The following is a 72,089-nucleotide window of genomic DNA, read 5'->3' on the forward strand; positions in this document are numbered from 1 at the left end:
ACCCCAGCAGCACATCCCATGTGGTGGTGTTTACTTCTGTCTAGTCTGGAACCTCCTTGATTGCTGATAACCTGAAGGTACCATGGAACATCTATGACCACAAGTGCTCCTCATACTTCCTCTGAACCACCAGATGACCATGCAGATACTGACTAGAACATAACACCAAAGAAGAGTTGGGAGGGCGAATGGTAACATGAGGCGCTTAGTTTAAGCTTTGACTCAGGGCCCAAGAGCTTGCAAACCAGCATAAATATGCAATTATTACCATGCACATATTATCTCCATAGTTCTAGCAGAAAATGTTTAATCATCTACATAACTCCCTGCTACCACTCCATTTCTCTACAACACGCCCACAGCATTCACATCCCAGGGCCAATTTACTCAGAAGCCAATTGATCTACCATACCAGTATGGTTTTGGTCCATATTAAGAAACTGGAGCACTGTGTTAGGAATTAAACAAGACAAGTAAATCAAATAACCGCTAAATGGATATTGTATGTAAAATTTGTAATTACTAACCTTTCGCTCTATAGAGTTCTCCCATGCTGAATATTTCCCGTATCTTGAAAAATTTGTAATCTGATAATGATATGCAGGGAAAGGTGGATGTCCGAGGAAGAAAAATCCTACAGAATTCCTACATGAGAGAACTCTAAGTAGGGTTAGTCATATAGGGGTGCTACAGCCCCAAAACGTTTTTGCCTGTATATATCAGGCAATGTAGGCACTTAATATTATAATTTATATATATGGTGCCACAAAATTCAGATGCACAATAAAGTATGTAAATAGAGCATAGTACAAAGACATATAGAAACCAACTGGAAAAAAAAAAAAGAAAACAAGCAAACTATAGGATATGCAAGAATAGCAAAAATAGCAAAAATATAACCACAATGTAAAAAAAGGTGCAATAATTAAGGTGTATAATAAAATAAAGTTGTCATAAAAAATATGCAAGAGGCAAAATACAAGAACTGTAACTACCATTAGACAAACTCAGGTGGTTGCCTGGAATGCCAGCATTTCAGGATCGACTAAAGGACCGAGGGGCTGATTTCCATAGAAATAAACATGGATCATAGCTGTCGAAGATTAATTTACCTAATTCCATATTTACATATGCTTTATGCTGTATAATGAAGCAGTACATGAGATGTAATAGGGCATTGGTACTTCCATTTTGTTTCTCTGTCCAAACTCAGATTTAAATGGAAGTACCAATGCCCTATTACGCAGTATCTACATAATGTTTTAATAAAGCAAAAGGATATATTCTGGAAAAGTTTACAAACAGTTTACAATATTTTCAAAATAATCTGCAATTTTTTATGTTCTTACAGTTGACGCAGTCCTTATCTAACAGTGATCTGTGATTATATTCAAAGTTATTTTAAACTTCAATAAGAGATACTAACAAACAATTGTGTTTCTTTTGCAGAAGCAAGTTAAAAGTTTAATGGGACAAAATCAAACTATATACTGATAATTTTAAATATACAGGACATTGTTTTCCACCATCTCGAAGACATTTATATCCTTAAAGGGTGGTATTAATTGTTAAGTTGAATTGCATCTATTGGTTTTACATACTGTTGTTCATATATTTAATAATGCTCAACTTAAACATGTTCCTACAGTCAGATTTTTTTCGATGGGGGATAATATGTTAGACTCATATCATCTTACATATGTCATATTTTCAATTGTGCTACATTGATCTTCTTTATCCTCAACAGGGGGGAATATGGTTGATAATAGTTAATGGTGAGGAAAAAGGAAGACAATGAACATGTTTGCAATAATGAAATATAAAAATATTTTTCAGTAATGGAAAGTGTCATTAGATAATCCTGACTTAGTTCTCTTTACTGATGATAACTGTTACAGACAGATACATAATGTTTTTTTTGGTTACAGGGTATGCATTACAGTGACTACCACATTCAACGTAGTTAGCTGGATGTAATGTACAGCATTGATTATAGCAATTGGAACCATAGGGGTTACCGCATAGCTTCTGGGAACTACAATTTTATATGTACAAACAGTTAAAGAACTGAAAGAAGCAATATGTTTACTAAAAATAAGTTGTAGTAATTAAGTGTTGGGTACAAACTAAAGAGATTGATATTATTCTCATGGGTAACATATTAGCTTACAAGGTAGTAAGGCAGTATGAAAGGTAATTTTAAGTACATATGATGAATCAGTTATAGAAACTCAGTTGATGTTGTTTAAGGATATCACATTTGACCAATTAAGACAATATCAGGAAAATACTTCTCACAATGAGGTCAATGTCTGGAAATTAAAGCATTGTTACAAGAAAGGATGATAATGGGTATTTGAGTAGAATTGAAATTATTACAAGCCATATAGAGGTTGTTCATGGGTTAGTACATTTAAGAGCAGATAATATGAATCACATTGTACAATCTTACTGGTGTGCTCGAGCCAGAGATAAAGTGAAAATGTGAATGTTTATGTCATTCAGATGATAAGTAATGAAGAGAAAATGGTACCTACTAGAACATTTTCAAAGTACTATTGATAATTGATGTTATTCAGTTACCAATGAAAAAAAAAAAGAAGGATTTGAAGTATGTCGATGAGAAGGATTTGGAGTATGTCGATGAGAAGGATTTGAAGTATGTCAATGAGAAGGATTTGGAGTATGTCGATGAGAAGGATTTGGAGTATGTCGATGAGAAGGATTTGAAGTATGTCGATGAGAAGGATTTGGAGTATGTTGATTAGAAAGGAGAGGAGCATGTCGAAAAAGAGGATTCAAATATAGTGTTAGCATGTTCTTGGAGTTTACCGAATTTATAGCTTCATAATGCTAAGAGAAGAGATTTTGGAGGAATTTGTATGTAAGGTGTAGTTTGCTTACTGTAAGTGTTATTGAAAGACACAGGGGAAGTTTTTAAAATAAGTGAAATGATGGGAATAAAATGAAAGTTACACACAATGGTGTTATAAAAAATAAATGAGTTTAAACTTACAAAAGAGACAGGAATTGTTTGAAGGCCTACATTTGGTGCTTCATAGTAATAGAATCACCCCTGAGCCTTATCTCAATCTCTCCTTATTATTAATTGTTTTTTTGAACTACAATCAAGATGTATTGCTAAACCAAAGACTGATTTACGATTACAACATGATTTGACTGTTCAATATTTTATACAATTGTCTAAGCAGCTACAACAAGTAGACTTTTGGGGAAGCTCAACAGGATATTCAACCAACATCAGCATTTGATGAAGAAGATGAAATACAGTCTAGAGACTATGATGGTATGATGAGAAGTTTGTTACATTCTGGTTCCCTTACAGATCAATGGGATGGTCCTTGGCATGGCAAAGTGATGCTGACAACAGATACAGCTATAAAGGTTGCTGAGAAGGACACCTGGATCCATGGCTCACATTGAAAAAGGTCAGAGAGAGATCCGAGCTTTATAGGGGACTTATTCTCAGACTCAAGTGCTGATATAGAGACTGAGCTATAAATACTGTGATATAAGACTATGAGAACTCTTCAATCAAGATGGAGATTATTGCTCACAATAGACTATGATATAGACTGATGACAACGGAAGCATAATTTTTCTTAGCTGCGTGATGGAAACAATCGTGTTTATTGCAACATTGAGACTTATTTTTATTTTGGAGAGAGGGCGAGCAAGGGTTCATGGTCTGGTATGACTACACATCCAGTATTGTGGATGATGGGGTTATTCTAATAAGTCCTTTCCTTCCTCTTTTCTAAGCAGGGAAAATGATCGGTATCAGAAATCTGATTTATCATCTATTGAAAAGTGCATTTGCATTTACTGTACTAAACCAGAAGAAATGTGTATACTATGGTGTATGGATATTATACAAAAGAGAATCCAATTCTACAAAAATATTCATTGATGGGTAAAGTATTAAATAGAACCATTCTTGAGTTGAAATATACTGAAAATACTAAGATAACTAACATAAAACATGTGAGAATTGTGTAATTAAAAGTTGTAAACAGGAAAAGGGGTTACTGATAACTATAACTTGGCAAAACCACTAATAATTATGTTATTTTCATATGTAAGTGAACGCATTCCATTTTGTTTTAATAAGGAAGTATATGAAATGAAGCAGACTACACCTCAGATCTGAATAACTACAGGAATGTTTACTAGTCCAATACAAGTAGAAAATGTTGAGTCATAATATTGTAATAAAATCTTTACTGTGTACAAACCTTAAATTCCTTGCTTTTATGAACAATGTAAGGAAGATTTTAAAAGGACTAAATGCTTATTATGTACAATGTATTTTTACAATGAGGCATTTGATTATACACTGCTAGGGATTAGTTCCAATATTGAGTGTTCCAAATAGTGATACAGGTCATATAGTTCAGACATATTAGGAATGCTAATTACTAACATATTTGGGTTTGATGTTATTTTCTTGTTACCAGATGATCTATATTACCTATGAGGAAAGTATGCTTACAAATTATTGCCAATTAATTCAGAAGATATTTCCTTTTTAGGCAAAATGATACTACAATTTTATGTTATAACTCATAATAATTTGTGATAAGTTCTTTTGCAGGATGCCAGACGTTTTACAAGAGATATTGATCCAGTGAATAAAAATATATTTCTCAGATTGATACTTCAGTGAGACATCATGTTGGAAACAACTTTGCTAACATCCTTACGTATGATAATTGGGGATATTTGTATAATCAACATGAAATTATTGAACTGGACAAATTTATTGACAATGATACTGGACTTTATATGATAAGACATTCATATATGTTGGACATTTATTAAAATATTCTGGAATGAACTACTACTACAACACCGGACACAATTGACTGCTTAATTGTACAGACTGGAGGATATTATTGAACTTTTTATACAAATCTTGAAAATTCACTGTTGAAGTTATCTGACCAATAATACTACAGATGAAGAAACCATTATTATCAGTTGCATAAATGAGGCTTATACTATAAAAGAAGAATTTCTATGCATACATTGTGATAGAGACTCTAAAGTGATTTATGATGATCATGATTAGTTACTAATTTTTGATTTTCAGGTTTAGAAATGTTTTTTTAACATATTTTATGTACAGACAAAGTTTATTCTTGAAATCTTAATCCTGATTTTTTTTGTAGGTGGCCTATGCTGTATTCAGATGGCTACTTAAAAAAAAATAAAAAATGAAAACATATAAGAAATGGAGATGAGATATAGCACATGTAATTAATGTGCTTATCTAAGGGTGGAGCTGTCGAAGACTAATTTACATAATTCCATATTTACATATGCTTTATGCTGTGTAATGAAGCAGTACATGAGATGTAATAGGGCATTGGTACTTCCATTTTGTTTCTCTGTCCAAACTCAGATTTAAATGGAAATCAGTGTATGTCTTTAAGGCCGCTCCCAAAGGAAACTGTTTATCTAACAAAGTGAACGAGATCATGCCCATATATGTGTCCTTGTGCTGAGGAAACTATTCAGACTAAATATGGGATGCAGCACGCCATGAGTATCACTCAAAAGGAATTCAGATTCGAGTCTAAATATTGTGAGACAATGTCTATCGTGGTTGACTGCTGCATTAACCCTGGGAGAATATGTCCCAGTTAAGGGCTTGATCTAATTATTTAATTAATTAATAAAATTACAAATTCTTAAGTATACTGGTTTGGAGAATATTACTTATTATGGTACAACACCTGGTTAAAGGTAACATAGACATCACACAGAGCTCATTTGCACTAGCCCTGTAGCTGGTGCCAGAGATCCATCTGAAATCACACCCGCAGTTAAGCCTATACGCCCATGACACCCTCAGAACATTTAACCTAAATGCAAATTCCCTGCTTCCACCTGGGTAAGCTTATTCAGCTGCAAGAGAATGAGAGAGAAGGTGGTAATTGGGGTGAAAGAGAGTGAGAGGGGGAAGGTCTTAAAAGAAAGTGACACAGGGGGTGGTCTCGCTAACGTTCGACTCTGCAAATGATGGTTCAACAATACTAGTATACCATAAATATATTATTATTACTAACACTGATACACTGTATGAGCTTTGTGGACAGTATTAATACAATGGATTAGCACCAATGTATGTACCACGGTATGCAGTCGGGAAGCCGGTGGACCTAATCACGACAGCCGGCTTCCCGACTGTTAATCCCGGTGAGGGTTAAATGACAGGTGTCTAAATCTAGATGCCTGTCATTTTACCAATGCCAGGAGACCGGCGCCCGGCATCACGATCGAAGGGATGCCGGCGCCGAGTGCGGACAGCCGCGCGGGGGGAAGGGTTAGGTTTAGGGCTCACGGGGGGGATTTAGGGTTAGGCACCCCCTGGGAGGTTAGAGTTAGGCTAGGGGGAGGGAGGGTTAGGGTTAGGCACCCCCTGGGGGACTTAGGTTTAGGCGGTGGGGAAGGAGGGCTTAGGTTTAGGCACTTAGAGGGGGGATTAGTGTTAGGCACTGGGGGGAAGGTTGGGGTTAGGCATCACTATGGGAGGATTAGGGGGTGGAATAGGTTAGTGAATACTTACATCGGGATTTTCATCCTTGTCGAGATGCCACTGTCGGGATTTGAACCGCCGGCCAGGGGTCCGGCGGTAAATCATACCGATTCCTGTACCACAGGGATGGGGTATTTGGAAGCTGAAAGTGCCTGTGAGCCAATTTCCTAATGAGGAGAAGTTATCCCAAAGTGAATCTTTTTAAATAGAATAATGTAATACAATACATGCTCCCAACTTTTTATTAGGGATGTGCAGGCTCGGATAGGTTCGAGTTTGCACGTTGAGTTCGGATTTTTCCCTCCAAAAAAACGGAACTCAGAAAGAGGCAAAACGTCATCTTGCATGGACGAACATCATCATTCCTGGACAAAAGTTCAGGAATGATGATGTTCGTCCATGCAAGATGACGTTTTTCTTCTTTCTGAGTTCCGTTTTTTTGGAGGGAAAAATCCGAACTCAACGTGCAAACTCGAACCTATCCAAGCCTGCACATCCCTACTTTTTATAAACCAAAATCACCACACTGGAGTATCAGGCACATATGCAGGTAGATGGATTCAATTGACAATAATGTGGTATACTCAAATAAGTAAGGCAGGTTATCCAGGTAAAGCACATACATTATTTGTGTTTCTCAGCTGAGACAGAATAATAATTTTTATAATAATAATTTTTTGTTTGCATAGCACATTTCTCCCAGTAGGACTGGAATCACTTTACATTATTGCAGAGGGTAAGGCAGCCATCTTGGGTGCACTCAGTTGTTATTCTTAGTAATCATCATTCACATCAATATGAAACTTAACTGAGTATATGAATAATCCAGGTGTATAATTATATTTGTACTTTTTAACATGTTGCAAAAATTTCTGTTTTATGCAGTATTATTCATTACAGATTTATAGACTTGACTGAAGTATTTCTGGGGGCAATGATCCATTTCTACCACACTTTACATTGTAATGAGGCTGTTATTACCAATGAAAGCTAAACACAGACAGTGTTCTTATTAGGAATGGGAACAAGCAATTCAAAGAAAGATTTAAGTCAAAGCTCATATTTATTCTAACTATTTAATTCCTTAATTTCAACTGACTGGAATTGTGTCTAATAAGATTGTGACACTATAAGAATAATCCAGCATTAATCATAAAATCATTTATTAGGAAGAGAGCTAGAATCTAATGGGGTCATTTATGATCTAGAGACATGGCACAAAATTCTGACAGTGGCCTTGTGACATTATGAATCTTTACAATACAATAGAGAGCATCAGCGACCACCATACAATACCGAGAATAGTTGGTCCATTTCAAAGTAACTAATGTTGCATATCTACAGTCCATTACATGAACAATACTGCATAACTTCCAAATAGATAGAAGATGTATAAAATATAGTTTTACAAGATAAGTGGAATTTAATGTGTTTTAATAAGTGTTATTTACTTTCTTTATTCATTTTAATTCAAAATTCTGATCAAGCTTGCTGTAACTAACGTTACTTGTAATGAGTGATTAAAAGTAATAACCTTTGTTACAATTTAAATTTTTGCTTCTATATAGTTGATGTAAATGGCTTTTTGTTTAACTTTAGTGCAGCACTAAATATGATCATGTTGGTATATTTATTTAAATGAAATATCATTAGTTTCAATGGTGTTTAATATTTATAAAATTGATGTTCTTTTAACTAACATTACACACATATAACTAACGTTACACAGAGAGAATATAATACAGGAAAATTAGTTATCTGTATAGTATAATAAGAATAAACTCAATCTACTCAATAATGTTTCTCACATATGTTTTAAAAGTTAGGATTACATGCCATGAATGATTAAAAAACCTCAGTATTAAAATTTGTTGTTTTGATAAATTTGTTGTCTGAGATACAGTAAATGGCCTTTACAACAGCAGTAGTCCTACTTAAGATTATGTTTGTATAATTAGTTAAATGAAATGTCATAAATTTCCAATTACAGATGTATCCACATAGATACTACCTCCGTACGCTACAAGTCACGTTAAATATGACGCGTGCCTATGCGTATTATTCACAAAGCAATGCGAATAGCTTCTGCTGATTAAAATTATATGTGGCATGCCTATATTCTGTATGCAATTGCGGGTGCATCTGCATGCGAAATACTACGTTACAGTGTCAGTGACTGAAACGTAGCATTTCGCACGCAGATACAGCCACAGTCGCACACAGAATTTAGACATGCTACATATCATTTTAATCAGCAGAAGCTGCGTGCGCATTCTATTCACATCAATTTGTGTATAATGTGCATTTGAAAGTAAAAAATTGCACAAAAAGATGCTTGGCACTACTGAGTGGCGGGACTAGGAAGGCTATTTTACGCGCAAAGAAGTAAGATGTATGTTTATGCCTAATATTTATCAAAATAGGCATATGTTTTTATATCTAAGATCACATAATATAACTACGTAACACAAAGAATATACATTATACTTTGTGCAGTATAACAATAAACATTTAACAAAACACAATATTACATGGCAAATCAGATTCAACTTCTTGGGTATTAGCAGTTATAATAGAAGATTGATCAATATTTGCATGTTCTTTAGAGGTTGTATTTTGAACTTTTTTCAACATCAGAATTGTGTTTTCATTTGCATGTACTAAGAAGAGCACTTTCACCAGTGGCGTCACAAGGGGGGTGTGGGTTCGTACCTGGGTGTCACTCGTTGAGGGGTGACACCTAAGTGCCGACTCCCCCACAGTGACAGGAGCCAGGTGCTGCACTGTAGCATTAAGTGTAGCACTCAGCTCCTGACACAGTAAGGGAGCCGGCACTGCACACAGCAGACTGCACCTCCAGCACCCCCACATGATAACAATGGGGGTTCGGGCCATGAGGCCATCCCCCTTACCGTGAGGCCATGCCCCCTTACCGTGTGGGCATGCAGGGAGGGCGCCACTGACTTTATCATTGTTTTCGTATAATTTTACAACAAATTCCTTGACAGGAACCACACATCTTATTCCACGTATTTCTCCACGCATCCTAGAGGTCGGCGAGCATTGATTCTTGATTGTCATATATGAATTGTCTCAGAGTAGAATCAACAAGAATACAGTGGATTTATGTGGATTGGCTGGCGACTTCAAAAAATTCTTTGTAGTTCCACACTGCAGCTTTGCCCTGTAAAACAAGTTTCCAGACTGTCCTCTATAAGGTGCCACCAACACATCATGGGGGCCTTTACCATGCTATAATTCATGATAATTCCATCTAACTGAAATGTGCTTGTCAGCCTGCAAATGTGACAGATATGACATTGCTTTTCTGTTTTTGAAATGTTGGGATGCACCATCAGTCCATATTTCTGGATGTGTCATAGTAGATAGTTATGCATTACTACTTCTGTAGTGGTGTGTGACTTTGCATCTGAAATAATGGCAAAGGATTTTTCTTTTAGATTTCCTTCTTCTCAGAAATATGCAACAGCTGTATATATTATTACGGTTGCCGTGACTTCGTTTTGATACTGAATGTCATAATTTTCAGGGAAGTCGATCAATAAAATGACTGTTCCCTCCTTAATATATTGTTTTGGGGCCCTCAGTACTGAAGCTTGCCTGCTTATGTTATATGAATGAGTATAAATTTTCTGCAATTGGCTGGTGATTAATTAAACCACAAAAATTTGCCCTCAAATAATCCTCATCCTTCCAATGCTTCCAACTTTTGTTTATTTTAATATTTCAGAATTTCATAATAAAAAAATGAACTACAGTTTTCTAGAGCCCGTTGTATTTTCACACTCAAAGTGCTTTATCCCTTGTAGTTATAAAAGAGGACAAAGTAGGAGATAATAACATTTATGTAGTCTATGATATTGGCTTAATTATACAAGTAATAATAGTGACAGAAGACAGCAACGTTAGTTATAGAGAAAATATGTAACATTAGTTCCCATTTATAAGTTAAGCTATTTTATTTATTGCCCATTAATGGACATTGAGGTGTTAGTTAGACGCCCAGAATCCTCATTTACCTTACAGTATCTACATATTACACATCTTACAAAGCTGAAGGAAACTTATCCATGTTTTGTAACTAACGTTACAAGTTATTTATACTGATGTTTACCTTCAATATTCAGCTTCAGCCACTGATTGCTCTTACATGTGAACACATGTGGTCAACCACGGGTCTATGAAGTGGAGGCAGGGCTAGGGGTGTATTGGGCAACTGGGAAAGCAGGAAAGTTCCCACTGGGCCAGTCCCTTTCTCCCCTCTGCCAGGCTGGCTTAGACTACCTGCCGGGCTGGCTCATGCCTCACACTGCCTGCTGCCATGCTTCTGGGATTTGCATTCCACTGTGGAATGCAAACCAGAAGTTGTCATCTGCTCTGGCTAGAGGTCACTTCTAGGTGGCATTAGCCAGGAGTATTAGCATGCTCTAAACACTTGCTCCGGTTGGGGACATACAGTACCCACCCTTACCACCCCTCTCCTGGCCTCCAGAGCAAACCCTACCTTCTCAGCCTCTGAAAAATACCCGGCCTCAGGGATATACCCTACCCCTCTGGCCCCATGGACATACAATACCCACCATACCCCCCCATGACCCCAGAGACATATACCTCTCACCCTACCCCTGGCCCCAGAGACACAATACCCACCCACTCCCAGAGACATACACTCCCCAGCCTACCACCGGCCCCAGGGATATACAATAGCCATCCTACCCCAGGTAACGTAGACATACAGTACCCCCCCAGGTCAGGGACATACACTACCTACTCTACCACTCCCCTCCCCCCTAGCTTCAGAGACATACACTGCCCACCCTACCCCCTGGTCCTAGTTACATAAGTTCCCCATCCTACCCCTTGCCCCTGAGACATTCAGTACAACCCTGCTGGGGATTTACACTAACCAAACTACCCTCCCATCTCTGGAACATATACTGCCCCCCCTACCACCAAGGAAATACACTACCCACCCACCCCCCACACACACCTTAGCCCAAGGGACATACACTAATTGCTACCCCAGCAAAAGGGACATAAATCACCTACCCTGCCCACCAGCCCCTGAGACATTCAGCATCCCCCTTGGCCTCCAATAGATACATTAAACATATAGTGGGTGCTGCCCTTCCTGTACACATCCCACACACATTTTTCATTTCCCCTAGGGGTTTTTCCTCTATTGCTTCTCACAGAACTCCTGCTCTGCAATTGGATATCCATACCGGCAGTCTCTAACTCAGGCACACTTCCAGCTGTTGAAATAAACTTGTTCTGCGGTTTTTGTTCCAGCTTTACAGTAGGTGGCATTGTTTCATGGAACACAACATCCCTGAATTCTATCATTTTCTTGTTTCAATTTCACAATAATCTGTATCATTTACTTTCCTGGCAGAATCCAAGCAGGATACACACTACTGACTTGGGATCCAGTTTATGCCTATTATCCTTAGGGATGTGTGCATATGCTTTGCACCCAAAGATTCAGAGATGATTGATGCTTAGCTTTCTTACAGACCATGCCTCTAGCTGTGTTTTACCTTTCACAGCTATGTGGCTGCATGGTTTTTCAGATATTCTGCGGTAGACACTGCTTCTGTCCAAAAACTGTTTTCTAGGCCTGTGTCACTCAGCATATTCCACCTTCTCTTCACAATTGGGCAGTTGGCCCGCTCGCAGACAACAGTCTATTCTGGAGTGTATGCAATGGTCAGTTGTACTCTATGCCATATTTCAAGACAGCTACACTTTTGTTCTCATATTCCCTGCCATTGTCAAATCTGAAGATCTTCAGTTTCTGACCTGTCTGAGGGGTAAATTTACCATGGTGCCGATTTCTATACTGTGTCATCCGAGATCAATCTCGGATGATATTGCCCATATTCATGTGTTTAACTTTTCTAACAGGTTACTGAATTTACTAAGCTGCTGATTTATTGTCATTCGTGTTGATCGATGGTGTATTCATTCATAACCATTCGTAATTTTCATTTGCATTTTGCATTCCAGTTTGATAATCTTGGCCGAACATGGCAGGATTTTGCATTCGTTCGTATTGTGCCAATGCATACGCAATCACTCTAACATGGCCAATTTTGCAAGTTCCGAAAGAGACCATGCATGATTGGTTTAAAGTGTCATACGAGTGGTTGGCACATATTAATGTATGCTGTTAGTTTGCTATTGTGTAATGTAATGTTTTGGTTTGCTGTTAAATTAAAAACTCTGGGTACTTACAGATGTGTATTGGTTGCACCGAGCGTCTTTTTGTGTGACTTTTTTTCCTTCGAATATGTGTTTTTCGCACTGTGATGCAAATATGTAGCACAAACAGCTTTTGCTGATTAAAATGATATGCAGCATGCCTATGTTCTGTGTCGCTCACAGAATATAGGCATGCTGCATATCATTTTAATCAGCAGAAGCTGCTTGTGCTACCTATTATGCATTTGAAGGTAAAAAGTCACACAAAAAGACGCTCGGCGCTACCAAGTCATGCCACGGCATGTATGACTTCATAATTGGCCAATGCTGACCATGCTCAGATTCAGTGGCAGATCCTACATAGGGGCTGTGACTGGAGGTGGCTTCCCATTGGAAGCACCACCTGCCAGTCACACTGAAGACAGGCAGCCAGAGGGAGGTGTCTCCTCCCCCTGGAACTGCCAGTCTTGGCTGCGATCAGCAGAGAGCAGCTTCCAGTGGAAGCCGCTGCTCTGCCTTTCGGCAAGCCCTACAGGGCATTGTGAGCAGCCCTGAGAAGCTGGTGTTAGGCGTGTGCATGCACAGCACCACCACTGCTCATGCACATGTGCCGGTCCCGACGCTTGCCAGATTCATTGAGCAGGTGCCGGGACCCAAGCTAGCAGCAGCGGCAGCCCCACTCATGTAAGAGGGCAGGAGCCGTTGCTACTCAGTTTCATGACCCTGGGGTTTCTACCAGCCTGGTGGCAAAGCCTCAGGTATCTCACAGCCCCCACAAGATCTCCATCTAGCACAGAAAAGTGTATGCATATGCTTAACCCCCTTGTAGTGGCCACAGATTTGAGTTGTCAGTGATGGTAAAGTAAGTCAAAATCAAATTTAAAAAGGTGTTCTATTTGAGATTTGTATTTGGATTAGTTTTAGCGTTTCTTGTGGCCGATTTGCACTATATTTCGGCCGTGATGACAAATTCGAATCCTTAATAAATTTCCAGGTCCTATTGCTGTCTATGGCTAAAGGCTTCCGAGTTGGATCGATGGTCTATTTGTCCAAAAACATGTTACCGTCCAAGTTTCAAGTGTTCTCGACCCTTTTGAATGGGACAAATTCGGCCAATTTTAGCGTTTAGTAAATTGTGAATATGCATTTAATGTGTGATTTATCTGCATTCTAATTCATTTGAGCTTAGTAAATTTACCCCTGCGTCTCTTCCAAACTCTTGGGAGTAAATTTAGTAAGAATCAAGTCTGATCATATTGTTTTTATTAAACTTGATTTGCATCACCAAAACTCAGGTAATTTGAGGCTTCTGAAAGTCTCAAATTTACTAAGAAGTTAGTTTAGCTGAGTTCGAGTTGGCCGATGGTGAAGCAGATCAAGATTTCTCACCTGAGTAGCAAGTTTAGATAGAGATTACTCACCCGAGTTGCCAAACTTTTCCAAACAAGCAGCCTGCACATATCAGTGAGATATGTGAAGGCTGCTTGTATGTTTTACCTGTAAAAAAATAGGGTTAATATTTAAAATAAAATTACGTAGGGTCCCTCCCAAAAAAGCATAACCAGCCCGGACCCCTCAGCCAGTCCTGATTCCTAAAAATACTGGAAAAAAAATACACTGGGCTCCTGACCAGTCCTGGTTTTAAAAATAGGGGGAACAAATTGTGTAGGGGTCCCCCTATTTTAAAAACCAGCACGGGACTCAAATCTGACCAGGGTGTAATGCCACAGCCAGGGGACCCTATCACTGGGTCTCCTCAGCCAAAGCATTATCACCCCAAGCTGGTCAGCCCAAGCCGGGGATCTCAGGGGAGGTGGGGACCCCCCCAATAAAGGGGTCCCCCCTCTCCCAAGCACCCCAGTCTGAAGCCCAGGGCTCTTCCCGCACCCCTAGAGTGGTGGGTGTGTGGATAATAGTGGTGTAAAAAAATAGAAACTCTTGTGTTTTACCGTGAAACTACAAGTGCCAGTGTGCCTGCCCTTTGGCACTTGTGACCCTACAAGTGCCAGCAGGTGACCAGCGCCCACACCCCTGCAGTAAAAAAATAGTTAAAAACACACAAGATACACACACACTGTAGAAAGTACAAGTTTATTACATATACCTACCACACTCACACATACTTACCTGCTGTCCAGTGATCGGTCCCCTTGTCCAAGTAGAATTCCATGGGTGTACCTGTAAAAAAAGATCCTATGCTCACCTCCATACTGGCGCTTGTCTCCGTAGCATCCCCGGGTCTTTGCAAAAAAATGGACTGTAGTGATGTGTGTGCTGCTGACACATACATCGCTACCCAGCTAATGACTTTGGGCCCCCACGTGTGAACAGTCAGTACCCAGAGCCGTTAGCCAATCAGCAGCCGCTAACTATAGAGCGGGTGCTGACTGGCTGAGGGCTCCAGCATTACACCCAGGTTGGATTTCAGTCCAGTGCTGGTTTTTAAAAATAGGGAGACCCCTACACAATATTTTCCCCCTATTTTTAAAAACAGGACTGGCCAGCAGCACAGTGCTGGTTCCTAAAATACAGGGAAACCCTATATATTTTTTTTCACATGTTTTTAGGAACCAGGACTGGGTGAGCAGCCCAGGGCTGATTATGCTTATTGGAGGTGGACCCTTTGTCTTTTCTTTTTTTAAATTAACAATTTAGGTAGTTTACATGCAGAAACATACACAAATCACACTGATCTGTGTATGTTTCTGCCAAACTCGCAGCTCAGGATATGGTCTATTTGAGACTTCTAATTAGCTGCGAGTTTGCTACAATTACACCCAAGATTGTAATCTTGTTTATTAGTAATTTTCTGAGTTGTATCTTTTTCATGGAAAGTACTTCCGAGTTTGGCCGATGGTGAGTTTAATTGAGTTGCTATCTCACCCGAATTTTTCCGTGAAAAGAGAGAAATCTCACCCGAGTTTGTCTTTAATAAATTTGCGAGTTGAAAACAATGCCTAAACTCACCTGAGATTGCAATCTCGACTAAACTTGAATCTTAGTAAATTTACCCCTTGTAGTCTGAAATTTTTCTTATTACTGCATTTTTAGCTTTAATTAAGTAAATGTGTGTCATTCTTGTGAAGTCATCGATGAATGTCAGGAACTATCAGTATCCACTTATTGATTCTACCTACATCAGACCACACATGTCTGTATGCGTCAATGCTAATGGCGCCTAAGTTCTGGCTGCTGACTTTAGAAAGGAAAAACAGGTTTGCTTAACCTGTACACAGAATCAAATGCCGGTCTCTTTGGATTGTTCATGGCTATTCTCGTCACCATCCCATCAAGGAGTTTCTGGACATTATCATACCCCAGCTGGCCTCATCACATATGCCATAACTCCATAGACTGGCTTGAATCAGAAGCCGCCATTGTATAACACTACTGTGTGTCTTTGCCTTTGATCCCTTTAACTGATACAGGGTCACATGTGCTTAATGATGTAAACCATTCTTGATTCCAACTGAAATGTCTTGTGGCTCCCGAGTCCATGGTCCAGCAATCCTTCCTGCATTTGTCTGTGACATTTAAAGCTGACTAGTTTTTTTTCATGCTTCTTTGCGCGCCACTTGACTCTTTCAAACTGCATTCAGAGGCTTTATGTCCCACTTTGTGACATATGAAAAACACTTGTACTTGGGTTGCCTTGTGGGATTAGAGTCCTTTGTGAGTTCCAGGAGCACCCAACATTTAAAGAGAAAGATGCAAAGGTGAATAAGAAGGTTGAGAAATTTGAGAAGGAGATTATTGATAAAACAAAAACTCTAAACACAATAGGGATGATAAAGACTATGTAGATGACAGAGTTAGAAATTATAACAGAAATACTAATACTGAGAGAGATCATAAGAGACAAGGGAGAATAAGAGACCATTCCAGACAAGGTAGAACCAGAATAATGAATAAGTACATAGTCTGTAATGACCGGTTTAATTCAAATTATCATTACTATAAGATACATTTTCATGATGATACACAAGATAATCAAGAAATAGATTAAGGCTTACAGATAACCATAATAGAGAATGCAGGGAGTCTGGTAGTCAGTTGAGAGATTTGGGAGCAAGAATTTCCAAGAAAGTAGGGACACATGTTCCTTTTCATCCAAACAGACAGGGACTTGAACCACTCAGGAACATCCCCCCAGATATACAATCAGAATCAAACATTGATCCAACCAGACAGAACACCAAAAGACAGAAACAATGGAGTTCTAGAAGAAAGCGAGGGGGGAGGGTGGTTTCTCTAAAAAAAGAAGAGATCACAAATCAAGAAGTTAAATCAAAATTTAAAAAGGGTATTTTTAACTTATCTAGTAAAAATATTACTGAAGCACAAACAAATTTACTTCTTAAAGGATTAAAATGTACTGGCTTACTGAAGTGGAGGATTTTACTGGGGGGGCGGCTGCAGTTCCTAGGTAAAATCCGCCACTGGATACTATTAAGTTTACTGAACAAACATCCTCTATGATAAATTCATTCAAAGGTATAGCTTATCCTGTGGATGTATTACATGAGGTACTTGCCTTAGATAGAACACTCTTATTACATAGGGACAAAAGTAAAGTGAGAAGGACAAGTGTATTTGATGGATCTACTGTATACAGTATGTTTCAAAACAAAATAGTATGTCTTATAAAATTAGGAATATTATCAACAGTAATTTTTCCATCTTTAAGTTAGACCCTGTCCTAAGAAATGAGTTGCAAAAGAAACCTACTATAATCTTTAAAAATATTACAATTTGCAACAAAATCTAGTGTCGAGCCACTTTAAATGGCAAGATGAAAAAATAAACAATACAAGAACTATCCCCTGGGCCCCAAACCAATAGGGTGTTTCAAATGTAACCATGTGAGGTGTATCATAAATAAGCACATAGCAAATCGACAACAAAAATCTGTTCAATTAGCACAGGAAATTATTATCAATTAATACTTTAACTAATTGTGAAACTGATTTTGATATGTATATATTGACATGCCCTTGCAATAAACAATATGTCAGCTGAACCACAGGAAAATTCAAAATAAGATTCTTAGAACACCAATGAAATATTGTGAACCGCATGACAAAACATAGCGTATCCCGTCATTTTGTACAAGAACATGTTGCTAACTCTGAACTTCTTAAAGCGATTGTCGTTGAACAGATACCCTCCACTGTGAGAGGAGGAGATCGGTATAAAAAACATTCAGAAATATTATTGGATCCCTGCCCTGTTTCTATATGAATTAAATTAAACTATAGAACTAGATTCTAAAATAAAATATAATAGAATAAATTTACCCTCCTCATCTCCCCATAATTGGAAGGGAACATTGATTTAACACTATTATTATAGTGGAGGTGAATATAAACAAATTTGCTCCTTGTTATTCCAAGACTAGTATATATTTTGATTTTATACTTTTTATATTTCTAACACCGTTCATACTGCCTCTCAGTGTATCTTTTTTAACTTTATTTATTATTGATTTTTTAAGTCTCTGCATGTATTAATATTTTTATTTTGCCTAAGTATCCTTTTTGAATTGTGATGTTTTTATTTGTATTTATGTAATTTTATTATAATTTATACCATCATCTTTGCATTTATTCTTATTATGTCAAATCTGTATTTCTTTACTAAATTAGTTTATATCCAAGTAGCTGTCACTTCTGTTTATAAATAACTGCCTATTGTTGTTATTTTTATTTATTTTCATATAAGCTCATTTAATATATTGTTTTGAGGTGCTACATTTTTCTCTGATGATGTCTCACAAAATGTATGAGTTCTATTAATGACAGATGAAAGTTAATTGAAATTAATTAAGATAACAACTACAGCTATTTAACCCAACCCCCTGCATGATGGAGACTTAACCGGAGAAAAGTGTCAAGTATAGGAAAGGAGACTGCTCAGGCACAGTTATTTTATACCCCATTTGGCCACTGGATGCATTTCTACCTGGACAGCTAAATAAAGACAGAGCACTATCAATTAGAGCGGCTTCACCGACAGTGCTATACAGAGACAGAGCTTAAGCATTTTCCTTGCTCCTGAAGGTATCTCTTGCTGCAGCCGCATTGACTGCTATTGCACTGTTGGAGGGACAACTTGGTCTTCACATTGCCAGCTGCTGGTTCTTTACTGATTGAACAGACCACCATATTTAATCAATATTTAAAATATATATTTAGTCACTTATTCAAACCAGTGCTCCACTTTTTAGCTTTTCCTAGATTAATTTAGCAGGTTGCAGAACCTGTGTGAGCAGCCAGTTTGATCAAGAATTTATTAATTAATTGAAAGGTGCACCTATCTTGATTTCTTCCATTGTGAGTCTCTCAGGTCTTGTCTTAACCGGTATAAGTTCTTGAAATTGTAGCAGTTTAGCCCTCACAATCTCTGCTGATAGCTTACTCACACAGAATTTCAAAGCCACTACTAAGAAATCAAATTCAGGCGTCTGATTTTGCGGCATCGCCATTGCAACATCTTCGCTGTCCACCTGAACTCCTACAAATTTCAATTGCTAAGATATGGACAACATCTTGTCAATGTACTCGTTCATGTTTCTGCATGAACTTAATTTGATAATATACAGTGTAGCCTCAGGTTTATCCTCATCAGACCTTTATTTTCATACGCTGCCCACAGGCCTATCCACATGTCATGTGCTGACACTTTCCCATTAATTATGAAATACACATGCTGTTCTTCCACTAGGCCAATTGTTCTCATGGCTCTATTCACTTCATCAGGATTTGAATTGTCACCTGGATCATATGTGATCTTCCACAACTTTTCTCACTTTAGCTGCATCCCTATAGTGATTTTCCACATGACGTAATTCTATGAGCCTCTCAGTTTTACAAATCTCATGCTGGCTACTGCACTGTGCATTTTCTGTCTTGATACAAATATGCCTGACAAAGCCATGGGAGGAGCCACAGGGAAACCCAACAGGCACTGCCGCTGTTACCTACTTGCAGAAGGATCATTACCTACCTGTGCTGACGGCTGCTCATATCGGCCCACCATTGCCAGCAGCCAGGATTTCATTGTTCCCTTAAGACAATTGGGACTTCCACTGCTGCAATGCTGTATTTACAGACCAGCCTAACTTTACAGGCTGTCAGGTTGCCAGGCTGTGTTCCGCTATTGCGCTGCCAGCCAGCTGGACACACACGCGGCTAGACACACTGCCGCACCTGCCACAATTGGACCTTACAAGCAACGCTGATGTGACTCGCTTCCGTGCACTGGCCAGTTAGCTGGAGACACAGGCCACGCTGCTGGACATTAATTTATTCTACACATAGGTGAGAGCCTTTTTTCATTCATACAGCACTCACCTTTATTGCCAGTCCTAGGCTTCAGTGTACCTGGCTCAATTATACTTCATTGGGATTAATTGTCGTCCTAGGATAAGCAACATAGGAGACCTCCTGAGGAGGGCAGGAAGTTCCAACTCTCCAGCTTACCCGGATTATACCCATTGGCAAATTATTTATTCATGCATGCTAGTAACACTAGCTATCCCAGTACTGCTATTGGTTTTGACTTTTTTATGTTTCCATTTTTATCTGCTTTGCATTGAATTTATATGTGTACTTATGTCATAATATATTCTAAATATTAAATTATCTTTTATTAATTGATTTAATGGTACTGAGTTTTATTTCTTTCAGTTCCTTGTGAACTTTATAATAAAGGATGAGCGCTAACTAAAATGCATAGTTATATATATATGTGGCACCTGTAAAGAAATTTTGATTAGAATAATGTTTATAGCTCTTTTGTGGAGACATAATATAGGTGGGTTCCGTTTAGCAGTCAATCTGCCCTGTGATGGAAATGGGGCTAGCTCTCCCTACCTTACACTTTCTAGTAGATCTGGTTCCTCCGTTCTCTCTCTAGAGAGTTGGTCCGGGCTATGATCAGGGAGCTATTCACTTGAGCCGGGCCCTGGCTCTGAGCTCCACGAGGACTGCCAGCGTCTGGCTATGTGCAGCTGTTGTTGATGATGTCAGCAGGTCCGTGGTGGGCAGGCAACATGAGCGGCCGTGCGGCAGAGGTGTGCAGTGTGCAGAGAATAACCAACAGTTGCCTCCAACGCGTTTCGTGTACGTGCGCACTTTGTCAAGGATGGCATCATTGTCAGCAATCTGTCTTTAAATACACAGTAAACTTTATTCATTTAAAAAAAAAAAAAACATGACTTCCTCCAAGAAGTGTGTTTAAAAAAGCGGTATCCATGTGCTTTTCCTCCATCTTGGAGTCTCTATTTTAAATGTATTAAATATAACTAAAACTATTTTATAAGTTGCTACATAATATTAAAAATAATGAAATGTATATTGGTAAGTTTTAAAATATCAATAAAAATAGAATATGATGAGAAATAAGATAGAAATATATGTATCTAAAGGGTTGATTAAGACATTAAGAGACTACAAATTTTATTTTTATAGAAAAGCATTCAATTCTATGTCTATATTCAATCCATGAGGTTGTAGGGTTTGTAGTTTATAAATCCACTTAGTTTCTGTTTTTTTTAAAGTATTCACAATATTTCCGCCTCTCCAATTACTATAAGAAAAACAGAAACTAAGTGGATTTATGAACTACAAACCCTACAACCTCATGGATTGAATATAGACATAGAATTGAATGCTTTTCTATAAAAATGAAATTTGTAGTCTCTTAATGTTATCATCAACCCTTTAGCTATATATATATATATATATATATATATATTTCTATCTTATTTCTCATCATATTCTATTTTTATTGATATTTTAAAACTTACCAATATACATTTCATTATTTTTAATATTATGTGGCACTTTATAAAAATAGTTTTAGTTATATTTAATACATTTAAAATAGAGACTCCAAGATGGAGGAAAAGCACATGGATACCGCTTTTTTAAACACACTTCCTGGAGGAAGTCATGTTTTTTTTTAAATCAATAAAGTTTACTGTGTATTTAAAGACAGCTTGCTGACAATGATGCCATCCTTGACAAAGTGCACACGCGCACGAAACGCATTGGAGGCAACTGGTGGTTATTCCCTGCATACTGCACACCTTGGCCGCACAGCCGCTCACGCAGCCTGCCTGTCATGGACCCACTGACGTCATCAACATTGGCCACACGTAACCAGACGCCGGCAGTTCTCGTGGAGCTCAGAGCCAGGGCCCGGCTCAAGTGAATAGCTCCCTGATTGTAGCCCGGACTGACTCTCTAGAGAGAGAATGGAGGAACCGGATCTACTAGAAAGGGTAAGGCAGGGAGAGCTAGCCCCATTTCCATCACAGGGCACAGTGACTGCTAAATGGAACCCACCTATATCATATCTCCACAAAGGAGCTATAAACATTATTCTAATCAAAATTTCTTTACAGGTGCCACATATATATAACTATGCATTTTAGTTAGCACTCATCCTTTATTATACAGTTTTACCAATTTTATTGAGCTGCTGCACATACCAAAGCGCGGAGGTACCCCTTTTTTTATAACTATCCCCTTGTGAACTTTATTTGGAGTTTTGACACAACCCCCCACAGCTGTATGACCGGTACTTTATTATAATTCACTATTTAATTATCTATTAGCACCTGTATAAGGGATTTTTCTTGATTTTGATTCATATACAGAACTTTCTGTATACTTCACACTCGGGGTACTGGACCCATAACCTATTTGTATACCCTATTTTTAGAACCTGATTGGTTACAATAGGCATCAGCGGAATGTGAAATAAAGATTAGTTTACACAGATGTCCTTAACCAGGATGGTGGGGAACAGCAGTATACACAGGAGTAACAGCGGTGTACAGAGTAACAACGGTGGGCACAGGTTTAACAGGGGTAATGCAGGTAATGGCTGTGGGTAGTGTTAACAGGCATCACAGAGGAGCTAAGTACTGCACATCCTTGCAGTACTGCGGCACTCTATACAGTAGCTCTGCGGAGTTTGCACATGCTCACTAGGATAACAGTGACGTCATCCCACCAGGAGATAGCATAGGAGCACAGGACCTTGCTAACAAAAAGGACATAAAGGACATTCAGTAATGCTGGCCAACATTGATGGTGCTAAGCAGGGCTGGTGCTAGGTTTCTTGGTACCCTAGGCTTAGCTTCAGCCTAGCTTCCCCCCTTCCCTCTGATAGCTACACAACCCCTTATATAGTGCCCCCAGTAGTGGTCCCCTCTATTCAGCGCTCCCAGTAGTGGCCCCCCCGATGCAGTGCCCCCAGTAGTGGTCCCCCTATGCAGTGCCCCTTATACAGTGCCCCCAGTAGTGCCCCTTATACAGTGCCCCCAGTAGTGCCCCTTATACAGTGCCACCAGTAGTGCCACTTATACAGTGCCCCCAGTAGTGCCCCTAATACAGTGGCCCCAGTAGTGCCCCTTACACAGTGCCCCCTGTAGTGGTCCCCCCTATGCAGTGCCCCCAGTAGTGGTCCCCCCTCTACAGTGCCCCCAGTAGTGGTCCTTATACAGTGCCCCCAGTAGTTGCTCTTATACTGTGCCCCTAATACAATGCCCCCAGTGGTGCCCCTTATAAAGTGCCCACAGTAGTGCCCCTTATACAGTAGTCTCCCCTTATGCAGTGCCCTTAGTAGTGGTCACCCCTATGCAGTGCCCATTATACAGTGCCCCCAGTAGTGGTCTCCCCTATGTAGTGCCCCAGTAGTGGTCTCCCCTATGTAGTGCCCTCAGTAGTGGTCTTCCCTATGCAGTGTCCCTTACGCACAGACAACAATCCCCACTCCTTCGCCCACTGCTGTCTGCTCCTCCGTCCTTCCACTCGGCACTATGGGAAATACGTCATGACATCTCTCCCATCACCAATGCGGGAGCCGGAAGACGGAGCTCATGAGTGTCTGACTCTCATTGGCTGCTAAAACAAACCCATCGCCGCTGGGTAGTACGAGTGTTTGTTACTGACTGGGACGGTGTTTGTTACTGACTGGGACCCAGTGGAGCCCTCCAGTGGCCAGCGCTCTAGGCAGCTGCCTAATGGTAGCGTCGACCCTGGTGCTAGGTCCAGAGAAAAAGGATACATTTGTGTGTTATTCATATAGAGGTGATACTGAAAACATTTAGGGCCTGATTCTGGAGTGAAAGTAAAAAGAGAAAGTAACTGTGCACCTTGGCAAAATCATGTTGCATTGCAGATGGGGCACATTTAAAATGTGCAGAGAGATTTTGATTTTAGAGGGGTGTGTCCAAACTCAGGCCCTGATTCAGAGCCGGACGCTCTGACAGAGCGCTCGCTCTGAATCAGGGCCGTCCTTCTTAATTTTTACAGCGGCTTCCTGGCCGCTCGTATAGCTGTGGGTGTCCACCCACAGCTACAGCAAGCAGCCAGGAAGATGGTCGCGATGGTCAAGACCATCGCGACCATCGGGGTTGCGACGAGACCCTTGAGGTAGGGTCTCGTTGCCGAAAGCCCTGGAGTGCTTTCGGCTCTATCAGAGCCGAGAGCACTCCCACTGACATTACTTGTGATGTCAGTGGGGCCAGCCCCAGATGGTAGGCGTTCCCATGGGAATGCCTCTGTCTGGGCAGCCACGCCCCCGGCACGCCCACCAAAGAGGGCGTGCTGTCACTCACCATCGACAGCATGCCCCCTTTGGTACGAGACCCGGAGCGATGGCTTGCCCGTCGCTATCCGGGTCTCGCACATGCGCACGACGGAGCCACCTCCATTGTGCGCATGCGCACTGGGCCAACATCGCCCGCTTGCGAGCGCTCAGCACTCGCGAGTGGGTCTGATTCAGGCCCTCAGATCTAAATTGCTGTGTAAATATAAAGCTGTCCAGCATTTGTGGACTACATGCTAAGGCAGCCAGTATTTACCCTGCATGCCCTTGCATTGCAACATGGTTTGTCCAGGTGCACAGTTACTTGCTCTTTTTTGCTTTACTCCAACCTCAGAATCAGACCATAAATCCACTGTCTGTTTTGACCACCATGAGCTGCATATTATTTGGGTAGTAGCAAAATCAGGATACAGGACTGTAACCAGGGGCACCGAGAGGGGGGGGGGAGCGGGTACAGATTACCCGTGCCCGGGCTTCCTGAGGGGCCCGGCGCTGCTCCCCCTCCCTCACAGCAGCCCAGCACACCGCGTGTGCTGAGCTGCAGTGGAGACTGCTCCTGGCTGCTGAGCAGCAGCCACAGCAGTCTCCTATGCCTGTGTGGCGGAGCGATCACACTGATCGCGCCCCCCCTGGCTTTGAGCAGGGCTGAGAGGGCACAGAGCGCCCCCCTCACCAGCGCAAAGCGCCGCTTCGCAGCGCTGCATATCTTTTTTTTCTGGGAAGGGGGCATGGCCATGCCTCCCACGAATAGGCCACGCCCCCTATTACCCAGGCCCGCCGCTGCTCTCAGCGGCCCTGACTGTAACTAGGGTGTGCAAGTGATAACGTCATACACTGTGGCCTTGGGGATGCTCTGGGAAGCACCATGAAACCTGTGGACATTCCGGATAGTGCACATCAAGTGTTTAGGTGGCGGGGCTGGCACAGGACGAACTGCTGCCTTGTTACGGCGCTGTCGGGATATATCATATGTATATAAATTTACTAAGCACCTGATTGACTCCTTTAAAGCTATAAATGTGAAGCAGCTGATAAGAGGTGTTGCCAACCTCACAAAACACAGAATGATGAAAATGAAGCTGCACTGATGTAAGCTCACTTCTACGAGTATATAAAAATGAGAATGAGCGCTATATGGATAAATTAGGCATAATAAATGTGTAACATAAAATAATCATAAATGATATTGATGTTTATAGTCTTTTGACTAATGTGGGAGGAAAGTCAGGACCCGGTCCGTACTGTATATTGTAGCTAGAGAAAGTATCACACTATGAGGATGATTCAGCAAGGATCACAATTGCAAAGCTGCATGCAGTCAGCTTTGCAATTCCGTCCTTGCTATTACATACATCCACGGAGATGCATTGCTGGGCTCCCCCCATGGCTCTTCCCAAATAGTGAATAGCCCGCGGGTGGGACGGCGGGACAGAATCTGAATAGCGGGTCTGTCCCACCAGAAGCGGGACAGTTAGGAGGTATGCTATTATGCAAATGCAGCAGTAGGTGTATGACACCCCCTGCTGCATTTGCGATCCCAGCACTGCGATGGAGGTCGCTGGCTGGGATCACCATCGCAACCATCAGTGGCTGATGGCCGCCATGGTGGATGCCGCCGGGCCACCAGCCAGCTAACTAAGCCTAAGCTTACTGAGGCTTGCTATGGCCAGGACGCCGCGTGCCTCTGGCCTTGAAACTCCCAGAAAACAGGGTGGACACGCCCCATTTCTGGGATACTACTTTGGGACGTTCAGGATTCATGCGGCCGGCGGTCAATTATACTGAATCCGTCTACAAGGCTCTTGTGGTTTTGACGATATCCTCTCTTCATATTCCCCAAGGATGTACAGTATGACACACGTATAGTTTCACAGTTTGGACTCAGTTATGCTGCACTATAGGAACCTACCAGCAACTACTGTACAAGAAGAAAACATATTAATATCTAAGTGCTTAATCGTTATCAGTGGTGAAATCTTTCTAACAAATAGCAACTGCATGTGGGGACTGTGCTTTATATTTCAAATTGCATGTTAGGAGAAATAGCATGCGCTTTCAGTTACATGTGGAAACTGTGCCTTTACTCCTCAACGAACGTTACTTGCCCTGTGCTACACTGCTGCTGCTGCCCTCCGCTTCCACCCCTTCCCTCCCCCGCTCCCTCTCCCTGGGCGCATACCATTACTGGAAGTGGGTAGGTGGAGGGCGGGGATCACCTGCACTGCGAGCTGTTGTGCAGCTCTTTCCACACACACTTTTGAAGCCGGGTAGGTTGCTCCCTCCTTACGGCATGTGTCTGTCAATACATAGCAGCTGGTGCCCTGACACGGTACACCAGCATATCCGCTGACAAGCCTGCTGACGAAAATCAGCCCTCAGTCACCTCCCAGGAGTGCCTATTGAAATTGCACAGAGGGCCTGATTCAGAGCCGGACGCTATTTGCGTTCGCTCGTTCAGAAAAAGGGGCCGGCTTATTTAAATTGAGCGCTCGCTCTTTGCGGTCTGTTGACGCCTCTATGTCAATACTCTTATTGTTAATTTGTGTAGATTTAAATTTATAAACAGTTACAAATAGTTTGCAAGATACAAAATAGCAGTAACCCAATGATGTAAGGAATAGACATCACCACAGAAAAAGATATCATGCAAAACACATACAGTATATGGAATAATGAGTAAAAGAAGCAAAGGGCTAATTCATGTTTGTATGCAATCGCTGATGTCCACGCAAGTGAGCCATTACCATGCGTACAGATGTTTTTGGAAGTGACCACTTAAGGGGGCGATGTGGGGAGTGACAGCAAAAATGCAGGCGCGTCATGGCCACTATCGGGGTGTGTATCTGTTCTCAGCTGCGATCGTTTGCCTAGTGAAACATGGCGCCTGCATCGCTAGTGCCACGGCCAGTCCGCATAGCCAAAGGGCTACCCTAGCAGGTGATGTTCCTCATTCTTGAGTATAGACTGAGTATCTGTACGCAGTTGCTAATGAGTTTGCGATGGCTCCGATGGGCCTCTGTTTTCTTTTCTCGGGGCGGCAGCTTCGCCTTCTAAGATTGCAATTGTAAATGTCATTGCATACAAACATTAATTATTCCCAATCTATATTAAATAGCAGTATATGGCTTATACATATATATGAATATTGCATAACTAATAGAAAATATTTATTGCTGAAGGCTCATTTGTATAAATCCCAGATGCTAAACAAATAAGGCAGAATATGGCAATGAATGATAGGTTTACTTTTCAAAGTCTTCAACTCAGTAATCTTCCTGACACGTTATTTCTCCTTTGAAATGCAGCAATAAAACCCATAATAGGCCATTCAAGGATCGTTCTCAAGCATGGACATGTCAAAACGCGCAGAGAAATGATGAACGATATGATTTCCTAGGGCAAAGCTGAAGGGACACAGGGCCTGATACAGACCCGCTCGCGAGCGCTGAGCGCTCGCTAGCGGGTCGATGGTGCCCTAGTGCGCTTGCGCACGACGAAGGGAGCTCCGTCTTGCGCATCTGCGAGACCCAGATAGCGACAGCCAAGCTGTTGCTCCGGGTCTCGCACCAAAGGGGGCGTGCTGTCGATGTTGATTGACAGCACGCCCCCTTTGGTGGGCGTGCCAGGGGCGTGGCTGCCAGATGGAGGCATTCCCATAGGAACGCCTACCGTCTGGGTCCGGCCCCACTGACATCACTAGTGATGTCAGTGGGAGTGATTTTGGCTCTGATAGAGCCAAAATCACTCCAGGGCTTGCGGTCACCGAGACCCTACCTCAGGGTCTCGTCGCAAGCCCGATGGTCGCGATGGTCTTGACCATCGCGACCATCATCATGGACGCTCGCGTAAGCTGTGGGTGGTAACCTACAGCTATGCGAGCGTCCAGGAGTACGCTCCAAAAAAAAACAAAAAACACCCTGATTCAGAGCGGGCGCTCGTTCAGAGCGTCCGGCTCTGAATCAGGCCCACAGTGAGCTGGGAACAGCAGGATAGTTATCAAGGCATTGGGAGAAGGGACTGTGGGAATGATAGCTGATGGCAACGCGAAGGTGGACAGGAGAGGTAGAGGCAGAAGGAATGGAAATCAAAGTACATTGGGGGTTTAAGAGGAGCCTAACTCCACCACCGTGATGGAATATGAACACTATGTAAGTAAATGGATACTGAACACAATACAAGATAAACTGTATCAGTTAAATTAATTATATTGAGTGTATAGACCAGGGCTGTAGAAGGGCAAAAATGCACCCTGTGCTGGCACTGCCCCCTATTCAGGGGCGTATCTATAATGGGTGCATGGTGTGCAGTGCACACAGGCCCCTGGGTCCAGGGAGGTCCCGTACTGCACACCCTGCAACCATATTATCTAATACTTACCTCTCCATGGTCCCATGTCAGGTGTCTCAGCCCTGCACAAAATGGCTGCCCAGCGACCTGCACATGCACAGTAGACTCTGGGCACAGACTAGTCAGATGCGTCAGTCTGCTGCCGCCTGCCAGTGAGAGAGGAGGGGGCCCGGACGGGGAATGCACACGGGCCCCCTCCTCTCTTAATACGCCCGAGGGGAGGGACCACCTGGACCAATGAGAAGCCAAGAAGCTGGAGCATCCAGGCACTCTGCAAGCCAAACACAAGTACCAGATGACAGCAACAGTGCCCCTAACATTTGTATGTAGATGGTAAGACTGTGAGCAGGGCCTTCTTACCTGTGGAGTATGGTGTGCTATATAAATGAAAGGAATAGGCTGTCACTACAAAGAGGATAGAACATTTTGGATATTTAGCAAATGTGTGTGTGGTACCCTACCAATAAGTTAGGTGTAGATGGTACCTTACAGCTATGGCGGCAATTCCAATGGATCTTCCTTCTCCTTTGGCAATGACTCCACAAGTTTTATCACCTCAGGCTGTAGCAGAGAGGCTAGTCCCATACACACAGTAACATGACATAACATGACTGTCTTGGTAAATAGAATAATCAAGAATATTTAATAAAGGGGGGTAGGAGGATGAAGGTACAGGCAGGGGCAGTGGCATCACAAGAGGGGTGCGGGCTGCACCCAGGTGTCCCCCCCCCCGCCGCGGGGTGACACCAAGGTGCAGACTGACACTCCCCCACAGTGACAGGAGCCGGGTGCTGTACTGTAGTATTAAGTGCAGCACCCGGCTCTGACACTGTAAGGGAGCTGGAACTGCAACACAAGGCAGCCAGCATCCCTTGCACCCTTCCCACCCAATAATATTAAGAACGGGACTACTGGGGACCAGGCTGCGACACCCCCTCCCGCGAGGCCACAAGGCCACTCCTTTTCAGGGAGCGCACGGCTACGCTGCGCTCAAAACGTCCCTCCCCACACTAGGTGACACCACGGGGAGGGACGCCACTGGGCAGGGGCACTGTATGAAAATAAGGACCACTATACAGATAACAGGAGATTGCAGCACAAAAGGGAATATAGCAATTTCAACACTGTACTTAGCAATATAGTAGTGAATGGCAATGGGCACTGGGCCTGATTTGTACACTAATGCCGCTGCTGCATCTGTGTACGCAGCTGCTATGTGAAAATATGCAAATGTCGTAGCCACTGGGAGAAGTATTGAGACGCCACCTGCAGCATTGCAAATCCAAGCATCTGTGTAACATCTCGCAGCATCTGCATACACAGACACAGCATTGGTCACAGATCATTGGATTGTTGCAGTCCTCAGTAAGTCTATGGTCCCGTAGATTGGATGTGTGAATTTAGACACCATAAGCATTATTCTTGTATTTGGGACCTGTCGAAGCCGGATAATTGGCTGAGACAAGGTCAGTTTAAAATTAGATCGGAGCGACGCCATCTTGCGAATGGCCACAAGACTCCATCTTGAAAATTAGATCTGCACTACGCCATTTTGCAAATGGCCGCCCAGCGCCATTTTACCTAAATTCACACTTAAGTACATACGGCGATGCTATTATTAGCATCGTGCGAACGTATGTTTCATTAAACCTCATATAAACATTAAATCCGCACATTAGCGACTACATAATACCCCGCGTACGAACGCTGTTTATTAGTTTCATGCGTACGCATCTTCCCCAAGTTAAAAGTCCTTACTACATAAATACAGATAGTCGCTTACCATTGTGAACTCTAACTAGCGTCCTTTCCCAAACCCCTAACACTTACACACTGCACACTTACATAAAAAGTTCCACAGCTCCAAAGTGTAATATTCAAGGTTTATTCATTTATTACTAATGTTGTGAAATAAAGACTATTTGGTATCTAATGTTTAGTACATGATAAGTGGGCCATGTTTGGTGTTGTACTGATCTACTCAACAGCTTTCTGGCGCCATCGGTGAGATCGCAACTTGCGTCCGCAACTTATGGATTGTAGGGAGTTAAAACACTAAAATGTACTATGTAATATTAGCAGCTTAGATTTGCATGCAGCGGGAAAAAGGAGACAAAAGGCTGTTGGAGGCTGACCTGTGTCCATTTGAATTGACCTGTTAAATGTCCTATAACAGAAGCACCGTGAACCAATGGAATCATGCCAAACTTGCCTATTGTATTGCCTATCCCTGTAAAAGTATAAATGTGCGATCTCTGACCCCAATTGGGAGTCTTCTTGCTGATGCTGTTGACGGAGGTTTCTTATTGATGCCGGTATCGGTTCCAGAGCGCGTGAGTATGTAACAACTATACCTTGGGTCTGTATGATATATTTGTGCTAAATTGTCTTTAGATCACAGTGTGTAATCTACTGTTTTTTATGTTGAATAATAATCTTTTGTGCGTTGGAAACACATTTCAAAGTCTGAAGGCATTTATTTACTGTATGACTGCGTACGCAAATAGCGATAATTCTAGAAGGTATAGGCAGGATTTAGGAGGTATAGGCAGGATTTAGAAGGTATAGACAGGATCGTATAGAGGTTTAAATCCAGTATCGATAGTTGGGTGCTCGCAGTGTTAATCACGCAACCGGTCTGTAACACTCGGTATCGAACTCTCAGCAAAAGGGTGGAGGCGCCTGGCAGGAGAACGCATTGTGCATTTGGAATCTGTTACTACCATTGTTGCTGAGAGTGCGCTACCTGTTACTGTGACTTTAGGAGCGCTGATTGAGAATCCAGGGACGGGGGAGGAAAAAGTTTGTTTTCCTTCGTCGATAGTTTTTATGTATTTTATTTTGTGTGTTAAAAAGGGGGAAGTCACATTATTGCATACGCAGCTAAGTTGTAATATAGCGTAAGAGTCATAATACGGTTGTGTAGTAGTCGCATTTTTGTGTATGCGACTAGTCGCACAATAGCGTATACGTATTTCCGGTCTTGCTGCCACATGTTTTAAACAAAGCCGTTGAGATTACATTATCAATTGTTGTATAACTAGGTTAACGTGTATTTTTCTGCGCAGGAAAAAAGTATTTAACTGTGAGTATTTGTTTAGGGTGTAACATGGGTCCTAAATGTTAAGGGTATCGTAGGATCCTTAAGTGCTAGGAGTAACGAGCGGCCTAGCAACTTGGTATCAGCTTACCATTTACTTTACACAAGGCAGATGTATGGGTTGTTATTTTTGTTAGAGTTCGGCTCTCAGTGTAATTACAGTATTCAGTAATCGGTTAGGCTTATTTGGTGGTGTCACCATCTCCATCAGTGATAGTACAGGAAGTGTTAACATCCACAGCACCTGTAGAGGAAGTTGTTAACCCTATACGTTGCAGTAACAGACTAAACCCCCAGCCAGGTAATAAGGTCAAAAGTAGCAGCGTGGCCCATCTGCATCCCATAAGGACAATAACTGTTCCGAATGGGAATGCGGATGCGAACGGTGTAGTGCCCACAAGGGAAGTAGCAATACATTGTCCTTGGACAAGAGAAGAGCTTAATTTCATAATGAATGATTTCCCCAATCCCAAAAAGGAATTAGCCAAATGTCAAAGATTTTTGAAAAATTTGGGTAGTTCTCAAGAGCCAACCAGTAAAGATTGGCGAGTGGTGTTAAGGGCTTGTCTTCCACGCAATACCAATGTGAGAAAATTTATCATGGATTGTGTATTGGATGGAGATGTTCCCTTAACAGACAAAATTAACCAAGGTAACATTTCCCGCATTGTAACTCAATTAGGTGTATATTTTCCAGTAGTAGTTAACTGGAGCAAAATTTTCACCATAAAACAAAAAGAGAGTGAATCTGCAGAAGATTATTGTAACCGGGCTCTGCAGGCTATCACCCAGTACACTGGGTTAGAAGATATTAAAGATAGCACTCACCACAGAGGAATGATTGTCACCGTACTCATGGATGGTCTTAAAGAGAACCTAAAGACCCGGGTTCAGACCTCACAGCCAGGCTGAAGGGGAGTCACTGTAGACACCCTCATAGAATCCGCAATTGAACATGACAAAAACATCTCTAAAAAGAGAGAGACCCAGAGCGAGAAACTAATGGCTGTCAGTATCCAAGCTCTAGAAGGAATGACTGTAACATCACAGCCAGCAGACACACCTGCACCTGCACAACTACACACCCTCACAAATCCCACTCAGCCACAAACACAACCCTATCCCACTTATCATACACAGCCACAAATATCTTCAGCCACCATATTACCCTCAAAATCTTTATTTTCATCCACAATCTTTCCCTACTGCTCCAACCATACAACAGCGATTCTTCCCAGAGTTACATAGACAGCCCCAGTATCTTCTTTCAGGCCTTACACGACTGTTTACAATCCTTTTAACCTGCCAATGGATCTGTTCTAATACAATATGTAGACGATTTATTGCTATGTTCTGATTCGTTTATGTCATGTTTAAATGATACTAAACTTTTGTTGCTTCATCTCTCACAAACAGGACACAAGGTTGCTAAGGACAAACTACAGCCATGCTGGCCCAGAGTTAAATACTTGAGACATTGCCTAGCCCAGGGATTAAGACATCTGACTATTGATCAAACCCAAGCCATACAAAACATGACACTGCCACGCAACCAGCAGCAAATCTGTACCTTTTTGTATTGTACAGAAGCTGATGGGTGCACAACAGGTGTCCTCGCAATAAAAGAAACAAAAAAATGGTGATGCCAGTAGGCCCGTAGCATACCACAGTGCACAATTGGACACTGTGGCAAGATCACTCCCAACGTGTTTAAAAAGTGTAGCAGCGACTGCTCTATTGGTGAGTAAAAGTGGGGATGTGGTATTGGGCCATGATATGATTGTCTATACTCCCCATGCTGTATCTGCCCTGCTGAGCTCTGCCCAAACCAGACACGTCTCTTCAGCTAGGTCCACTAAGTAGGAACTAGCTCTTACAGCACCTGCAAACATCACTGTTGAACTATGCAGTACATTCCAACCAGCAATGTATTTACCATGTGCGCAACGTGATGCACAAAGGGTGGATGGAGATGAGTGGCCGGCAGGAAGTGAGTTCAGTGGGTATATTGATGTACATGATTGTATGGATTATCTGAACCAGACCCTTACTGCAAGACCTGACATACACACTTTTAGAGAAATTGACATTAATTTTTTTACACAGACGGAAGTTGTCATAGACAAACTGACACTGGAGAGTTGTAAATGATGAGGACATCATAGAAGGTAACCCCTTATCCAGGGCATGTATAAGTTGATGGGTAATAAAATTATGGCAGAGACTGGACTGGGGTGGCCAGAAGCATTACCGTAGGTCCTTCACAGTATCAGGACAACTCCTAGACCTCCTCTTAACTTGTCCCCCTTTGAAATTCTGTTTAGTAGACAATCTCATTTGATTATAAGTCCACAGGAAGATCTAAAATGTAACAATGAGGTTACTGTAAAGTATCTTATAACAATGAGTAAGCAGTTAAAACAGCTTGTTGTCACCTGATATGCTAGAAACAGACTGTCATGATGTCAAACCTGGAGAATTTGTTATGATCCGAAATTTCTTATGCTCAGGTTGTCTGGTAGATTGGTGGGAAGGTCCGTATCAGGTGTTGCTGACGAGTACCACATCCTTGAAGGTGGCCGAGAGAGATACCTGGGTCCATTCCACTCACTGCAGAAAGGTCAACCAACCGGTGGAGATACAGGGCGGAGTTGGGGCAGATAACGAGGACCTGTCGATCGCGAGCCTGTTCCGGGAAAGTTGAAAGGTGTGGTGAGATATCTGAGCTAAAGAAATGTGTAGATTTTTGCTTCCAGCAATGGAATGGTCTACTGTGGTCATCCTAGTCCTTTCTTCCAGAGTTTTTGTCATGATGATCTGTTTGGGGATATCCAGTTTCTGTGATGGAGGATGGATAACAGAGAGGGGAGCTGATGACAACATTTATGGAGTGGAGTCTGGAGAAGGAGTAATACAGTCCCAAGGGTGGTATCTGACCAATCTTAGTAAAGTCATTGTTAAGAGATCTGTAATGTCTTAAACTCGGGGACAGTGTGAAGGTTTATTGTCTGAAGATTCCTGTATTTGTTAACTTTGTGGGTCCCTAGTTGATGAGAAATGTATCCAATGGTGCCAGCCTAAATATAACCAGTACTGGGGTGGGTATCCTATAGAGGATTATCATAGCATGGTAGGCAAAGTTTTAAATCAGACTGATTGTTGGGTGTGCTCACACGTTCCACAGGGATAGCATAATGTAGGGTTGGTGCCATTTCCGCTGAATATTACGGAAATTTTAAAATTGCAAAAAGGGAAAACGTTGGATGGAAAATTCCTCTCATACAAACCACCTCATTTCAAACTCCACCAATTCCAAGTAGATAGATCACTTTTGTGTTTAAACATAGCCAACCCCAATAAACCAGGGAGTTGGGAAGTGACAGGGAATAACCAGACGATGACCTTCTCACTGAGAGCTGATAATGAGCCTATGAATTATGATCTGTTACGCACAATTAGATCTAATGGGAGACACTTTAGGTATCTGTATACTCTTAGTGATACCAAAGAAATGGTTGGTAGAATACCAGAAGGGTACTGTGCTAAGGTTATACAACCATAAACATGTATTTGCCAGATGGGAAAACCTGAGATAGGATTATTTGTGAGGGAAATGTGTTTAATAATAATGATGCATACTATTCCTTATGTTCTCCCTGATGATGTATTTTTTATATGTGGAAGGAAAGCGTATAAGTGGCTCTCTCCGAGTTCCGAAGGTTTGTGTTACCTGGGAAGAGTAATCCCAGAGGTTATGACCCTCACACATGTTGAAATGCATGGTATTCATAAAAACACACCATCAACATATTTTCATACGCAGTATGAACACAGAGGCAAAAGAAATATGATACCTGGTGATGTGCATAAAGCCACACAGTTAATTAGTGAAACAACTGGCTTTCAAGTTTTAGCAGCACTGGATCCCACTAGGATTGCTCGGGGTAAACTAAATTTTAGATATATCCAAGACCTTGCTAAATTTATAGATAATATCACCGAGATGTATGATGACACATTCAGGTATACAGGTAGGGAGCTGCAAGCGTACAAGAAAGAATTGGTGCAACACAGACTAGTGTTAAATTATTTAACAGCTGTCACTGGAGGGTTTTGTGTAACTTTGGCCACCCAATTTGGAATAAAGTGTTGCACTTATGTCACAAATGATACCAGCGCCCCCAAGGAGGTGATAGACCAGAAGATGGATGAAATTCTGCAGCTAAAATGGGAGTTTTGAAAAAGAACCATAATGCTTCAGTGGCTGAAGTAGAGGAGAAGGTAGAGGAATGGGTTTCATGGTTGAACCCAGTGAAATGGTTCTCAGCTCTAGGAGAGTGGGTCCAGGAAATGATTGCAAGCATAGGTAAACTCCTGATCCTCATACTGGTTGTCATCATAGTAATTGTCATATGTGTCAAGTGTGTTCCTACTGTGTTGAAGTGTGGAAAATGTAAAAATAAGGTAAACTTATAACCATTGTATAATGTATTATGTTTAGACATGCATAAAATGTATTATTAAAATGTTATTCTAAAACACCTCAAATAATGTAAGTCCCTATCTCCCCCTCAAGACTTCCTTTATAGGATAGGTGCATCCCCACATCTTTCCCATGATCCTCCAGGATCAGCGGTGTACGTATAAGGGTAGTTTTATGTCCCCTCCTAGAGACACATTACTGATGGATTAAGAACCAACTTGTGCCATCCCATAATATAACATTAAAGTGATATGTCATAATGTAAGCCTAAATTAATTTTAAGACCAGTGTATGATAGCATGTTGGTTGCTATCAAAGGGTGGACTGTCGAAGCTGGATAATTGGCTGAGACAAGGTCAGTTTAAAATTAGATTGGAGCGACGCCATCTTGCGAATGGCCACAAGACTCCATCTTGAAATTGAGATCTGCATGACACCATTTTGCGAATGGCCGCCCAGTGCTATTTTAGCTAAACTCACACTTAAGTACATACGGCACTGCTATTATTAGCATTGTGCGAACGCATGTCTCATCAAAACTCATATAAACATTAAGGGCCTGATTCAGAGCCACTCGTAAGCGGCCGCTCGTTCGCTCCGAGCGATGTTTGCCCAACTGCGCATGCGTACGGATCGTTATACGCATGCGCGAACCAGTCAGTGCGGCCGAAATTCATGTGCTCGCAAAAAAGCGAATGCCTGATAATTTGAGTGACAGAATGAGGCGTATGTGGGTGGCAACAGGGGAAGGTGCTTGAAAACGGGGAGTGGAGATCCGACCGCAGGCATGCTTAAAGGTCAAAACAGGCGTTTTATGGGTGTGCATAATTAAAACAGCAGCGTCATTGACCACGTCACTGGGTTATTTAATAGCCAGAACTGCTCGCAAAATTGTGCTAGCAAAAACCAACCACAAGAATAGCGAGCAGTTCATACCCTGTTCGATGTACTCGATTAATCTAATAAATAGCGGACATGATGTAGGATGCGAGCGGCCAGGGGGCGTAGTTTCCCAAAAAACGTCCGCAAGTTTTGTTCGCTCGTTCTGACCTAGAGGCGTGAACAGACCACAAACAGCAAATGGTTCATTTGAATATCCACCCCTATTTTCAGGATGAGCGAGCGCTAATTGCGTCCAGCTCTGAATCAGGCCCTAAGTACGCACATTAGCGACTGCATAATACCCCGAGTACGAACGCTGTTTATTAGTTTCATGCGTACGCATCTTCCCCAAGTTAAAAGTCCTACATAAATACAGATAGTCACTTACCATTGTGAACTCTAACTAGCGTCCTTTCCCAAACCCCTAACACTTATACACTGCACACTTACATAAAAGGTTCCATAGCTCCAAAGTGTAATATTCAAGGTTTATTCTTTTATTACTAATGTTGTGAAATAAAGACTATTTGGTATCTAATGTTTAGTACATGATAAGCGGACCATGTTTGGTGTTGTACTGATCTACTCTGTCTCAACAACTTTCTGGTGCCATCGGTGAGAAGATCGCAATATGCGTCCGCAACTTATGGATTGTAGAGTGTTAAAACTAAAATGTACTATGTAATATTAGCAGCTTAGATTTGCATGCAGCGGGAAAAAGGAGACAAAAGGCTGTTGGAGGCTGACCTGTGTCCATTTGAATTAACCTGTTAAATGTCCTATAACAGAAGCACTGTGAACCAATGGAATCATGCCAAACTTGCCTATTGTATTGCCTATCCCTGTAAAAGTATAAATGTGCGATCTCTGACCCCAATTGGGAGTCTTCTTGCTGATGCTGTTGACGGAGGTTTCTTATTGATGCCGGTATCTGGTCCCAGAGCGCGTGCTTATGTAACAACTGTACCTTGGGTCTGTATGATTTATTTGCGCTAAATTGTCTTTAGATCACAGTGTGTAACCTACTGTTTTTTATGTTGAATAATAACCTTTTGTGCGTTGGAAACACATTTCAAAGTCTGAAGGCATTTATTTACTGTATGACTGCGTACACAAATAGCGATAATTCTAGAAGGTATAGGCAGGATTTAGGAGGTATAGGCAGGAATTAGAAGGTATAGGCAGGATCGTATAGAGGTCCCTGAGATGGTCGTAACAGTTCCTGTTGCCTCCTCTAAATTCCTCCCTGACTGTCAATCACACTGTGAATAGTCGCTGTAAGTGACTATGGTAATGTACCTTGACGCATGCGCAGTGTGACTCAGAAACATGCACAGACAGCTTATAAGCCCTCAACTGCAAAAACAGCAGCGATTTTTTGCTACTGCACATGCGTCATGGTACATTACCATAGTCTTATGCTGTGAGTCTTTATTAACAGTGTGACTGACAAACAGGGAGCATTTGAGGAAGGCAAAAACAGTGAAAAAATGCAGGCATGTCCCGACCATTTCAGGGATGTCACATCCTGCATCTGTGATCACTTGTGCAGGAAACATGGCTCCAGTATCTTAGTTAAGGCTGCCATTCTTGGTGACCATAGACTCACTCGAGGAGTCGATGTTTGCATGATCTGCATCCGATGCTGCAAATGTGAAGGCAGTTGCTGATAGCCATAATGGCTGACGTAGACATCTTAATACAAGTCCCAGCCGCTGTAGCATTAGCATAGTTTTGCACATTGCACCTGCAGGAGCATTAGCGTACAACTCTGAATTAGGCCCGAAATACTACACTTTAAAAACACAGTAACCTTTGCAAAACATGGATATATGGTAATAGCAACACGGATTATTAGCAAAAACCTCAAAACTGTTTATTATTTTAAGTGCACGCAAAGTTCTGTCATTGGAATGCTCTGTTGCTGAATGATCACTTACCTATAACATGCGTGTATTTGTTATCCATAATTAGTAATATCAATAAGCTTAGCATCGAATGCTGTTCTGTGTTGATTCCAGGGAGCAATAGTTTTGGTTTTCCAATAAAAAGGCACAATAAACACAGTTCCACATGCAATATATAGCAATTATCTTCAGCACTGCACAGTAGCAATAACCGAGAGTGCTCTTTAACTCAGCTCAGTATTCACACAAAATGGCTGCAGTTCCTTAAACTGATACACTCAGAAACTGTTTCTCTAGTAGCTCAAACAAGAAGAATATCATGCTGTTTTCTCAAACTCAGTATTTCGCACAAGTCAGGATTACACAGTAGTTGACATATAGAAGTTCTCAATATCTCTCTGAAATTCCCAGTATCTGTTGATAATTCTCTATATTTCTCATACACTCTTGCAATAGCTCTATAACAGTTCTCAGTAGCTCCAAAACAAGTATCTATAGTGCTGCAGCTCAGTAGGGATGTCTCCCTTTTACAGCTCTTTTACTCACAGCCTTTACGGATCTAAACTGCAGCTCCCAGTGCTGACACACGGTCTCTGGCTCTCTGTCTCAGATGGTGCTTCTGAAGCAGTCACTCAGTGCACCATCAGCGGGCATTCAGTGGCTTCTGTCACCTCACCATTCAGCAATAACACTTTGCAAAATTTTGTGTCTGTCACAGCAGACCTGCGGCAGCCCTCCCTGCTCTGCACTCTGCTCCTCAGTATCTACCGGTCTCCACTGTGCATGTGCAACCACAAACACACTGTCCTGTTACTGACTTGTCTCAGTTTTGGCATGTAATGGCTCCACTTGGTGGCAAACTCTTATATTGCAACGTCCATTGGCTCCTATCAGAGCCAGGGGTATCACACATGTAGCACCTAAACAGGTTATTGTTGAATTTTGCTAGTTAGATGACCATATTAGAACTTGTAGAAGCCTTTCCGATTACTTTAAATAAAAAAAAATCGTATATGATAATCCTACTATGTGATTGTGTATTTGACCCTATTTCATCATTCATGATATGTGTCATCTACAGTAAGACACAAATGTTCCTGTCTTTTATCATTCCTCCTGTTTTGAACTTATGCTGTCTGCCCTACACCACTTTGCCTCACTGTGATATCTTAATTATAATTCCTGCCTGCCTCTGTCATGTACTGCAAAGCTATTGAACTGTGGCTGCCATTTGGCTACATTCTTCCATCTGCCATGACAGGTCCAGTCTTGTGTTGTGATTGATATTGTCATGATAAAACAGTGGGATTGTTAGATTCAAGGTTCTCTCTACTTCGCTATGCCAGATGCCCTGTGTAAGATAGACCTAACACAATGAACAAAGAATTCTAGGATATCCATGTTCTTATTTGGAAGCCAATCTCATCATTGGGCATTTACAGAGGTCCCGTCACAATCTCTGTTACAGAGCGTAAATAATAATACTTTACAGGACTGAAAACCTGCTGAAATGCAAGTTGATTTACTTACTAATGATATTTAAAAATTAACAAAATTATTTATGAATGGTACACAATATAGAGACACCTGTAAGATGTAGCATGTTAATGGTAATTTATTAGTACAGGTTGAGTCTCCCATATCCAAATATTCCGAAATACAGAATATTTTTAGCATGACTGAGAAAGTGAAACCTTTGCTTTCTGATGGATCAATGTACACAAACTTTGTTTAAAGAACAAAATTATTAAAAATACAGTATAAAAGAACCATAAGCATGTGTGTATAAGGTGTAGATGAAACCTAAATGAATTTCATGTATCTACACAAACTTTTTTTGATGCACAAAATTGTTAAAAATATTGTATAAAATTATATGCAGGGTGTGTGTATAAGGTGTATATAATACATAAATGCATCCTGTGTTTAGATTTGGGTCCCATTCCCAAGGTATCTCATTATAGTATGCACATATTCCAAAATCCAGAATATTCCAATATCCAAAATACACCTGGTCCCAAGCATTTTGGATATGGAGACTCAACCTGTACTGAGTAAATAAAAGTGCAAATCACAATTCAGTATAAATGCCCTGAACAATATTCCTCTCATCCCTCTGAGTGAGCTCATTCGAAACTGCTACTAATGACAAAACCTGTAGCAAGTATTTGTGCACCCCTGTTCAGTTATATGTTCCCCAAACTCATGAATCTCTAATTGGTCTATTTATGAAAGTGGTTTGGGTATGGAATGTCGACAAGCACATTACAGACAATGGACCTGTCAGAAGCTTAATCCTGGCACCACTATGTCGAATTTGTTAAGATGCTAATTAAAGCATTTTTACGCTGTTTGCAATATCACTGTACATGCTGCTAACATGCTTTAATTAGCATTTTAACAAGTTCGACAGTGGTGTCGGGATTATGATAATTTATCTAATTAATCTACAAGTATTAAGATGGGTACACACTGATAGATATATCACCGGTTCTATTGAACGGGCAATATATCTATAGGGCATCACCGGGTGTGTACAGCGGATGTGTCTATGAACGACGTCGTTCACAGAAGTATCCGATGTGATGTGCAGCACAGCAGATGGCCGATATATCTGAAAGATATTTCGGTCAACTGCTGGAGTGTGCAGGCGACCAGCCGATCACCCGTACACATGCTGCAGGGACCCGGTGGTGATTGACAGCTCAACTGGCCTGAAAAATTGAAATGCCCACCCAGTTGAGCTGTCAAGCCTGGCACATCGGGCAGACGATTGGTAAGTGTGGACCCAGCTTTAGACACCTTGCTTGGTTGTCACTATATCCTACTTTCCCTATCAGCTCCCAAGGCGGCCAAATAGTTCTCTCATCAGCTGTCCTATACCCTAAGGCATGACAGTTGAAATTAGAAGCAAACGCTACACACAGGAACTGATATCAGTTGTTGTTTCTAGGGGTTGCTGTTAACTATAGATCTCTCACTCCCTATCCTATATCTTTTTCAAGACGGAAAGCAGCAGAACCTGATGTATACAGTTCTCCACACCCCTGATTATATCTTTATTGATGCTATCTATCCGGTCATTTCGGATTTGCAGCAATATTTGCTATCATTTCTTCCTACTATTTAACATTGTTCAACATTTGATATATCTTGACTTAATATCTGGACCCTGGGTGTATTTTATTGCATTATTTGTTATATGTGTATTTTATGTCATTTTGTTATTGTATTGTCATATTTTGCCTTCCAAAGGGACCCAAAAATAATATCCGACCGCCTCTTTCTCCCTCACCTATTATCACTTGCACTTAACCCCTTAGTACTGTGTGTTTTTGCGAGTCTATTTTACTAATTCTGTAGCCTATAATAAATCAAATCTAAAGTGCTCCCGATTAGAGTCTTTTCTGGTCTCCTGAGTCCTTTTCTTTGTTACTTTTCATGCAGATGCAGTAAGCCTTAGAGAGCGAGAAAGTACCAACCAATCAGTTCCTAACTGTCATTTTTCAAACACAGCAAGTAAACTGACAGGAGCTGATTGGTTGGTACTTTATTACTCTCCACTTTATCACTCTCCAAGGCTTAGTACATCTCCCCCATTGTCACAAGTCATGCAAGTCACTGTTTTCTTTTTTTCATTGTTTTTACTTATTTTTGTGTGTACTTTGTTAGGCACTGCAAAACCCTTGTGGTGCCATATAAATAAAATATAATAAAAACAATAATAATAATAATAATAATAATAATAATAATAATAATAATAGCTAATGCTATAAGTTACCTATGCAGGCCTTGACATATGTACATTTTGATAAAAATTAATGAGTTCCATACACAGTTGTGTGCAACTCACAATCAGGCATTATAGGGTATAGTTACTAAATTGCGAATTTAGAGAAGAGGAGTTATTGCCCATAGTAACCAATAAGATTCTACTTATCATTTATCCAGCACCTTCTAGAAGATAATAGCTAGAATCTGATTGGTTGCTATGGGCAACAACTCCACTTCTAAAAACCAGCACTTTAGTAAATATATCCCTATGAGTCTTTCTTTTCAGGCTTTATGGAATTACTGGAGCTATTCAATTCAGCGCGCTGTTAAGTCCGACTACAGGATTTCTGCTCGCACTCTCCTGAGGTGCGAGCAGAAATCCAACTTAAGTCCCAGCCACAATGCTGTTTTCTGGCTTAGTACGGCGCTAGCAGCCTCACAGCCGGCACTTTAGTCGGAGAATGCTGGTTACTGTGACCAAACACCCAGCTTAAGATGCGGTATCCTGCATTCTGCAACTTAAGTGGTTTTAACAGCGCAGTGAGTTTAATAGCTCTGGAAGCTCCTTCTTGGGGCTTTTCATCACCGCACTGTATTGAACCACCCCCTGGTATATATATTAATAGATGCTGCCAGTCTCCGATAATACGTATTCCTTATTGGCACAATTCGCAGCTATAAGGAATGCTTATTCGCCTAAATGTATTATTACTGAGTCGCGGCGCTCAGTAAAACTAATGTGATTGCATCCACGAGCACTTTGCTTTCTATTTCGGCCAGCTGCGCATGCGTCAATGTTGGTTGAAAAATCTGCAGCTGCTTTTGGAATGGAAGGACCACAGCAGATATGGAGGTCTATTCTGCACTCCATCCATGGTACATTGCGGCCAATACTTAATATTTACAGGAACTCCCTGAAAACTGGTGTTTTCGGGGATATCCTGCAAACATAATTTAATAAATAGACCCCTATCCAAGATCTTTCTGAGTCTTCCAGATCTTGCCTTGGCTACAATTTCCATGATGTTTTTGTCAGTAGAATTTTTGGAACTTTTTATAGTCTTTCCCTCGCTTTATATCAAGAAAACATCTTCAGACTCTCAGTGAGCTGCTTTGAAGATGGCTGTTGAGAGTAGGTGCAACATCCTTGGCTGTTACAGTAGATGGGTCAGAGTATTTATTCATCTGTGGTATTGTCTTCACCTGGCTTCATTTCAAGCCTAACGACTGAATCATATATTGAGAAATAAGAATGAATTAATAAACCGGATGGGTGCTCAAACTTTTGAAAATGCCATATCACTGTTTTATTTTTATTCATTCTTTTAACTTTGGCAAATAGGATTCAAATATCCTATTTGCATTCAAATATCTAGAGCTGGGTCATGTAATTTGGCTGGGGTGCCCAAATGTTTGCTCATAAGAGCTGCCTTCTGATATAACACACCTACGGGGAGATGTACTAAGCCTGGAAAAGTGATAAAGTGGAAAGTGATAAAGTAGCAACCAATCAGCTCCTAACTGTCACTTTACAGGCTATGGGCCATTTACAAACGAAGGGAAATACCAGTGACAATTTTCGTTTAGTATCACTGTGATAGAAACGAAAATTCCACTGGTATTTAGTAATACTTACCCCTCCGGCTAGGTCCCGCGAAGTCGAAGTCCTCAGCGAGGTCCTCCACTGGGTTGCTGGCAGCCTAACGCTGCCTGCGACTGGCGCCAGTGTCATGCACATGCGCGACGGTCCGTCTGCGCTTGTGCATGACATGGAGACCCGGCAGTGCTTGGAAGGCTTCATTGAAGCCGGAAAGGCACCGCCGGGTCTCCATTGCCGGCAATGGGGCCCGCATCGCTCTCGCCATCTTTTAGATGGCAAGAGCGATGCTGCACAAACAGCGGTAATCTAAGATTACCGCTGTTTACTAAATACAGGAAGATGGTATAACCCCTTTAGCAAGTGCTAAAGGGGTTATATTTTGTTTGTAATTGGGGCCCTATGTTTGAAAAATGGCAGTTAGGAGCTGATTGGTTGGTACTTTATAACTCTCCATTTTGTCAATTTGTATAAGTCTTAGTACATCCTTATATTTTAGCTTCAGTGATTTTTTATACGTGGGACCGATGGTGGCTTCTAAAGACTGTCCCAGCATGATTGCCACTTCTGAAGACGCTCACAGTGGGCATCTCAGCCCTTACACATAAAGACGCACGACTGTATACCAGGGAAGGGCTTTGTAGCGGCATTAGAATAAAGTCACAGACACTGCTGCGGCAAAAGACGCACAAACGGACATGGCTGCGCCTGATTCAGAATCAGGACTAGAAGGTCTATAATAAAATACCATTTGTTATTTATGCTTTTATAGAAAAACAGTTTAACTAAGAGTTATGTTCTAGTAACGGTCTTATTCTACTTGTCCAAAAATATTCTCATCCCAGACCAAAGGGGATTCTCACATGACATTTGAGGGCATCAGTCTTTGTCCTTTTACAGAGAGTGATGACTGTTTCTGATGATTAGTTGTGACAGATGACAGTTATTTTCGTGAAAAGAACAGCTGAAATACCCCCAAGCCTTTGTTTTATTCGTGACAATCCTCCTGCCATGTCTGTTTACTCAAGTGTCTTTATTGTAAGCAGAATACAATAGTGTGGTAATGGCATTCCATTGTCATGTAACAGGTTCTTTAATCATTCCTTTGGATTTTTTCTGCACAGAATATTATGATTTAAATTGTATATGCTAACATGGACATATATGGGGGTGGGACATGTATCGATGGGACATGTAAGTGTAAATAATTAATAAGAACAGAAAAAAAGAAAAGAACCCCCGTGTTTTGGCAAAACCACCCTCAAGTGTTTTGGTTCGGTTTTGGTTTTGGATTTCTTTAAAATTTATAAAAAACAGCTAAAATCACATAACTTGGACCTGCTTACATGCAATCCAAAACCCGAGATTGGTTTTATAGATCCGAGATCTGAACTTATGGGTAGACCCTCGCTGAGACTTGGTTGGTCTCAGAACCCTAAAGTTCGTGTGTTCAGTTTTGAGCAAAACCGAACTGCTCATCTGTAATTTACATATGTTTGGATAAAAACATTAAACACGTTAAACATTCAGTTTTAGGAGCTATTTTTTTACAGTAAATTAATAATATATTAAAATACTAATCACTAATGTGGATAAATGTGTCGGTCCTACAGGATTCTTTAGGTTACGGGATTCCTGTAGGACCAGGGCCCTCATTCAGACCCACTCGCAAGCGGGCGCACGTACGTTAGGCGTACGTACAAAATTATTTAAATTCAATGGCTCGCTCGTATTTTCGTTGGCATCTAAAATTCCTCCCTAAACTCAGGCGACCCCTCCTCTAACTAACGAGCGTGCGAAATAGTGAGCGTACATCCCCGAAATGGCTTGAAGGGAACGCACGCACAAGTGAAACCGGAAGTGGCCTTGTCAGATGTCGATGACCTGCTCCTTTATTCTGCCTACCTCCCTCAATCGTATCATGCCAATCAATGTATCAATTAGCCTAATTGTTTTTTTTTTTTCAACACAATGCAAGAAACTTTACTCTTGTCCGTGTTTGTGTTACCCGCAGAATACGTACGGATGGAACATTCGCTTTTATTGTTCAAAAAACATGTGAACCACAATTAAACAATTGTTCTATTGGTGTGGATCCCCGCATATTTTCCGGGGTTCATTTCTTTATTTAAATTTGCAAACGCATGTCACTGCATCAAGCCTATCATAACTCTCCAGAGATTTCTGGCCCTGTTGAACACATGACTCATACACTAACCAATAAAATTGCTCCTGTTAATTTCCAAAATACATTAGCCAATCAGAAATTTTTTGCACACTTTATCAAAAATGTTTTGTATGAAAAACTCCATTGCCATCATGAGAGCCTCCGCATTCACCAGGCGCGAGCTGCTGGTGCTTACGGAGGTGATGGATCGCCGTATCACCAGCCAGCCTCCACCCATCACCAACCGGCAGAAGCGCTCCGCGTATGCGGAGGCACGGTCCCGCCTGCGGTCCTTGGGTTCACGCCACAACATCGGGCAGCTGGAGCGCAGGTGGTCAGACCTGCAACGGCGAACGCCCCGCTTGCTGGCATGCTTTCGCATGCAGATCCTGGAAAGTAAGTGTTATGTATTGTGGTTTTCATGTTTGTGTTTGTGGGGCAAACTGCGTGTGCATGTTTTCCTGTCTGTCCTATTTATTATTTGTCCTCATATCTGCGTGTGCATGTTTTCCTGTCTGTCCTATTTATTATTTGTCCTCATATCTGCGTGTGCATGTTTTCCTGTCTGTCCTATTTATTATTTGTCCTCATATCTGCGTGTGCTTGTTTTCCCTCTATTTCTGTTTTTTTCATTCTACTCCTATTTGCATGTTTTTTGTTGGTGTTTTTTTTTTTTTTATTTGGGCCCCGGATTTGCCCAGAAACTAACCTCAATTTGTTTTACATATTTTAGGAGGACAGCCAAGACTACGCCGTCACCGTCCGGCCAGACGGCGTTCCCGGCCACTATCCCCAACCCCCAGCCAACACTCCACCCCAAACATTTCCCCTATACCCCACTCCTCCCCAGCCTTCCAAGACCCTCTCCCGGAACTGTCGGGCCTCCTTCCCCTCCGTCCCACTTCCCCCTCTCCTCCACCCACCCCTCTTCCAATTACCCCCTCCCCGGAGTCTGTCATTACCCCTCCCCGTTCTTTGGGGAATGAAGGCTCCTCCGAGGAGGAACATGGAGGGACTTCCGGAGCTCCCGTTTTGGCTCCCGGTATGTTTTTCTTTCACATTTTTTTAACCACAAACTGTTTGTATGTAATCATGTGTCGTGCCTTTATTCGTGCTTGTTTGGTTTACTTTTGGTGATTTAGCAGTTTGCCTTTACCTCTTCCTGCTGATTTCAACATACACATATCACACCTGTGGGAATTTGTACATAGGCCTTGTATTTTTGGCAGCACCCCCTTTTTGTTTTGGTTTTTTTTTTTTAGGTTTAGGAGTGATTTCGTTGTGTTTTTGTTTTTTTAATGTGGATTCCCTATTGTTTTATTAATCCACACACTTTTCTCACCCACAGAGGAACAGAGGCGTCGACAAGAGGTGGACGCATGTGTTGGCCAGATGCGCCAACATGTCATTGGCATTCTTGTGGGCCTTGACCGGCTGTCTGGCATCCTTCGCCAGTAGTTTTTTTTGTTTATTTTTGTTTTCTAAATAAATTTTTTAGTTCTAATATACGTTCTGGCTCATTCTTTTTTTCCAAAACAAAAATTGTTTTCCCTGACATAAGTAGACTGTTCCTGCAAGGATTTCCCTTTTTTAAAAGTTAGATTGTGTTTTGTATTTGTATGTTAAACAGCCACAAGAAACACATAACAGTAACAATGTCATTTCCCTTTTTGGGTGTAGTGTCAATTAGATATTTCGACATTTTACAGGTTCCTAGTTGGTGTGCAAGCTGCTTAGGCCAATCTTCAAAATCCAAAGGTTTGGACAGGCTTCCTTTTGGTGTGGGTTGGGAACCTGAAAACATATTTCAGTTTACATCAACTGGTGTCAGTACTGGATTACCCCTTAGTCAAATGTAAGGTGTGTTAACCTGGTTACACTTGCTGTTAACGTCCAAAAAAAGGAAGACCATTTCACTCTCCAAACATTTATTCACAACATAAATGAGAAATCAAAGTGGTCACTCCCAAAAAAAAAAAACAGTGATAATCTCAAATACAACACATACAAATAAAATATTTAAATAAAAAAAACAATCAAGAACTGGTTGACGAAGGACCATGCCAACATGATTCCACAAACATGGCGTTGCGATATGGGTTCCAGAATATATGCCCAAAATCACCAGATCCAGGTTTGGTAAGGGTAGCAGGAAGTAGTGAGCGTTGGAGTGGCAAAGATTATGTGAACAAACAGAAGATGGTGAAAAAAATAAAAATAAATTAGATGTTCGCAAACAAACACAAACACATTAGGTATAAACACTGTAGTTTGGGTCAAACTTACCTAAAAAATCTGGCCACCACATCATCGCGTATGGCCCCCCCACATACTGACCTCCGACCAACCTCGGGGGGGCCATCCTCAGATAAGGCATCCTCTGGCTGCATTGGGACACCACTCCTTATGGCGATGTTGTGAAATATCCCACACAGGACCACAATTTTCGACACCATATCCGGCAAATACATGAGCTCGCCACCAGAGCGGTGGAGGCATCTGAATCGGCCTTTTAAAAGGCCGATACAGCACTCCACCACTTGCCTGGTGGCTGTAAGTGCGGAATTATACTCACTTTGTGGGCCTGGTGTGGGAGCCAAATAAGGAGTGAGCAGCCAGGATATGCAAGGGTATCCACTGTCTCCTGTGAAAAATAAGAGACAACATCAGGAACACTGTGTATCAAGCTTAACATTGTTATGTACTAAAGGTCTCCACTTACCCAGAAGCCACGCATCACCAGCTTGTAGGTTGGTTAATTTCTGCCATATCCCTGATTGCCGGATGACGAAGGAGTCATGTGCACTTCCTGGTAATTTAGCATTCAGGGACAGGATCTGGAGGGAGGCATCACATACCACCATTACATTCAGGGAGTGATAGTGTTTCCTGTTTCTAAATATTGCCTCCAGCCGTGCTGGAGGCTGAAGTGGTATGTGAGTACCATCCACAACCCCTATGATGTGTGGGAAGCCAGCTATTTGGTAAAAATTGGCCTTGGCCACACTAAGGGCACCCATATCCAAAGGCATTTGAATAAAATGATGGAGGTGCTTGAAAAGTGCCTCCATCACTGCCCTCAGGATCCGGGAAAAGGAGGATTGGGAGATGCCCGCCACTATTCCCACCGTTGTTTGAAACGATCCTGAGGCACAGAAATGTAACACCGCCATAAATTGCGTCAGTGGTGGTATTGCTGTTGGACTGTCAATTTGCCGCTCAAGATCACTTTCTATTAATCAGAGAGTGTCTATGATGATTTTGGGAGGTAGACGGTAGCGTCTTAAAACCTCATCATCGGGCATTCCAAAAAGGGTGACACGTGTTCGAAATATCTGGGGCCTTGCATGCCTACGATGCCTACGCCTGGGATGAGATTGAGGTTGGTCGGCTTCCGGGAGCATGGCCAGAACAATCCGCCCCAGATCAACCTGAAATTCAAAGATTTCAAAGTAAAGCTTTTGACCCACCCCAAAACTATATTAAAACAACTTAGCTTGATGATACCATCCATTGCTGCTTACATGCCGGGGTATTGTCATGATACGTCCAAACTGAAAATAAACACCAAAATTACTTGACACATTTCACTCTGTGCATTTTTGTTTATAAATTTTGTGCTAGACCAAAGTTAAAATATGCCAAACACCCATTTAGCAAAACCGCAAAGCGACATTTAACACAGTACATTAAAACGGGTCGAAATGTTGGCTCAAAAAGCGAAAGATAAACCACCAAAAAGTTAGAATGATTATTAAGCTGTTTAAAATGCGCTAATTAGTTCGCTAATACAAGTCACAAGAGTAACTACTAAAAATGCACTAATTAGTTCGCTAATACAAGTCACAAGAGTAACTACTGAAAATGCGCTAATTAGTTCGCTAATACAAGTCACAAGAGTAACTACTAAAAATGCGCTAATTAGTTCGCTAATACAAGTCACAAGAGTAACTACTAAAAATGCGCTAATTAGTTCGCTAATACAAGTCACAAGAGTAACTACTAAAAATGCGCTAATTAGTTCGCTAATACAAGTCACAAGAGTAACTACTAAAAATGCGCTAATTAGTTCGCTAATACAAGTCACAAGAGTAACTACTAAAAATGCGCTAATTAGTTTGCAAATACAAGATAAAAAATGGACTTACCAAGAGCAAATATCTAAGATGCAAAATCAAAAGGTCTTTGGGGTCGAAAATAAACAAAATCTAAAATAGAAGAAATTATGGATCCAAAAATTACAAAATATACGAAACACAATGAAACAACAATTGAACAAAAGTTAGACTTCACAAAACTTACCAAATCAAGAAACGAGGTCCCAAAAATATAAACCAACAAAGATAACGGAAAAAAAAACGCAAATCTAACCAACAAACGAATCTCCAACCTCCAACTCCTTTCTACGCAATCAATAAACTCCAGCCAAGATAACCTCCAACAATCCAAAAACGCCACCTCGACTTGAGACACACCAAGCCATAAATAGTGTTTCGTTTCCCGCACAAATTAAGGAGGGATCATAGGACCGCACAATCAATGATGCGGCCGCAAAATAAGGACGCATGTATAAATACGTCACGAAAACACATTCAAATTCTGGTGTATTTCTTGTTTGGACCTCAGACATGGCGACAGACCAGGGAAAAAATGCCCAAGAGTCAGGCGGTAAGTCTTTCATGCATTTTCTATCAACGATTAATTTGAAACATAAGATTAGGCAAGTTGTGATTTTGTGAATTCTGTAAACTTACACAAATAGGTGAGGAGGATGACATGGAAGAGGCTGCTGGGCCCAGTATTCCGGCCAAAGCGGCCAAAAAAAAAAGGCAGCCACATTTCACAAGAAAGGAGATGGAGGTTTTGATCCAGAAGTGTGTGGACATCCTGCCACAGGCAGACAGGAATATGAGTCTAAGCCAGAAGTGGAGAATGTGGGAAGAGGTAGCCGTTGCTGTCAATAGAGTGGGTGATTATGTCCGTCTAGCCCGGGATGTCAAACGGCGTTAAGTAAACCCTTGCCCCCCCTAAAAACAAACCCCATTTTAAACCAAAGGATAATGGCTTCCATTTTTCCCCACAGATGGGGCGACTTCAAATATCGCCTAAAGCAAAAACTCGCGGACAGGGCTAGGCATGCAAGGGGGACAGGTGGGGGTCCCACCCCTGTGTCATTGGAGTTGACGGATTTAGAAGAGCTGGCACAGGGGTGTGTGCAGCCTGTGGAGGTGTTTGGCGTGTCCAACATGGATACGGACATGCCAGACTTTGCGGCTCCTCATGTTGGCCCAGGTAAGTATTGTGATGTCACCAACTCTGAAATGCTATTGTGCCAATATGTAGATTCTAATGTGACTCTTTTCTCATTTTTCCAACAGAGACACAGGCGGATGAGTCTGCTCCAGAGGGAAGCCTTGGCCGCAGAATTTCTGCTGGCTCTGCAGGGGAGGAACCAGTACATCCGGCTGAGGACCCTGCAGAAGCCAGTCCAGGGCGTGCCCCCTCGCAGGCAGTGGGCCTCCTCACAGAACTCAAGTTCAAATCGGATTTCCATACGGAGATTCTGCAGAGGATGGACGCCAGTCTGGTACGGGTGGCTGAGGCCCTGGAGCAAAATGCTGCGGCCAACGTGACCATTGGTCAGGCCCTGGCGGAAAATACCAGGGCCAACATCCGCATCGCCGATGCCCTGGAGCAGCTCGTTCGCCAGCACATGGTGGAGCCGACCTCCCTTCCTGCCGGAACATCAGGATCCTCCACCTCTGGCACAACATCAGCCAATCCTCCAAATGTGCCTAGCCCTGTGCCTAGTCCAGAGGCCACAACATCTGCCTCTGGACAGGCCAGCCCGATGGCATCCCGGACCCGGTCTGGCGCCCACCCTCCCCCATCCAAACGGGCGAAAAAACGGTGACAGCAATGGCGACTTTTCCCACACTCCTTCTGTGCTTGGCTCATATTCCTTTCTGGTCAAAACTTCCCTCTCCTTTCTTGTGAAATGTTTTTAATTTATTTTTGTACGTTTATGTTAGCAGTTATTGATTATCTTTGCCAGAAAAAAAGAAAACAAAATATTATGCCAATTGGTTTGTGTTTAAACAATAAATTTATGATAAAAATCTGACATTGTATTGTGACATTATTGTACAAATGGGTTACATTTAATCCTGGCCCTAAAGGCAAAAAAGGACACAAAAAAACATTTCATTTGTAAAAAAAAAAGGCCTCTTGAAGGAACGTTTAAAAAATCACATAACGATGCAAATTCCACATTAAAAAAAAAAAGGGGAGCTAATTAAAACATGATGACATTATTGTCACAATAGGCCATAAACAACAAATTGAGGCCAAAAAACCCCCCCAAAAATGTACGCCAATTGATTGTGTAATCCTGACATTAGCAGGTATGATTTCCACCTGCGTACGGTTTTGTGCTATCCCAATAAACTGCTTTCCAAACACATACCAAGCCGGTTTTCAATACAACACTAATTGCTTTTGTGACCACCCGCGATTAATCGCTGCAACATCATGGAGTCCCGGGACGGAGGAGAAGGCCATCGCCAATGTGGTCGAGTAATCCAGACCCTAAACTGTGCGAGCATTTTGAAGGGAAAGAGGATGTTCCAGTGACGTATGTGACGGTCCGAACACATTTGACGTTCGCATCTGCTAATGTATGTACACCCCAAAAACGCCTCGCCACGCCTGCGTTTTTCCATCTCCACCCCCGTCAACACCTAAAAACGCCCTGTTCTGTCAATCACATTTGACATGTCACTTCCTGTATGCTATTTTAGGAACGAGAGAAAAAAAGCTTGCAATCTGCCGTACGCACATGCGCAGTGTAACACCGACGCATGCGCGGTTAGTCAACATCGGAACGCAACGAGCGTACTGTTGGTAACGTGCGGCTCTGAATGAGGGCCCAGGTCTCTAAACATTACACTAGATGAGTTATCGGAATAGATGTTGACAACTTGCTTAAACTAAATCAACCTTCCTTCCCATGGAATGCTATAAGTTCGCCGGTACTTGATTGCCCCCAGGACTTAACCTTGGAGTAGTAATAACCTATCAGATGGTGATTAACAGGATAGAAGGGCTGATTCGGAGATGGACGGTTATGCACAGTCACATGGAAGCAACTGTGCAATACTGTCCAAGTAATATTCAAATGCATCAAGAGATGTCTGTAGGAACTAGACCCCTATTGTCCCGATCCGAGTGCTGCCCTCAAAGATGTAGCATCGGATCACCATCGCAGTAGTCACCCATCTGAGTAAGCTGAAACTTACTCAGAGAAACGCTAACGTACCTGTTAAGCCGGGCTCAGGAAGTCTGCGGCAGAAGACACAGACCATGGCTCCGGTACTCCCAGAAAATGGGAAATGCGGGCCAACCAGGTCCCCGCTCCGCCCCCACAATTATTAACATGCTGCCTCCCAAATGCCCCCAAAATGGTTGACACACTGCGGCTTGGAGGCACAGTGTGTGAGGACGCAGAACCAGTTCTGCAAATGCACAGAACGGGTTTGTGTACATCTCTGAATCAGGCCCGGAGAACTGTGGGCCCCATTCCAGGGTAAAATGGAAGCAAGGGGAAGTGATGCACCAATAAAATTCAATGGACTGAACACTCAGCTGATATGCAGGAAATCACAATACAGTATGCAATACAGGATTGCAGTTTATATACCAGCGGACTAAATGCCGCTGGCTTATATCCCAACACGAGAAGCCTGATGGGGGACTTCAGATAGTTGTCAAAATACCGACACCTATCTGAATCCCGACGCCGAAGGACAATAGCTCGAACGAGGTAAGTCTGGGGCATCCTTAGCGTTAGTCGTGGGGGGGGAGAGTTAGGTTTAGGGAGTGTAGCGAGTTTAGGGTTAGGTTTTGGGAGGGAAGGTTAGGGTTAGGCACCCATAGGGGGGAGGGTTAGGCACCCCAAGGGGTAGGTTAGGGTGAGGAACCCCCCGGGAGGGTTAGGTTTAAGGTGCGGGAAGGGGGGGTTAGGTTTAGGCACCCCCGGGGGGGGACTTAGGGTTAGGCACCACCCCGGGTTAGGGAGTTTTAAGGTTAGGTATCCCTAAGGGAGGTTTAGGGGGAGAGAGTGGAGGGTTAGGGTACTTACCAGCCAGCGTCGGGATCACCTGCTGTCGGGCTTCTCATGTCGGGATTTAAACCGGAGGCTAAACAGCCGCTGATATTACATACTGATTCCATGCAATACATGCAGCTAACCAGCAACACAGTTCTGCAATACACAGTAGTAAGTCATTTGATTTTCAGAGAATATTTAGTCATTTACATCATTACCTGCCCCAGTGGAGTTTGAAATCTATATTTCCTGACTGACAAGCACACTATGGTTTATTTTTAGCAGAAGCCAATAAACCTACAATAATGTCTTTGGATTGTATTTATGGGTGCACGGGGGCAGCCCATAAAAGCTCAAACTTCATGTACAGTAGACAGTGTCCTGGTCAGAATGCATCCCATGACCCCAGCATTGTTAGGCAGCAATGCTAACCATTGAGATGAGTGGTTTTAAATTGGTAACATTTGAACAGTAGATAGAAGTTGGCAAATCAGTGGCAAAAGGAAAAGCAGAATGCAACAAAAGTCAGATACCAAGACATTTTCAAGTAAATTTCTTTCTACTGATGAACTTAATGTAACTGTCTGAGGGGCCTATTCATGATGTTAATTATCGGGGTCCCCAATAATTGACATTCTAACTCGCCGCGGATTCCGGAGTAATTCATCATTGCACCGGCGCGGTGACAGCTGATCCGAAAATCAGCTGTCTCTCGAGCTGCTTTTCGGAGCAGTGAATCTTTTTACTGCTCCTTTCGGAACAGTGACTGGAGTGTGCATGCGCGTCCTACAGGTCACGCAGGCGCACAAGAACCCCGAAGTCCGGCAGAAGGAGCCGGACAGGGGCGGAGGGGTCAGAGGTATCGGGAGCACTCGCCATCTGAAGATGCTGAATGCTCCCGCAATCAAGCTCCGAAAATATTGTATTTTCGGAGCTTCATGAATTCTGTCCCCATACTAGTGTATGGGGACAGCTGCCCACTCTGCCAGAAGAAGGTAAGTAGGAGATATCTGTGATACTAGTGTATGGGGACAGCGGGCCATTCCGCCAGAGGAATGTAAGCAGGAGATATCTGTGATACTAGTGTATGGGGACAGTGGGCCATTCCGCCAGAGGAAGGTAAGCAGGAGATATCTGTGATACTAGTGTATGGGGACAGCGGGCCATTCCGCAAGAGGAAGGTAAAGTGCAGATATCTGTGATACTAGTGTATGGGGGCAGTGGGCCATTCCGCCAGAGAAAGGTAAGTAGGAGATATCTGTGATACTAGTGTATGGGGACAGCGGGCCATTCTGCCAGAGGAATGTAAGCAGGAGATATCTGTGATACTAGTTTATGGGGACAGTGGGCCATTCGGCCAGAGGAAGGTAAGTAGGAGATATCTGTGATACTAATGTATGGGGACAGCGGGCCATTCCACGAGAGGAAGGTAAGTAGGAGATATCTGTGACACTAGTGTATGGGGACAGCTGCCCACTCTGCCAGAGGAAGGTAAGCAGGAGATATCTGTGATACTAGTGTATGGGGACAGCGGGCCATTCTGCCAGAGGAAGGTAAGTAGGAGATATCTGTGATACTAGTGTATGGGGACAGCGGGCCACTCCGCCAGAGGAAGGTAAGTAGGAGATATCTGTGATACTAGTGTATGGGGACAGCGGGCCATTCAGCCAGAGGAATGTAAGCAGGAGATATCTGTGATACTAGTGTATGGGGACAGTGGGCCATCCCGCCAAAGGAAGGTAAGCAGGAGATATCTGTGATACTAGTGTATGGGGACAGCGGGCCATTCCGCAAGAGGAAGGTAAGGAGGAGATATCTGTGATACTAGTGTATGGGGACAGTGGGCCATTCCGCCAGAGGAAGGTAAGTAGGAGATATCTGTGACACTAGTGTATGGGGACAGCGGGCCATTCTGCCAGAGGAATGTAAGCAGGAGATATCTGTGATACTAGTGTATGGGGACAGTGGGCCTTTCGGCCAGAGGAAGGTAAGTAGGAGATATCTGTGATACTAATGTATGGGGACAGCGGGCCATTCCACGAGAGGAAGGTAAGTAGGAGATATCTGTGACACTAGTGTATGGGGACAGCTGCCCACTCCGCCAGAGGAAGGTAAGCAGGAGATATCTGTGATACTAGTGTATGGGGACAGCGGGCTATTCCGCCAGAGGAAGGTAAGTAGGAGATATCTGTGATACTAGTGTATGGGGACAGCAGGCCACTCTGCCAGAGGAAGGTAAGTAGGAGATATCTGTGATACTAGTGTATGGGGACAGCGGGCCATTCCGCCAGAGGAATGTAAGCAGGAGATATCTGTGATACTAGTGTATGGGGACAGCAAGCCATTCCGCCAGAGGAATGTAAGCAGGAGATATCTGTGATACTAGTGTATGGGGACAGCGGACCATTCCGCCAGAGGAAGGTAAGAAGGAGAGATCTGTGATATATAAATGTTTTTTTTCACCCGCTTTTGTAGAAATTAAGTGATGATGAATAGACCTCACAGTGACTTCAGATGATGTAGGTAACGTTGATGACTGGTTCTATGTTGAATATGGTGGAAAGTGTTACCCAGGTGAGATCAAGGACATCAGAGATGGTGAATACTTAGTGAGCACAATGGAGCAAGCTGGCAGCAACTGGGAATGGGCATCATCACCAGATGAAATATTTTATACAGCTTCACATTTAGGGGTCTATTCATCATCACTTAATTTTATACAAAAGAAGGTGAAAAATAAAATTTTCACCTACTTTTGTATAATTTAAGTGTTGGACCCATTCATCATTCATGTAATGCAGGAAATATCACAGATTTTTTAAACTCGCAGCGAGTTTAAAACATAATTATCACTAATGATAATTATTTAATGATGAATAAGCCCCTTAATCACAGTTAAATAATAACTAACAAGCACTGCACAGATCACTATCTGTGCAGGTTTCTTAGGATTAAATGCAATGAAAGAGTTAAAAAAAAGTGGGGATTCCCCGTCTGAGGATCCACCAGTCCTGGGCTTTCCTTGATGCTGCCATAGAAACTGTCTGTTGATTGGCTGAGAGTGTCTGACTCATACCCCTTTCACACTTGCTGCAAGAACCTGGGTTATTTAGCGTGAACGTGCAGCAACCCGCGTTACTGTGCAGTGTGAAAGGGCCCAGTTGAAATAACCCGAGTCGAGCGACCCGGCGTTTCAACCTGGGTAACGAGCATGTTTGAAGTAACATAGGTTAAACCCAGCTCGTGGTGCAATTTTTAACAAGTTAACCAGGTCATTGCTAGGACCTGTAATTCTACTGTAAAGAACCATATTAAATCTATATTTTACATGAGGGGAAGAGCCCTGGGAAGGAGACCCCAATTTCTTTTTGGGTCACCACTTTCCGAGGATTTCCAGCCCTGGGCTGACTGGTTTGAGTCTGCTTTTATGTGATGGCAGGGGGACTCCATGTTATGCCCCCCTGCTATAGTGTTAGCACCCCGGCTAGTTCAGCCCGATCGAAAATAAGGGGTGCCCCACAACGGTTTTTCCCCATATTTTCCATGAAAGGTCCAGGACTTGTTATGGTTTTATGGGGGACCCCACGCCATTCAATATTATTTTTAACTTTTTAATTGTATTTAACCCTAAGAAGCCTGCACAGATCACAGTAATCTGTGCAGTGCTTCTGTTTGGACGGGTCTGCCGTTGGTTTTGAAACTGATGGAAAGCTGACCTCTAGTACACTTAAACCCCAGATTACAGACAATGAGTCAGTCCAGGAGGCAAACAGGCACAATACAGGTCACAGGCAATAGGTTAGTCCAGGCAGCAATATAGCAAAGTCAGGGTCACAGGCAAGAGTTCAAAATCAGGCAGCAGACAGTAAGGTCAGAGTAGCTTTAATTGGCAAGGTATGCCTATAACACTGATAAGATTGAATCTCAGGAGCAGCACCCAGATATCATGAATAGCATTTGACCACAATAAAGCCCTGCAAAAGCCTGGAGCTGGTTACCGCTTCTGCATTGCCCCCTGCTTTAGCGATATCTTGCCGCTAGCCAATACACATGAATGAATTAATTCATTCATTCATACATATTAATTTTTTTTAACAGTAAAGATATATTGATGATTGATATAACTATACTATAGTGCGTCCTCTACTCTCTGTACAACTAAAACTCACCTGTATAACCTTATAGCTTTGCTCATACAGTTGGACCATGTCTTTTGCCCACTGTATGCAGCTTGTGTGTCCTCTTGTAACTTTTTCTGTGCAGCCCTTCCTAGCTCATTGCCCAGATAAATTATGCAATCAACATGCAGCTGAAATTATTTATACAAATTAGGGATGTGCAGGCTCGGATAGGTTCGAGTTTGCACGTGGAGTTCGGATTTTTCCCTCCAAAAAAACGGAACTCAGAACGAGGCAAAACGTCATCTTACATGGACGAACATCATCATTCCTGGTCTTTTGTCCAGGAATGATGATGTTCGTCCATGTAAGATGACGTTTTGCCTCGTTCTGAGTTCCGTTTTTTTGGAGGGAAAAATCCGAACTCCACGTGCAAACTCGAACCTATCCAAGCCTGCACATCCCTAATACAAATGAAACAAACCTTTCCAGAGCTGATGGCTGGCACGGAAGCATAATGTGTAATGTACCAGCAGGCACCCATTGCATTAACATTGAATAATACACATTAATGTTTATTATGAGAGCTGACTAGTTTTCTATTATTGCATTTAAATACATGTGTGAACTGGACATTTATTACCATTTTGTTTTATTTTACGCTTCATTTCATATTTAACTTAATGACCAGATCAATTTTCACATTGTTGCAATGTGCCTGTTCCACAGGGAATACAGGTACAGTATTTCTTAGTCCACATAATTAAAATTGTAAACAGAGGCTTCCTTTAGGAAGCTTAGTGACAGGAATAGCTTTCCTATAGGGAAAAAGAGATATAATTAGGAAAGAAAATTCACTTTACTAATATTCTTACCTGCGTTACCTTTACGTAGAAAGTTTTTCCCTAAATATTTAACCCACTTTGTATAAACTCACCATGGCCGATGGCAATTTCTGTTACTCCTTCCCAACAGCAACAGCAACTTACTGTACATATTTGTTATGGGTTTAGGATTCTGTTGGTTCGTGCCGGGACCCATGGGTTTAACTGAGGTGCAGGTGATATGAGGTATACAGGTAGCCCAGCACACTAGAGGTGTGGCCTAGAAACCACTGGCCTGAGTTAAACAGTGATAATGACTTTGAACCGAGCAGTGTCAGCCTGAAGCTTTCTGGGTGTAACTTGGCCCATTGACCTCATATAATCCAGCAGAGCCAAGTCCACATTCCAGGGCTCTGGAGACAGTCACAGAACTCAAGGCAATACAGTACTGGCAGAGTTGGAACTCAAAACTCAGGAGTATTATATATCCAGGGTAAGACTTGTGGAAGCCAATACCCTGGGACTGCTCTAACGCAAGACCTAGGGTTTAAACCCAATTAAGAACCCAGGCAATGAAGGACCAGGATTGGAAATAGAGGCTTGCCGGCCACCCCAGCACACCAGCCTGTACTTGGCACACTGACCACAGCCCTGGAACCAGCATCAGAACCAGCCCCAGATGGTAACACACAGCACAGGGAAAGCAATATTCAGCCAGCAAGGTAGTATAACCGCTAACCTGAATAGACCCACTGTGGGCTGGTTGGTATACTGCAGAGTATCGGAGGTAATGCTGGGGCACAAGTTCCACGATGTACAGGCACTGGTAGATTCCACAGGAATGGAAACTGGTGATGTTCACAGCAGCAGTTGGTGATAACCCACAGATGTAATAGTCAAACTGGGGATGATGGAGCTAGGTGAATACAGCGGCACCTGGATGCAGCAGCAGATGGAGTATGCGGGCAGATGAACGCAGGTACTGGAGTCCACGGGAGACACAGGTAACAAAGGCCCTGATTCAGAGCCGGTCGCTCTGACAGAGCACTCGCTCTGAATCAGGGCCGGGCTATTTTTTTTTTGAACGGCCTCCTGGCTGCTCGCATAGCTGTGGGTGACCACCCACAGCTATAGCGAGCGGCCAGGAAGATGGTCGCGATGGTCAGACCATCGCGACCATCGGGCTTGGGTTGAGACCCTTGTGGTAGGGTCTTGTTGCCGCAAGCCCCAGAGAGCTTTCGGCTCAAACAGAGCCGAAAGCTCTCCCACTGACATCACTTGTGATGTCAGTGGGACCGCCCCCAGACGGTAGGAGTTCTCATGGGAACACCTCCATCTGGGCAGCCACCCCCCTGGCCCGCCCACCAAAGGGGGCGTGCTGTCACTCAACATCGACAGCACGCCCCCTTTGGTATGAGACCCAGAGCGACGGAGTGCCCTTCGCTATCTGGGTCTCGCGCATGCGCACGACGGAGCCGGCTCCGTCGTGCGCATGCGCACTGGCCCACCATCGATCTGGTTGTGAGCGCACAGCGCTTGCGACTGGGTCTGAATCAGGCCCAGAGTCCACTGGGGACACAAGTAACAAATTCCAGGGGACAGCAGATACTGAGGCCTGGAGACGAGAATGATCCCTGGAGGAATGACGTTGTTCTAGCAATGGTTCAGCTCCAGGTGCAGGTTTAAATAGGAGTGGTCCAGATCTAATAGACCAGGTGAGCACTAAGCTGATGATTTGTTTACCTTGGGAAATCTCAGAGGTGCTTTGCAAGCAGAAATGTATCATTGTCTAGGCTTAAAGGAAATGCTAAGATTATCTAAAATAACAAGACCAGACAAGTTTTGGTGGGGCAAATAAGGTCAGCTTTTATTTTATATAGTGAATTATGCAAATTAATTCAAATGTATGGTGGCGAAGAAAGAACGGGCAGTTATTAAGCTAACAATCCACCTGCCTAGAATATTAACAAAATTTTGGGATGACAATGGGGACCTTCTGCCAGACCATCAGCCTAACTTAGGGGGCCTTCTGCCAGCCCATTAGCCCATCTTAGGGGCCTTCTGCCAGCCCATCAGCCCAACTTAAGGGCCTTCTGCCAGCCCATCAGCCCATCTTACGGGCCTTCTGCCAGCCCATCAGCCCAACTTAGGCGCCTTCTGCCATCCCAATCAGACTTAAAAATGGGGGACTTCTGTAAGCCCATTCAGACCTAAAATCTCACATCTATCCATACTCCCTTCTACCGACCATCATGAGAGGCCCATCCAGACAGATAGAGCTGCAATGAAGGGTTCACGAATCACTTTAGTTCTGGGCTCCTTTGCTGTGCGTGTACATAGAGCAGACAACATTGGATATATTCGGAAACTTTCACTGTGAATAAAGCCAAAACATGGTCATGTTTCCACTATAACATTTGTTTCTGCGAATTGGTTTATCTGTCTATTTGTAATCACATAGCATAGTCCACAGTACAATCAGCAGTCTAAATAGGCACAATGGTTCAGAGTTTGTGATTCGCCAGTTTCTGCAAAACCGTACAGTACAAAAGATGCTGAGAGAGGTTTCATTCTTATTTTTACTGCTGGAATAAAGTTAAATATCCATATTAATTTTTTTACTCTCAGAAATATACAGTCAATGAGGCATCTCACTAGGTGCAAGGACACGGAGTTCCCATGCCAGGAGGTGAGACAAAGAGGGCAGCCGCCCAGCAGAGATGCGATACTCACACTGACCTGTACACAGCTTGTTCTGCCTTGTGCAGCATGTGTGAAAGGATTGTCAGCAGGAGCATGGAAGCCAGCTAAGCAGTGACAATTTCTGCATTAGGTGTGACAGCTACAAATTATCCAGCCAGATACGTGAAGAAAATAAATAAATCCTGTGGAAATTCTCTGCACAAGCTGCAGACTTCACTGTCACCATTTGTAGCAATGGTTTGTGTCATGTTCCGTTAACATTTAATAACTGGAGAACTATAGAACAACCCTAAGTGTTTCTTCTCCACAGAGATCAGCTGGGTTGGGTATGAGATCTCGGTTATCGGGATGCCGCTGGTCAGAATACCGACAGCGGCATCCCGACAGTCAGAAGTCCAACACCCTTTGGTAAGTAAGGTAAGACTAACCCTTACCCCTACTCCTAACCCTCCCTCCCCGGTGCCTAACCCTAACCCTCCCTCCCCGGTGCCTAACCCTAACCCTCTCATTTTAGTGTCTAACCCTAACCTCCCCCTGTAGATTTCTTATTATACCTTTTTTATTATTATTATTATTATTATTATTATTATTATTATTATTATTATCTTTTATTAATATGGTGCCACAAGGGTTCCGCAGCGCCTTACAAAGTACATAAATAAAGTACATAAACAGTTGAACAAAACAAGAAAACAGTGACATACAGTACAAGACATTGCAGGACAAGTACATGGTATATAAACATTTGGAGTATAGAGTAGATAACGATCTAAGTAAAGGAAGGAAAAACACATGAGGGAAGAGGGCTATGCTCGTGAGAGCTTACTTTGCGCTCAAACTAGGGGTGTGCACCGGCCACTTTTCGTGTTTTGTGTTTTGGTTTTGGATCTGGATCTTTCTTCGTGTTTTGGATCTGGATTGGTTTTGCCAAAACCAGCCTTCCGTGTTTTGGGTTCTGGGTTTTGTGTTTTGGATCTGTATTTTTTTGAAAAAAAGCATAAAAACAGCTAAAAATCACAGAATTTGTAGGTTTTTCTGCTCCTATACTATTATTAACCTCAATAACCTTAATTTCCACTCATTTCCAGTCTATTCTGAACACCTCACACCTCACAATAGTGTTTTTATGTCCAAAAGGTTGCACCGAGGTAGCTGGATGACTATGCTAAGCGACACGAGTGGGCGGCACAAACACGTGACCCATCTAGGAGTGACACTGCAGTGGCAGACAGGATGGCAGTTAGAAAAACTAGGCCCCAAACTGTACATAATGCAAAGAAAAAAAAGAGGTGCAAGATGGAATTGTCCTTGGGCCCTCCCACCCACCCTTATGTTGTATAAACAGGACATGCACACTTTAACAAATCAATCATTTCAGCGCCAGGGTCTGCCACACAACTGTAGCTGAAATGATTGGTTCGTTTGGGCCCCCACAAAACAAGCTGGCAATTAATGTGTCCCTGCACAAACTGGCTCTACGGAGGCAAGATGTCATCCTCATCCTCCTCATCCACCGATTCCTCACCCTCTTCAGTGTGTACATCCTCATCCTCACAAAGTATTAACTCGTCCCCACTTGAATCCACCACCACAGGTCCCTCTGTACCTTCTGGAGGCTGGTCTCCCTGGAAGAGCTGATAATTCATTTTGATGAACATCATCTTCTCCACATTCTGTGGAAGCAACCTCCTACGCCTTTCGCTGACAAGGTTCCCGGCTGCACTAAACACTCTTTCGGAGTACACACTGGAGGGGGGGCAACTCAGGTAAAATAGAGCCAGTTTGTACAGGGGCCTCCAAATTGCCTCTTTTTCCTGCCAGTACAGGTATGGACTGTCTGACATGCCTACTTGGATGCTATCACCGATGTAATCCTCCACCATTCTGTCAATGGTGACAGTATCATATGCAGTGACAGTAGACATGTCAGAAATTGTTGCCAGGTCCTTCAGTCCGGACCAGATGTCCAAACTTGGTCCTGCCTGCCCTGCATCACTGCCAGCGGGTTGCTTAGGATACCTTTTTCCTGGCAGCCCCAGTTGCGGGAGAAAATGAAGAAGGAGCCGTTGACGTGTCACGTTCCGCTTCAGCTGACAGTGTGTTCACTAGCAGGTCTTTGCACCTCTGCAGGCTTGTGTCGGCCGGAAAGAGAGACACCACATAGGCTTTAAACCTAGGATCGAGCACGGTGGCCAAAATGTAGTGGTCTGATTTCAACAGATTGACCACCCTGGAATCCTGGCAAAGCGAATGAAGGGCTTCATCCACAAGTCCCACATGCCGAGCGGAATCGCTCCGTCTTAGCTCCTCCTTCACTTTCTCCAGCTGCTTCTGCAAAAGCCTGATGAGGGGAATGACCTGACTCAAGCTGGCAGTGTCTGAACTGACTTCACGTGTGGCAAGTTCGAAGGGCTGGAGAACCTTGCACAACACGGAAATCATTCTCCACTGCGCTTGAGTCAGGTGCATACCCCCTCCTTTGCCTATGTCATAGGTGGATGTATAGGCTTGTATGGCCTTTTGCTGCTCCTCCATCCTCTGAAGCATATAGAGGGTTGAGTTCCACCGCGTCACAACCTCTTGCTTCAGGTGATGGCGGGGCAGGTTCAAGAGTGTTTGCTGGCGCTCCAGTCTTCGGCACGCAGTCGCTGAATGGCGAAAGTGGCCAGAAATTTTTCGGGCCACCCAAAGCGTCTCCTGCACGCCCCTGTCGCTTTTCAGAAAATTCTGCACCACCAAGTTTATTGTGTGAGCAAAACATGGGACGTGCTGGAATTTGCCCAGATGTAATGCCCGCACAATATTGGTGGCGTTGTCAGATATCACAAATCCCCAGGAGAGTCTAAGTGGGGTAAGCCACTGGGCGATGATTTCCCTCAGTTTCTCTAAGAGGTTGTCGGTGGTGTGCCTCTTACTGAAACCGGTGATACACAGCGTAGCCTGCCTTGTAACGAGCTGGCGTTTCTGAGATGCTGCTACTGGTGACGCTGCTGCTGTTGCTGCGTAAGGTGATACATCTACCCAGTGGGCTGTCACAGTCATATAGTCCTTAGTCTGCCCTGTTCCACTTGTCCACATGTCCGTGGTTAAGTGGACATTGTGTACAATGGCATTTTTCAGGACACTGAGGACACTTTTTCTGACGTTTCTGTACAGTCTCGGTATCGCCTGCCTAGTGAAGTGGAATCTAGACGGGATTTGGAACCGGGGACACACTACCTCCATCAATTGTCTAAATCCCACTGCACTAATGGCGGATACCGGAGGCACGTCTAACACCAACATAGCAGTCAAGGCCTCAGTTATACGTTTTGCTTCAGGATGACTGCTGTCGTACTTCATCCTCCTCGCTAAGGACTGTTGGAGGGTCAATTGTTTAGTAAAAGTAGTGGTGTTCCTACTTCCTCTCTGGGATGATGAACAACTCACAGCAGCAGCAACAGCAGCAGCGACAGCAGTAGGCGTAGCAATGCAGGATCCTCCGGAGGAATCCCGGATAGGTGAGTCAGTCATGCCAGTGACATGGCCTGCAGGACTACTTCCGATCCTGACTAAGGAGGAAATTGACGAGGAGGGAGTTGACGGTGTGGTTTGCAGGCGCTTGGATACAACAGGACAACGGGATTTAGGTGTCCCTGGACTGCTTACGGTCTTAGCCAAAGTTTCTGAACTTGACAGTAACTTTTTATGAACGCGCTGCAGGTGCCGTATAAGGGAGGATGTTCCTAGGTGGTTGACGTCCCTACCCCTACTTATTTCACCTTTACATATGGTACATATGGCAAGACAGTTGTTGTCCGGATTTGGATAGAAATATTGCCAGACCAAAGAGGTGGAATGTTTGGTCTTCTGCCCAGGCATGACCGTGATGGGCTTTTTCATCCCACGGACAACAACTGTCTCCCCCGAAGCCTGATTTAAACAAACCACATCACCATCAGAATCCTCCTCGCCAACTTCCTCCTCAGCGCCAGCTACACCAGTATCCTCATCCTGTTGTACTTCAACAGTGACATCTTCAATTTGCATATCAGCAAGTGGACTGTGGGTGCTCCTTTCAGCACTTGCAGGGGGCGTGCAAATGGTGGAAAGAGCCACCTCTTCCCGTCCAGTGCTGGGAAGGTCAGGCATCGCAACCACCACCACACTTGGACTCTCCTTGGGGATTTGTGATATCTTCTTAGAAAGCACAGTTCTTCGCTGTGCTTTTGCCAGCTTAACTCTTTTGATTTTTTTAGTGGGAGGAGGGCTTCCATCGTCATGTGAAGCTGAACCACTAGTCATGAACATACTAGGGATCGATCTTAGCCGTTCCTTGCCACTCCGTGTCGTAAATGGCATATTGGCAAGTTTACGTTTCTCTTCAGCTGATTTAAATGTCTTTTTCAAGGTCATTTTCCTGAACTTTGCCATTTGGGATTGTATGTGCCCTCTACTATGACATTGGGCATCGGCCTTGGCAGACGACGTTGATGGCATGTTATCGTCTATGTCATGACTAGTGGCAGCAGCTTCAGCACTAGGAGGAAGTGGTTCTTGATCTTTCTCTATTTTATTTTTATCGGAGAAAGTTTGGTCCTCCATTTATGTTATATCGATTTGATATATACGTGCGGCTAAACACAGAAAATAATTTTTTTTTTGGTTTGGACTGGAGTGTACTTTCGGGGGTTACAGCACCCTTTAACGGTCAAGCCAGCCGGCCCTTTACTTATGACACAGGCGCACGCTTGGCACTACTTTGATGATGCACGTGCGGCTACTGCGCACACAATTCACAAACACAGAAAATAATTTTTTTTTTGGTTTGGACTGGAGTGTACTTTGGGGGTTACAGCACCCTTTAACGGTCAAGCCAGCCGGCCCTTTACTTATGACACAGGCGCACGCTTGGCACTACTTTGTTGATGCACGTGCGGCTAGTGCGCACACAATTCACAAACACAGAAAATAATTTTTTTTTGGTTTGGACTGGAGTGTACTTTCGGGGGTTACAGCACCCTTTAACGGTCAAGCCAGCCGGCCCTTTACTTATGACACAGGCGCACGCTTGGCACTACTTTGTTGATGCACGTGCGGCTACTGCGCACACAATTCACAAACACAGAAAATATTTTTTTTTGGTTTGGACTGGAGTGTACTTTCGGGGGTTACAGCACCCTTTAACGGTCAAGCCAGCCGGCCCTTTACTTATGATACAGGCGCACGCTTGGCACTACTTTGTTGATGCACGTGCGGCTACTGCGCACACAATTCACAAACACAGAAAATAATTTTTTTTTTTGGTTTGGACTGGAGTGTACTTTCGGGGGTTACAGCACCCTTTAACGGTCAAGCCAGCCGGCCCTTTACTTATGATACAGGCGCACGCTTGGCACTACTTTGTTGATGCACGTGCGGCTACTGCGCACACAATTCACAAACACAGAAAATAATTTTTTTTTGGTTTGGACTGGAGTGTACTTTCGGGGGTTACAGCACCCTTTAACGGTCAAGCCAGCCGGCCCTTTACTTATGACACAGGCGCACGCTTGGCACTACTTTGTTGATGCACGTGCGGCTACTGCGCACACAATTCACAAACACAGAAAATAATTTTTTTTTGGTTTGGACTGGAGTGTACTTTCGGGGGTTACAGCACCCTTTAACGGTCAAGCCAGCCGGCCCTTTACTTATGACACAGGCGCACGCTTGGCACTACTTTGTTGATGCACGTGCGGCTACTGCGCACACAATTCACAAACACAGAAAATAATTTTTTTTTGGTTTGGACTGGAGTGTACTTTCGGGGGTTACAGCACCCTTAACGGTCAAGCCAGCCGGCCCTTTACTTATGACACAGGCGCACGCTTGGCACTACTTTGTTGATGCACGTGCGGCTACTGCGCACACAATTCACAAACACAGAAAATTTTTTTTTTTTGGTTTGGACTGGAGGGTACTTTCGGGGGTTACAGCACCCTTAACGGTCAAGCCAGCCGGCCCTTTACTTATGACACAGGCGCACGCTTGGCACTACTTTGTTGATGCACGTGCGGCTACTGCGCACACAATTCACAAACACAGAAAATAATTTTTTTTGGTTTGGACTGGAGTGTACTTTCGGGGGTTACAGCACCCTTTAACGGTCAAGCCAGCCGGCCCTTTACTTATGACACAGGCGCACGCTTGGCACTACTTTGTTGATGCACGTGCGGATACTGCGCACACAATTCACAAACACAGAAAATATATTATTTTTTTAGCACTTGGGGGGAGCACCCCTGATGGACAGAGCACCCCCTGGACAACACTACAGCACCCCTTTAGGACTGGGACACAGCCGAGTGAGAAAATGGCGCCGACGCGGGTACCTTATATAGGATCCAAAACCCGCGAGACTCGGAAGGCGGGATGATGACGTTTTGCCTCGATTTCAGATCCAAGTCAGGCGGGAAAAGTCGAGCCTGACTCGGATCTGCCTCGGATCGGGGGGGCTCGGGGGGGTTCGGATTTCAGAAATCCGAACCCGCTCACCCCTAGCTCAAACCTATATTAAATGTGGTTAATAAATAAGCTGTTGAATCAAAATGTCTTATTTTGAGTTTTCTATTTATTAAGATATTAACACTTGTCATGCAGTATGGGAATAGTATTAATATAGTGCAGTTCAATTGGATAAAATAAAATGCATTTATATAGTGTTTTCTGAGTAGCAGCCGGCTTTCAGTGTGTTTAGAGTTGGACATCCGTACAACATGACATTACGTGTGAACAAATGTACACAGAGGAAAGGGGGGTGGATGTGTGGGGATGTGCAATAAAGACAGGGACAACAGTGACTAGTGTGGGTGGGAAGGGGTGGGGAATGATGGGATGGATGATGTAAAAGGCCCCGGTGATTGTAAAGGAATATGTCCAATATAAAGTGCTCCGATTGACGTGATGGGGAGCTCCGTTTGAGCCGGTGTCCTTGTGGCTGCTTACCCTTTTTGGGATGTTGTAGTGATGCCGAGTTCTGACCCCTCTAGGACCTGTAGGTACTTACCCTTCCTGGCTGGGGGAGACGCCGGTCTCTCTGTACCGGGGTCATGCGGCGATTTCTACCTGGTGCTGCTCAGAAAGTATGAGGCTGTACCTTGCTGCGCTGAACTCGTGTGGCGAGGTCCTGGGATTGGAGTCTGACTTACTGTGGGCTAACGTGGTAGCCGTGGCTGATCAGGCCGTCCGTCAGGATGACAGTGTCTCCATTTTCAGAGTATGTTTCTCTGCCTGAGGTCTTCAGCATGTCATTCAACAACCATCACAGCTCAAGGACACAACCCAAACAATACAAGCACCAAATTCAACAACCTCTTCAATACTGCCCACCGTGTTCCTGCAGCTGCTCATTCTGGTGGTAAAGGAGGATGTGGTAGGCCTCCCCCTGCCCGGTGCCTAATCCTACCCCTACACCTAACCCCCGATACTTATCTTGGAGATGCCAGCGGTTGGGATTCTGGTACCGTTTTTTTCATCATGCTGGGATGCTGACTCCATCCCTATCAGCTTTTACAGTGAAATCATGGCTGCCTAGGAAGTGGTGGCAGCAGGGCTACCATCAGAAAATGTAGGGCCCAGTACAAACGAAACAAGCAGGGCCCCCCACCTCTTCAACCCACCTATCCCCTCCCCCACTCCATCTGCCAAATTAATACAGGAAGTGCCTGTATGGAGCTCTAAACATATAAACACACATAAAACAGGAAATAAAAAGCAAAAAAAAATAATTAAAAAAATTATTTAAACCATTTTTACAAACTTTAAAAATGAAAATAAAAGCAAAAGCAAGAACTGTCATGCTAGTTGCTAAATATGTTCCCACACATAGGCAGTCTTATTACTGGTAGTGAATTAAATTGAGAAACAACCATAGTCAGTGTCTGAACAAGGCTCCTAGAGAGTCCTGTGCCGGCCCCTATACGCATGACATCATGATGTCACACATAGGGTACAGGGCCGCCAGCACCGGGAAGTGCAGCACTGCCTGGAGCGCCCTGAGGATGCTCCAGGTGGCTGCACAGACGGCAGAGTGCATACCTGGAACTTCCAAAGGACTATCCAGCTTCCACATGACATTACTACATGCCCCCAAGATATATATATATATAGAGAGAGAGAGAGAGAGAGAGAGAGAGAGAATGAGAGAGAGAGAGAGAGAGATGCCAAATAACTGCAATATATCCCAATAGAACATAGTATACAACCCGTAATATTATAATATTAACATACCCCACCACACAAAATACACAACTACCCAGATACTACCCAACCCACCTCATACCCCAAAAAACTATTTGTAATTAAAACACCCACAATACATTACTACAGAACCCAACCTACCTCCCCTACCAGATAAAATAGGTATACACCCCCTGATACATTACATCCTTTAACCAGGGCTGCAACTAGGAAGGGCTATGGGGGCACATGCCCTGGACACTGGATTTAAAGGGGGGATGGCTCCAGGGCCGTTCGACCAGTACAACCGAATGGGGGTGCCACTGCATTGGGGGTTGGCTGAGGAAGGTGCTGGGGGCTGGCTGATGAGGGTGATTAGGGCTGGCTGAGTAAGGTGATGGGGGCTGGCTGAGGAAGGTGATGGGGGCTCACTAAGGAAGGTGATGGGGCTGGGGACTGCCTGAGGAAGGTGATGGGGGCTGACTGAGGAATGTGATGGGGCTGGGGACTGGATGATGAAGGTAATAGGGGCTGACTGAGGAAGGTGATGGGGGCTCACTGAGGAAGGTGATGGGCACTGGGGACTGGCTGAGGAAGGTGATGGGGCTGGAGACTGGCTGAGGAAGGTGATGAGGGCTGGGGACTGGCTGAGGAAGGTGATGGGGGCTGGCTGAGGAAGGTGATTGGGGTTGGGGACTGGCTGAGGAAGGTGATGGGGACCGGCTAAGGAATGTGTTGGGGGCGGGCTGAGGAAGGTGATGGGGGCTGGGGACTGGCTGAGGGAGGTGATGGGGCTGGGGACTGGCTGAGGAAGGTAATGGGGGCTCACTGAGGAAGGTGATGGGGACTGGCTGAGGAAGGTGATGGGGTCTGGCTAAGGAAGGTAATGGGGGATGGCTGAGGAAGGTGATGAGGGCTGTGGACTGGCTGAGGAAGATGATGGGGGCTGGCTGAGGAAGGTGATGAGGCCTGGGGCTGGCTGAGGAAGATGATGGGGGCTGGCTGAGGAAAGTGATGGGGGCTGGCAGAGGAAGTTGATGTAGTGTGACGAGCCTGCCATCGCCACCTTAGGAAGGAGCAATGACACACAAACTGCTGCAGAGACACCAAGGGGGGAGGGGGGGGGGTTGCCAAATTATTGCCTTGTCCCAGGTAACAAAATTCCTAGTCTTGGCCGTGCCTCAACCCATTTCATTTCCCACATAATATAAGTATACAACCCCAGATACATTTTCAAAACAATATTATTCTGCACTCTAATACTAATGTTGGGACATTAGTATAGCACACACCAAATTAAGCATATAGAAATTTTAATCAATAAAAAACAATTAGTAAGACAAGAACACGAACCATTTATATAAAAAATAATAAATGTACTATACTTAGACAAATGTGCATATATCTCTTAGAGGTGTTCGTGGAGCAATATATCAAATACACATTATATGCATATAGACATCCTAATACAT

The sequence above is a fragment of the Taudactylus pleione genome, unplaced genomic scaffold (genome assembly GCF_031769625.1).
Source record: "Taudactylus pleione unplaced genomic scaffold, aTauple2 ptg000314l, whole genome shotgun sequence".
Classification (NCBI taxonomy): Eukaryota; Metazoa; Chordata; class Amphibia; order Anura; family Myobatrachidae; genus Taudactylus; species Taudactylus pleione.